This window comes from Tiliqua scincoides, chromosome 5, assembly GCF_035046505.1.
Source record: "Tiliqua scincoides isolate rTilSci1 chromosome 5, rTilSci1.hap2, whole genome shotgun sequence".
Taxonomy (NCBI): domain Eukaryota; kingdom Metazoa; phylum Chordata; class Lepidosauria; order Squamata; family Scincidae; genus Tiliqua; species Tiliqua scincoides.
The window spans coordinates 95,064,221-95,136,309 of NC_089825.1; the positions used below are offsets into that span (position 1 = coordinate 95,064,221).

Here is a 72,089-nt window from a genome sequence, read left to right on the forward strand (position 1 = left end):
TGGTTAGAAGGAGGTTGAAAGGGAGGGTAAAAAGAGTCCAATCTCTCCAGAGTGCATGGAGGCTGCTTAAAACAACAGTAATAGAGGCCCAGCAGAGGTGTATACCGCAAAGAAAGAAGGGTTCCACTAAATCCAGGAGGGTGTCCGCATGGCTAACCAGCCAAGTTAGAGAGGCTGTGAAGGGCAAGGAAGCTTCCTTCCGTAAATGGAAGTCTTGCCCTAATGAAGAGAATAAAAAGGAACATAAACTGTGGCAAAAGAAATGTAAGAAGGTGATAGGGGAGGCCAAGCGAGACTATGAGGAACGCATGGCCAGCAACATTAAGGGGAATAATAAAAGCTTCTTCAAATATGTTAGAAGCAGGAAACCCGCCAGAGAAGCGGTTGGCCCTCTGGATGGTGAGGGAGGGAAAGGGGAGATAAAAGGAGACTTAGAGATGGCAGAGAAATTAAATGAGTTCTTTGCATCTGTCTTCACGGCAGAAGACCTCGGGCAGATACCGCTGCCCGAACGGCCCCTCCTGACCGAGGAGTTAAGTCAGATAGAGGTTAAAAGAGAAGATGTTTCAGACCTCATTGATAAATTAAAGATCAATAAGTCACCGGGCCCTGATGGCATACACCCAAGGGTTATTAAGGAATTGAAGAATGAAGTTGCAGATCTCTTGACTAAGGTATGCAACTTGTCCCTCAAAACGGCCACGGTACCAGAAGATTGGAGGATAGCAAATGTCACGCCTATTTTTAAAAAGGGAAAGAGGGGGGACCCGGGAAACTATAGGCCGGTCAGCCTAACATCCATACCGGGTAAGATGGTGGAATGCCTCATCAAAGATAGGATCTCAAAACACATAGACGAACAGGCCTTGCTGAGGGAGAGTCAGCATGGCTTCTGTAAGGGTAAGTCTTGCCTCACAAACCTTATAGAATTCTTTGAAAAGGTCAACAGGCATGTGGATGCGGGAGAACCCGTGGGCATTATATATCTGGACTTTCAGAAGGCGTTTGACACGGTCCCTCACCAAAGGCTACTGAAAAAACTCCACAGTCAGGGAATTAGAGGACAGGTCCTCTCGTGGATTGAGAACTGGTTGGAGGCCAGGAGGCAGAGAGTGGGTGTCAATGGGCAATTTTCACAATGGAGAGAGGTGAAAAGCGGTGTGCCCCAAGGATCTGTCCTGGGACCGGTGCTTTTCAACCTCTTCATAAATGACCTGGAGACAGGGTTGAGCAGTGAAGTGGCTAAGTTTGCAGACGACACCAAACTTTTCCGAGTGGTAAAGACCAGAAGTGATTGTGAGGAGCTCCAGAAGGATCTCTCCAGACTGGCAGAATGGGCAGCAAAATGGCAGATGCGCTTCAATGTCAGTAAGTGTAAAGTCATGCACATTGGGGCAAAAAATCAAAACTTTAGATATAGGCTGATGGGTTCTGAGCTGTCTGTGACAGATCAGGAGAGAGATCTTGGGGTGGTGGTGGACAGGTCGATGAAAGTGTCGACCCAATGTGCGGCGGCAGTGAAGAAGGCCAATTCTATGCTTGGGATCATTAGGAAGGGTATTGAGAACAAAACAGCTAATATTATAATGCCGTTGTACAAATCTATGGTAAGGCCACACCTGGAGTATTGTGTCCAGTTCTGGTCGCCGCATCTCAAAAAAGACATAGTGGAAATGGAAAAGGTGCAAAAGAGAGCGACTAAGCTGATTACGGGGCTGGGGCACCTTCCTTATGAGGAAAGGCTACGGCGTTTGGGCCTCTTCAGCCTAGAAAAGAGACGCTTGAGGGGGGACATGATTGAGACATACAAAATTATGCAGGGGATGGACAGAGTGGATAGGGAGATGCTCTTTACACTCTCACATAATACCAGAACCAGGGGACATCCACTAAAATTGAGTGTTGGGCGGGTTAGGACAGACAAAAGAAAATATTTCTTTACTCAGCGCGTGGTTGGTCTGTGGAACTCCTTGCCACAGGATGTGGTGCTGGCGTCTAGCCTAGACGCCTTTAAAAGGGGATTGGACGAGTTTCTGGAGGAAAAATCCATTATGGGGTACAAGCCATGATGTGTATGCGCAACCTCCTGATTTTAGGAATGGGTTAAGTCAGAATGCCAGATGTAGGGGAGAGCACCAGGATGAGGTCTCTTGTTATCTGGTGTGCTCCCTGGGGCATTTGGTGGGCCGCTGTGAGATACAGGAAGCTGGACTAGATGGGCCTATGGCCTGATCCAGTGGGGCTGTTCTTATGTTCTTATGTTCTCCAGCAGCTACAGTTCCCATTCTGGATGTGGCAGAGGCTGCACTGGTGCCACTGCATGGCAGTGCAGGACTTTCATTAGGATTGGGCTGCCCTTACATTTACTGACTGTGTATGATCTGGGAATACAGTCTGCCCATGTCTTACATGAGGTTACATTACAAGGTTAGCACACAAAGCCAAAATCCTGTGTAGTCAAAACTTTCTTAAATCCAACAAATACACAAAGTTGCTTCAAGAGCTGATATCACAATACGAGAGGCATGCGGAAACTGAGACGGCTGAGGAAACAGCAGCTTCATTCTCTCATTTCAGGCTCGCTCCTGGGAATAAACAGAGTAGGTTCAATAGCGACCAGAATTGCCTGCACTATTTAAACTGCTGTTCTTCTCTATTTTTGGGGGAGAGGCAAGCGTGAATTCATGCAAATCAATCGTTTATCAGGGCCTACCATACCTAACTCTACATCACTGGTGAAGTTACAGTGTGTGGTCTGGTCATTCCCTAGGAGGGAGACTTTTGAGGGCAACATCTCCATGAAAGTTGTCCCAAGCTTTCTGATGAAAAATTTGGATCATCACCATCACTGTCATCATCAGTCTTGTCTCCTTTCAGAATGTGACTAAGGCCCGAATCCCAACCAACTTTCCAGGGCTGGCATAGCTGTGCCAGTGGGGCCTGTGCTGCATCCTGCAGTTGGGTGGCAGTCACGGAGGCATCCTCAGGATAAGGGTATGTTTGTCCCCTTACCTCAGAGCTTGCAAGTTGGTTAGGATTGGCCCTAAGTGATATGTGAATGGGCTGAATCTAGTCCTACTTGGAAGTAGGTCCTAGAACAAGATGCTAGTGGACTGCTGTTTTACACTGTGGCCTCTAACCTCAAAGGCCCCAATCTACATTTCTGTGTAGCAGCACAGACCAAATGCTTTGGGCCCAGCTGTTATCAATATGTCAAGCTATGCCTCTCATTTCCAGGTAAAGTCAGGAGAACAGGGGATGGGATGTGATAAATCAATGTCTGGGAACAATGATTATCTAGTTGACTGGTTGCTATTAGGCAGCTCAATGTTTCCACAGCTTTCCAACCAGCTGTGGGAAATTTTAGTGGGTTTACCTGTTTACCTGTTACCAGCTCAGTCGGCTGGGGGCCAGGAACTTTTTGCTGGAAAAACAGATATGGGAAACATGGCAAGACGTTCAGGGCGAAGTGACCTCCTGATTTGAGAATTGTGAAAAGTCCCAGGATGAGAGCCAAAGCTTGCATCAGAGGGTCTCATTGGACTTGTTTACACATTGTTGTAAATTTGTGTGCAAAGGGGAGGTTATTTCGGGGGCTGGTCCTATGTCCTGACGGTCTTGTTTCTGTCTTGTATGGCATATCTGCTGGAGCAATAAAGATGGACTAAAGAACAGTACAAGTCTCTGTCATTCTATTTGGCTACTCAGCTAAAAGAACCAGGAAAAAAAGAAATTCATATCTATCACAGCTCACCTGGGTTATTATCCTTTAAGGCTCTCCAAAAACAGCAGGATCTCTCTCATGCCCATTTTTGACTCTGAAATTAAAAAAAAAAAATCACAGAGATATTATGGAACAAAGGATTCTTGAGAAAGGTTCATTGGATTGTGTAACTTGCAGCCCAATCCTAAGAGGGCCTTAATGCTGGCTGAATAGTGTTGTGCCTGCACATGCCCAATCTTGTCTGATCTTGGAAGCTAAGCAGGGTCAGGCCTGGTTAGTACCTGGATGGGAGACCACCTGGGAATATTGGGTTCTGTAGACCTATACCATAGTCTTTCGAGACTGAAGGTTGACAACCACCAAGTGTTCTGTCACTGCAAAGTCCTTTAGGACAGTTGCAAAGCATGACATGCTGTTCAGTATAGCCTTGCTGTCACAGCTAGTGGTAAGCAACCAGTCCATGAGCCAGAAGACAGGGAAGGAGCCCCAGTGCCAGTACGTCAGCACTAGGGGGTAAGAAGGAGGCAGGGTGGGCTGAATGGGGCAAGGAGGGGGAGGAAAGGGGCAGAGAGTGGGGCTGGAAGGAGGGTGGATCAAGGCCAGGAAGGAGGCAGTATCATCAGCAGCAGTGCATCCACTGATACCCTATCCCCCTTCCTGCCCTTGATCCGCCATCCACTTGGATTTGTGCCACCTGTGTAGCTGGGGTTGGTCCAAGTAGACACACCCATCACCACACAGGGAATTAGGTAGAAACTCCCATCACCACACAGGGAATTAGGTAGGATTGAACTGTTAGTCATAACAATTCTAGTTTATTACAAGCTATGCATTGGGTTGTTTGAGACCCCTACAGCATAATTCTGCACCTATTTACTAATATGCATTCCACTGGCATAGCATGCATGTAGGATTGGGTCATCAGGCACGCTAAAGGAGGCTGCATGTGGAACAAAATTCCCTTTCTGCAAATAAGCACTGAATTCTGCTGCACACGGTGAGAAAGGGTAGATCTGGGGATTTTCTTTCTGTGTGTTTTGTTGACAATGAATGCCACTGTACATGAAATTGAAGCATGTGGAAAGAAGTGCAAATTGACATGCATACACATTGAAGCAACAACGTACGTATGCATGCACATGAGTTCCAGACAATATAGTCCAAGAAGTGCTGCCCTTGGCAGATACTGACAAGCCAGTTCATCCAATCTGCAACATGGATACCCACGTATATTATTGCCTGCTCTAGGGTTACTTTAGTACAGTGTTTCTCCTCCACTGTACCACTTCACATGGTCCACCTGTTCATCACCAATTACTTCTGTGTTGGGAGGCCAGATGCAACACGACAAACACCAGTAAGAGGCTCAGGGAGGATGGGAGGGTTTTTACAAGTGCAGGAAAGCATGCTTTAGAGCTCTGCCCACTGAACCAAGTCTTCTACTGCTGTTTGTTGTGTTGTATTCCTGGTCTCACTGCTGGGAGGCAGGTGTCCAGGGGTTCCACGGGTACCACCAAACACCACCTCAAGTGCCACTGGTAGTACCCGTACCACTGGTTGAGAAACACTACTCTAGTACTATTTTTGAAATACGCTACTACCAGCACTATCCTAGTACTATTTTGTAGTCCCAGGGCCTTCTGGCTCCCAAGTCCTGAGCTGCTTTTAGAGGAAGCCGCTTGAGGAGGCTGGAGATTATAGGACAGGAGCTTCACACATCTATTGGAAATGCCTAAAATGTAAATTCACATAATCTGTTTACACTCATACTAATTTTTTAAACTATTATATATTTTAATAAAATAAAATGGAATTGAATATGAATAATATGAATTTAGATGTCCCATCATGGTAACTTTGCATCCATTGACTTCATCACTGAAGGGCAGGAACAGGTTTGTTCCCTGCTAATTGAGCTATTGGGTAGAATGTGTTCTGCTTGAAGGACTAGATAGATGCTTTTTAAAAAACCACCTGAATATTCCAGGAAGAGGTCTGGGGTATGATTGAGCAAGGTAGACACCCCTGGTGCAGCTCCGAGTCAGGTTGCCTATTAAGGATGCAAGGTGACGAATGTGTTCCTTCAGTTAAGTATACCTCTTTTTCAAAGCATTCCTTGTGGTCTTCAGCTTGGCAACATTTCTCCAGAGCTTCAGTAAAATGTGTCATAATATCACGGACTTGGTCTTCTGTAATGTCAGGCCGCTGTCTAACCAAGTGGACAAGAAACCTGCAATGAGAAGAATACAAATCAACAGCTGAGCCAAACTCTAAGCACATCTCCAAGGTCATTGAAACCAATGGCTACATCTTTCTTTATTGGCTTCAGCAAGGTGGCAATACCCAAGCATATGGAGCCAGTCATTTCAGAGGATCAGATCAACTTGCTACATGCCAACTCCCAGTACTGGAGTCAATAGCAAGTAGAAAATATTGAGGGGCCAAAATGAAAGAGTGCAAAAATGTCACAAAGAAAAAAGAGGGTGTGCTTTCAGGAGGAAGAGTGGAGAGACAGAAGTGGTGAAGGAAGCAGTAGCAGAGGTGTTGAATGCTGAAACCAGTGGCCTGAGAAGGTGGTTGAAGGTGCAGATTTGGCACTGGAGCTAGGAGTGGTGACAGAAAAGTGAGACTGGGACAAAACCTCACATTTGTAGCAATAGACAATGAGTTAATGCCAGCAAGGGAATCAACAGGAACATTATGGAGGGCCAAAAATTCAAAGATGTGTAGATCCAGAAATACTGCAGGGTGCAGCTATGGAGGGAAAATTCACATATGGATATATAGGCAATCCTCAATAACTGCACACTCAGTTTCCACAGATTCACTTATCTGCGGGAATGCAGTTGTTACTGTTGCACCATCTGTTGCCTGTTCTCACAGCTATTCTGAAGCTGTCTGCAGCCATCCTGCAACATTCTCAGTCCTTGGGGGCCAATTGGATGCTATCTGCAATGGCCATTCTGAAGCTATTCACTGCTGGCATTCCTGTCCACTGCTGGCATTCCCAACCCCACTGATCCCATAGAATCAATGATTCCATATCCACTGATTCAGTATTCCCTGGGTTTTCCAGGAACCTAACCATAGCACATAATGAGAACCTACTGTATGTGCAACTCTCTGCACAACTGCGAAAGAAGTGTCTCAGTGACTGAGTACTGTGACTGAGTAGAGAGCCCAAATTAATGGCAAAAGATAAACCCTCCATTTGATCACTCCAGAAAGTCTGCCCTCACTGAAGCATATGAAATTATTATCGTGTCGTAAGCACCATAAACAGAAGCAGTAAGAGCAGGAGCAAGCTCCATCATTAGAATTACCTGTAGAAAGTTTATTTATTTATTTATTTATACAGGTATTTATATACCGCCTTTCTTTGGCCATCAGATTTCTCCTCAGACTTTAATCCAAGGCGGTTTTCATAGGCAGGCTGTTCTAAACCTTACAATTGAATAGTTCTAGTCTTTCATAGAACACCTAGTTCCAGCTGGATTCCTTCCCGGTCTGGCCTCTCTGGCCCTTCGCCTCCATGCTGCCACCTAGGGTCAGCTCATCAGTGTATCAACATGTCCTCAGTTCTTGGGTACTTCCGGTTGTTTTGAACTGGCAGCCTCTGATCTTCAGGCATACAAGGCGGCAGCTCTACCAACTGAGCCAGACCTCCTAGGAAAGGAAGGAGAAAAGCCATCCAGGCCTGGCCAAGGCTCCCCCTCTTGCCTTCAGACTTACAGCTCACACATGGAATCTAAACGTCTTCTTAGGCCACTTGTTCACTTGTAATGTGCATAAGGGATTCTGTGGTGCTGATCTTCTGGCAGAGACTGGCTGAACAGCCCTAAACATACATGGGGTGCAGTAGACAGTCTCTGATCTCTGATCCTTGAATGTCATGCAGAAGGTTCTAGGGAACAAGGGGTAGAAGAAGGAGTCCACAATAGAAGGAGGTGGGGAGACTGAGAAGGCAGAAGCCCAGGAGGACTCAAAAAGGAATGCTAGTTGAGCAACAGAGAGAACAGAGGATGGACTTTGAGATGGGGAAGAAAACTGGGCAGAGAGATGTTTACCTGGCCACAAGCTGCAGAGGAACAGAAGGTTAAAGTTCATGCACTGATTTGAAATACCCATACAAAAGGGCTGAAGGCCTGGAGTTTCTAACCTTTGTTTCTTTAATTGCAACTCTCCACTGTCAGCTGAGCAAACACCTTCAGAAGACCATTTGTGAGGGACAGGAATGTAATTTTTGTCTTTTCCTAAGCCAAGGAAGCATTGCCGCCGGTTATGAAAGTGCTCACCACAGCACTGGTGGACCTGCTGGTTTATGAGATGAATTTGATCTTGCAGACATACAGCTCCTAACACAAAGTCAACCTTGACAGACAGAGAGAGAGAATGTGTTGACTTTTGACTTGAAATATATGACAGTCGAAGATACGTCACACCCAAAGATATAAGAACCCCAATTTCAACTGTATACCTGCAAATTCAACTTATTTCAAATCATAACTTCTGCACAAGGCTAAAAGGCTTATCAAGATAAGACAGTATATCTGATTTATTTTAGTTTTTTATACAGTTGCCAAAGAAAATGAACAGAATGCAGTACAAAGAAAGGCAAACTATACCCCTGCTACCTGGGCAAAGATGCACCTTTTAGATTGGTGCCCTCTTATATCTGGCAAGGGGACAGCAACTGCCCGACTTCACCCTAGCATGGCATCTTTTCCACTGGCTGTTGCTGGTGTCTCTTGTGTATTTTTTTTAGACTGTTTGGAGGTCAGGGGTCATTTGATTTACTTTACTATGGACTCGATTCACTGACATGGATCCATTTGGACTTGTGTTGGCGCTTAACCAGGGGAAAGGGGACAAATATACCTTTACACGGAGGAGCTCTTCAGTCTTCCAGCTTCCCCCAACAGATGCAGCATGGTCAACACTGGCCCCACTGCATTGGCATGTGGGTGTGTGGATAGGACTGGGCTGCCCAACTTACACGCTCCTTCCTGTGCCTACATTAACAAATCTTAACCTCTACAGTGTATGAATGAAAATAACTACTGTAAGAGGTTTTTTTGTTAATAAAAAAGACTAACTCATTAAACATCATTGGTTTAATAGAAGGATAACCACTTGTGAATCTTGCTCTGTACTTGCAGACCAAGTTTGCCTGTATAACTGCACAACTTTGCAAACACCAGTAGCTACTCTTTTCCCTCCCATTCTAACTGCTCTACATTTCCTACCATTCCATCCTCTCCTTTGGAAGTCTTCAGCATTGGACAATCTAATAGAGGGTTTACGGCATCATAAATGATACATCATTGTTGCCCACTGTGGAATTGCCAGTATCTCCCAAACACCACAAAAAGTGCAGGTAAGGTGGCAGCAGGGACAATTTTTGGGCAGTTCAGGGTGGGGAGTGAGGAGGGAAGGGACAGTTCAAAGGTGGGAGGAAGAGGATCTCAGTCACAGCTCCACACACCAGGATACCACCCTATTTTTTCTGGCTCTACATGTCCCCTGCCTGTCCTTGGACTTATGCCAGCAAAAAAGCTGGTTTAGGTCTGAGGAGACCCATTGATGGCCAGGCAGCCTATGTACCAATAAGTAAAACTTTTTTTTTTCCTCCCATGACATCTGGTCACACACATATACGTTATAAGTTGTACACTTAATACAACATATGCTCTGGCAGCATGGCTGCATCACGGAGAACGGTGGGTGATAGGATTGGGGTGTGATAGGATAGGTGGGTGATAGGAGTGGGGCCTTAGACTGTACATTTCTCAGGGAAGGGATCTTACATTGTATGTTACCTTTGCAAGCACCACGTACACAGGTGTAACAATAACATCAGGAACAGCAATAATAATTATCTTCCATTAGTGGGTATTGAGCATTTGGATGCAGAAATAGATGTGATACCCACATGAAGGATGAATTGGAAAATGAATTTAAAATGGATGGAAAAATACTCACAGACTGATCAACACATGACAATTTTTGAGTGTCATTCAGCGGGCAGCATTTGGCCCCCACGGCTGTCAGCTGTTTTGTGTACTTGTAGAGGTCATCAAACGATAGCTGGGGAGCTCTCTGGGTGTACTTGAAAAGTTGCCTGCAACAATGAATGGCCCACTGGATTAAAGTTTGACAATATTCAAAGCGAGATGCTCTGCTAAGTGGGTTTTGGATTAGGGATGTGAGGAGCTCAGGGGAGCTCAGAATAGAAAACTTTCCTGCTCTTAGTTTACAAGCAGGATCAGAGTAAACACAACTGTAATCACAGAGCAAGCAATGTCAGGGCCATGTTTTCCAGATCCTGCAAGTATCCTGCTGGCACTCTTTCAGGAATGATAGCTGGGTTACAGAGAGATAAGCAAGCAGTTTCTTTATCTCCCTTGGATGTCCCTGCCAACCCTGAAAAGATGTGTTCCAGGCACCCATTCAGGCTTGACTGATGGATCACAGGACAATGAAAAGTCTGCCTCCTTATTTTCCTCTAATGACCCCCCTCCCCCCCCCCCAAAAAAAAAAAAAAAACCTGGATAAGGAGTAATTCAGGCACCAGGCAAGGAGAAAAACAGCAGCCTGCTGGAGGATGCAAAAGGGGACAACTGCATTTCTTTGAACATGCATTACACTTGGAAGCCCTCTTCTGAGGTATTTTGAAGTTGGAGCCCCACAGGAAGTCACATTCATTTTCATAGCAAACAATCTTCTCCTCTAGTCATGTCTAATTTGGAAGGGTGCTCAAAGTCATCAGCTTGCATAAGCTGATGGTTGGGGGGGGGGTAAATGCAGCCTTTTTCAGTTATGCACTGGTGCACTATAGAAACGAGGGCCTGATGTCTTTGGCACATCAAGATCTCTTCCCATGACCTCATAGTCTGTTTCTCCTTCTATGCGAACATCACGTCAAGCATTGCCCAGACTCTCTGACACAGCTGGTGGAAATTCTCTTATATAACATAGTGTCAGGGCCTCTGAGATAAATTTATCAAGAGGTACAAAGTCTCTTTGGGACCCCTTCCCTTCTCCATTGAATCATCATTTCATACAATCACTGAATCATAATTTTTATGAATTACAATACATAAAACCATGTAGGCTTACCCAAAATGTGATTGCTAATCTTCACATAATATAGGCAAACATTTTGTGAGATCCAGTTCCCTTCCTTTGGTTTCCAGGCCCACCTTTTGACCCTGCGCCCAGGTACGATGCACCCCTTGCACCCACCCCCCTGCCATGGGCCCTGCATAGCTTGGCTGCATGTCACTCTTCCTAAAACGGTCCAGGTGCATTCAGCATAAACTCTTGTTCACGATGTGGAAACACATGAAAATAACATACAAATTTTGGAAGTTGTAGTCTCCCCGTTTCTCAATGATGCAGTAGGGCTTTATTGCTTCCAGATTTTCAGCAATATGTTTATTCACTTGTTCATCCTGAAAGAAAGTGGAACTGCTGTTAAATATGGCCTAATGAGCACAGCTATAGGGAGAAAGAGAGACAGCCCCAGGTGAAAGCCTGAACTGGCCTCAAAGATTTATAGCACAATCCTATGCATGTCTACTCAGAAAGTAAGTCCCATTATGTTCAATGGAACTTACTCTCAGGAAAATGTGTATAGGATTGCAGCCATGGTTTCATACCCTTCTGAGGTCATTATGCAGAGTATTTGCCCACCCCCAGCTTCACACCATTGGTTTCCATGGGTGTTGGCAGAAAAATGCTTAGCCCAAGGATAACAAGACAGATTTAGTGCAACTAGGGAAAATGGAGGAAAGGGGAACTATGGGAAGTGGAAGAGTAGATCTCAGGGCTGTGGAGTGGGGCAGGCTCCTCATGGCTTTTGAAACATCAAGTTGTTTCCTCAGGCAACCAGTGCACAAGTTGCTTTGTGATTATGGCAGGACGACCCTCACCCATTGCATGGAGGGCAAACGAAACTCACCAGTTGAGCAAGGCACACTGGGGCATCCTCGGTTTTGCAGCATTGCTCCAGCAAAGCCTCATACTTCTCATCAACCCATAGCAGAAGCTGTATTGAAAACTCAGGGTGTCTCCTCGCATACTCGTACAGGAACCTGTCATGCAGGAAAGAAGCCACCAATAGAGGTTAGGAATGCTAATACACCTTACAATTGCTGCAAGTGTTCATAGCATATCACATAAAAGGAAGCAATTCCTGTTTGGGTCACTTCCCTAAGGGTTACAGGGAGAGGAAGGCCCTAACTCAGCATCCTCACCTGTCCTTGCAATACTTTTTTGGAATGTTACCTCTCCTGCTTTTCCCTCCAGGGGAAGGCAGTTTGCAATACCCAATTCTAGCCCCAGGGAGCATCAGGGTCCAATTCTATCCAACTTTCTGGTACTAATGCAGCTGTACCAAGGGGGAGTGTGCTGCATTCTGCAGTGGGGGGGGGGGGGAGAGTCACAGAGGCCTCCTCAAGGTAAGGAAATGTTTGTTCCCTTACCTTGGGGCTGCAATGCTGTTGGATTGTCACTGGAAAGTTGGATAGGATTGGGCCCTTAGTCTCCTCTTTTCCTTGTGCTCTCTGTTATCTGCTTCTGCCCCCCTTGCCTTCCAACCACTTGCTATTTTTTTTCTTCATCCTATTCCTCCCACATGGTCTCACATTCATCTCTCTTCTCTCTCGTTCCATCATATTCCTCTCCAAGGAATATTCCTCCTCATATTCCACTCCTCTCTGTTGTTCACCTTCCCAGCTAATCCCCTCTCTCCTGTGCATTGATCTTCTCTCTTGTCTCTGCCCTTGTTTTCCTTCTCTTCTGCCTGCCCTCTCTGACCTCCAGCTGGGATCTTTATCTGCCTTGACTTGAAATCATCCATGTGTGCCTGGGACTATGGCCAAGTCAAATGGATCCTCTGCATGGCAATGTGGTGGGAAGATGGATCATTGTGTCACATTGGGTAAAAGCTGGACTCCAGCCTTGAACTGTCTGCTGGAACATGCTTGAATGGGGGTGGGGGATGCAGAGATTTCTAGCAGGATGTAGCATTCAGATAAGAGGAAGAAAGAAGTTTCTTGGAGAATGGAATGTTAGGGAAGGAATATTTTGGGATTTGGCAACTAACAATCTAATCCTGTCCTTCTCTCCCCCCACTGGTGCAGCCATGCCAAAGAACAGACATGCTGTATCCATTGGGGGAGTGGTGGACCAAGAGGCTTCAGAGGGAAAAGGGGATTTAAATCTCCTTACACCTCCATAAGCACTTCAGTGGGTCTTCTTCAGACCTGCACTAGCGATTTTGCTGACACAAGTCTGCGGAGGGAAAGGAGTTGGTGAGAGTGCAGAAATAAGGGATATGACCCAGCAGGCACCATTGCTGCTGGATTCACCCCTTCCTGCAGCCTCCCTGCTCCCCATTTCTTATCGCCCCTTGCCCTGTTTCACCCTCTCCTGGCCCGTGTTCCAGTCCCCCCACCCCTTCCCACCTCCCCTGCCATCTTGCTTGCATCAGCGGGTAGCCAGGGATCCACTGGTGCATGTGGGCAGGCTCTGGACTTCCCTCAGTGCTCTGACAACGCACTACTCAGCGTGTTGCCGGAGTGTACTTTACTGCCATTTTGCCACCCATGGAACATGAATTCTGCTGGCGGCAAGGTCCAATAGGATTGGGCCGTAAGAGAGCTAGTGAATTTGGGGCTAGGATGGATATTGGATGTGGATCTAAGGTTAGGGAGGAGATAGGATTGTACAGATTTTGTGCAGAGAGCAATTAATATTATAGGTTACATTAGGCAGTTTTAGCAAATTCATGTAGGTACTCTGTTATTCTTTTTTTCTTTTTAAATTAAATATGTCAAATCGTTAATCCTTGTCTGTCTCATACAGGATTTACATTTGAAGAGCTGAAGCCCCAGCACAACATGTGACAGTTTGTTCCCTGTCTCCCAGCCTATCTATTCCCCTGCCCTTCCTTATCACGCCTGCCTGCCCTTCCCCACCTGATCTGACAGAGTTCTCTTTCAACTTTGCTTCAGACAGTCTTCGTGGCTCAGATCCTGACTTGCAATTGACTCCTTCTTAAGGTTGACCTTCATGTAGAGCCAGGGCCAGCCCATCCGTGAGGCCAACTGAAGTGATTGCTTTAATCAGCAGATTAATGGAGGGCCGCTCATCTCTGTCTGCTTGTCTTCATGGCTCCTCCTGCTCTCCATTCCTTGGATTAGAACGAAGAGGAAGGAAGGGGACTGCTGAGCAAGAACACTGGAGAGTGGGAGATATGTCACTGGGTAAGGAGGGCAGCAATTGGCATGCCATCTAGGGTGTCAGGTGGTCCTGGGCCAGCCCTCTGTAGAGTCCCAGTGTTGTATCCAACACCCGTTCCAATCCTTCTGGGAGCAAATGTCAACCCTGAATACACCTTTCTGCCTACAGCATTTTCTGTTCAGTGCTGCTAAGATGGTGGAATTAAGTACATGTTTATATCTTACTTGGCCAGATAAGCCGTACGATTCTCAGAATAATGTTGGCATGATTCTCTGTTATCCATGAATTCTTCGTCTGTTGGAAGCAGTTCTGCACGTGGACTCTCCCTTTCATAGTACGAAAGGCATTCCACCACTTTAGTAGATGTAGTGTCATTGTGCACACAGACGAAGTTTGCGAAGTCTACCTATGAGAGGAGAGGTTTTCAAACCATTGGTTATTTTGAGCCAATAGCTCTTGAGCTGAGTTTCAGGCGACGCTGCAGTTCCTTGGAAGCTGTTTCTTTATATGACAATCAGTGATGGTATAGATCTTCCCAATATGGAAGCTTGCCCCATGCCTCCAATTTCCCCCTGCAATCAGAGCTGATCCAATCTCCCACCTTCCATGTCTGAGGTGACGTTGCTACTCCCCCATGTTGTAGGGTTAACATACACCCGTTACCTTTTCCCACCAAGTAGCCATGGCATATGCTACTATGGACACCACTCTTCCTCTTGTTGCTCTCCCCGTGGCAGAGCCTGGGGAATGGGAGAGGAAGCGGGAAGAGGTAAGTAGCCGCAGCCTACAGTATGTACAAGCATACATTTTCACTCAGTGTATGCATAGTGTGTGTACACAGCATGCACAACCTCATTCTACAGTGGCCAGGACCAATCCAAGACCTCTCTGTGCCTGAGGTGGTGTGCCAAATACACCACCCTCCGTCCCAGTGATGAGCCAGCCTGAGTCCTCCCAACACCTGATTGCAAAAGCTGAGTAGTATGAGAGGAACTGTGGAGAAGAGTGGTGGAACAGACACCTAATGGATCAGTGGCATGTCTCAGTGTACAGTACTTTCTTATGCACACTGTCCTCATTACCACTCTGCAGGGTCTGCCGTGGGGAGAGGAGAGAGGTAGCTGGCATTGGCTGGCACTGTGACACCCTGATAGGTAACACTTTTCCTGTGAATGCAACAATCATAGCTCCCTGGATATGCTCTAGGCCTCTCCTCTCCTACATGTTTCCTCTTCCGATTCATCCTCTTTTCAAATGAGTGCAGGAAGAGGTAAGAGCACACGCTGATGCTGGCAAAAAATGGCACAGCCCTTCTCACCAGCAACGCAATGTGCTATGCTGTCACCGTGTGCATTATGTGCATTACAGACCAGTGGAGCACTTGCTATGGTGCTACAGACCATAGGACATTGTGATGTAAGATGTTGCATGTTATTGGTTCCACTTTCAAAGCACAACCAAGAAATTTGGAACTTTAAAACCCAGAGATAATTTCAGAAAATTTGGGAAGCATCTCTAGAAGAAGCTATAAGGGAAAAAAAAAACGCTTCGATTTCAATAAGAGTGTGTCATTGATTTGATGTAATTTAAAAGAATTAATGTTACCTGTTTTTGGAAACACTGAAATAATGCACCTCGGCAACATTCTTCATGTCCTAGTGTGATAACCTCTGCAAGGGTATCAACAATAATATACTGAGCCTGGGGATGTTTCTGACTCAGTTGAGCAATTTTGCTGGAAAGAAATTCACAGATACCATTATTTTTTAACAACCCAGCCCTCTGCATAGATCTTGAAGTACAGTCAAGGTATAATGATCATGATGAATCCAGCTTTTATGCTTTAGATCAGGGTGTCAAACGTAAGGCCACGGGCCAGATTAGATTGCTTAGATTGTTTGGATTAAAATCCAAGATGGGAATAGTTTTCAGAGTTTTAATGCATTCATCATTTTAAGAAAGCATTTTGGGCCACTGAAATCAGTATTTCCAAGCTGGGAAATGAGAGTTTTGGTGACATCGCTAACCAAAAGGGTAGTGGCGTCACTACGGGGTGCAGGGGGTGTGTACTGCACTGGGTGACACCCTCGGGGGGGGTGACACCACTACTGGCCAAATTGTGAAAATCATGGTATTTTCAAATTATGTTGAAATACCTATATTCTATCAAATGTTATCACCAGATAATCAGAAAAGGAAAACACAACTGCCTTATGTAACAAAAAAGGTTTTTCTTAACTCAAAGCAGACCAATGAGAATGATTGTTCTGAGAACCAATGAGGTGTTATTATGACACAGCAGGGAACCCATAAAGTGTTAGTATGAGTCAGCTCTCATTTCCATGCATCAGAGCTAATTCTAGAACACTAATTCAGTTGTGTAAGTGTCATCAAGTGGGCCATTGGTTTTTTGTTGGTTACTGATTTGTTGGGAGATCTGCACAGTGATATCGTTAAACAAATTAATAAAGTTAGTGGAGGCGACACCAGCACTAGTGATGCCATTGCATTTACATCGTGCATATGATATAATTTATTGTGATTACTATTACAGTATGTTGTAATTTATATTACAATATACTGTATATATTGCATATTGTAATTTATTCTGTACGGCCTGGTATGGGAGGAGGTCCATCATGGGGATAACAGAATGAGCTCTCACACTGGGTGATGCAAACCCTAACAATGCATCTGACAAAGGGCAACAAAAAGTGCTAGGGCTAGGAGAGTCATTCAATATCAACCACTCCAGCAGCTCTGTAGACTGATGCATCAATCACCACTTTGAATGCCTCCAGGACAAAGACAGCCTTGCCACATTTATCCCTAGTAGTATCGAAATTGGATGACTGCAGTGCCATGAGGTAGGCTGAGGCACAAGCCATTTAGCAACAGGGGCACCCACCTCCGTCTTCCTATTCGTCTCCAATTTTCCTCCTCTTCCCACTCTCTAGAATGGAAAGGGAAAGGAGAAATGGAGAAGAAGAGGAAGTGTGAAGGAGCGGCGTAGTGGGATAGAGTGCTCCACCCCACCAGTTTCACCTCTTCCACTTTTTAAAATCTGCTTCATTCTCCCTCTTCTAATCCAACCACTGGGAGGAGTAGAGGCTGGCAGAGGTAAGGGAGGTAAAGAAGTTCAGCATTTAGCATTCCATTGATAGCACTAGGTGGTGTTGAGATGATCACATTCCTTAAAGCCTGGGTGAAGGGACACTTTCCTGATTTCAAGTTGCAATGACTATTGTTTGCAGTTCAATGAGCCCCTCTGATGGAAAGGGGGAGGGGAGAGCTTGTGCATGAATTGTGCACTCATACTGAGTGAGTGAAAGAGGTTATAAAGTCAGGGTGGTGTAGTGGTTTGGGTGGTGGACTTAAAGCCCTATCCAATTTTCCAGTGTCAGTGCAACCATGCCAATGAGGCATGTACTGCATCCTGTGGTGGGGAGGCAGTCACAGAGGCCTCCTCAATGTGTGGGAACATTTATTCCCTTACCTTGGGACTGCATTGCGGCTGCACCAGTGCTGGAAAGTTGGGTAGGATTGGACCTTTAGGCCTGGAAGATCCAGGTTCAAATCCCCCCTCAGCCATGAAGCTTCCTGGGTGACCTTGGGCTAGTCACTTTCTCTCAGCCTCACCTACCTCACAGGCTTGTGGTGATGACCAAAGGAGGGGAGCAGCCGTGTACAATGCCCTGAGCTCTTTGGAGGAAGGGCGGGATAAAAATGTGAAAAATAAATACAGCTCGTCATATTATTTATAGATGCTGTATTGGTGGTGGACACTTTGAACATGTTTTAAAAGTACTGCTATTAACAGAGAGTCTTCTACTACCCTGTGTTGGGAACCGTCTTTCATATTTTAAATCAAGGGCAAACACAATTTCAACTTTAGGAATCTTGGAACTTTAACAACAACTGTGTAGGAGAGAGAATTTAAGCAGGTGCAGCTTGTCACCTGTTTTAAAGATGTTTAAAACACCCCTATTTTAAATGGAAGGGAAGGATGCAAGTGCGTTTCTGAAAAGAGTGCCTCTAGCTCTTATGAACGCCCCATGTATGTGGGTGTACGCGCAGCCAAACTTACAAATCTTTAAACTCTTTTCGTCCGTTCTTCTTCAGGATTAAGCAGTTGTATTGCTGCAAAAAATTGTGTTCCTCAAACTTCTTAGTTACAGCTGCATCCTGTTGACAACAAGAAAGAGGAAAACAGAAAGTGGTTAGAAAGAGGAGTGCCTACTCTTTGCCGTTCACTACTCGGAATTACTCCTACAGTGAGTGGGAGGGGCCACTTACACTGCACATTGGGGTGCCTGCAGTACTTACCATACCCCCCTGTAGCTACGCCACAGTTAAAGAGCAAAATGAATGCTATGCTCCTAAATCAATTCAGCACTGAAAACAAAGCAGTCACCTGTAATACGTTTCCCACTTTAAAAAAAAACACTACTCAGAATATACTCAGGAGGCTTCCGAGGGTTATCCAGTCCTTTGCAACCCTACTCAGAAGTAGTCCCACTGTAGCCAGTCATTCAGTGAGAATTCTTTCTCTCTTTCCATGTGGTTGGCAAGTGTGAACTCCCTCCCTCCCCCCCCATCTCTGCCTCCTTCTTCTCCCTGGTCTTCTCCAGACAATCATAAGGCAAGAACCACCCCTTGGCTCCTCTTCCTGTTCTCCCTCAGTCAATGAAAATATCAGAATGTCCATCCTTTGTTCAATGATTATCTGTTCCTTCCTTCCTATCAGAGACGGGAACAGAGATCCCAATCCTACCTACTCCCTCCTGCTCACATTCTTTCCTGCCTCCTGGCTGGAACTTCCCTGCTGCTAGCCTATTGGAATGCTGGCCCCCATGAGGTTTTCCATGCTGCAAAAACAGTAAGCAAGCATCCGGAGACACAGATAAACTCAAGTCAGCACGCTTGGCGATGAGTGCTGAGTTGGGGGCCCTGACTCAGTCTTTTTCAGAGTCTTCCACATGTGTGACTCACGAGTCGCTGAGTCACCCAAAATTACACATTTTCATGACTTGAGTCCAAGTCACCTGACTTGAGTTCCCAACCCTAGATCTTATGTATGCTTACCAAAGCGTGAGCACCACTGAATCCAGTGGAACTAACTTTTGAGTAAACACTGTTAGGCATTTTGAGGTGTTTGTTTCCAGTGGGTAAGATACGAGGATTAGAGCCTAAGGCCCACTGCACTGACCTAAGGGCAATGCAACTCCAAGGTAAGGGAACAAACATTACCTTACCTTGAGGAGGCCTCCATGACTGCCCCCCCCCAACTGCAGAATGCAGCATATGCCCCACTGGCACAGTTATGCCAGTGCTGGAAAATTGGTTAGGATTGCGTCCTAAGTAATACTGAGCACAATGGGCTTAATTCTGAGTAAAATAAACAAACACCATTTCCAAACAACTCTAGCCATTAGTTAGATTGCATTTCAATGTGTGCTGTGAACTGTGGGCTACATGCATCATCAGCAAATCAATCCTGAGTAGACCCATTGAAATGGATGGCAAATGCGTTTGTGCTGTTGGTTTTTAAAGATGTTTAGTCATGACTGTCTCAGAGTACAACTGCCTGTCTTCATACACAGAGGACAGCTGTAATCTTATGCTCCTGTCCCAGGGAGGAAGTTCCACCAAACTTAGTGGGGCTTAATTCTGAGTAGACATGCATACAGCTGAGCTGGAATTGTAGGTTAAAACTGTTCCATACCTAAGGACATAATTGGGATTATAGTAAAAAATACCTTTTCATGGAAGCAGGAGCTCTTGTCAGCATCCTGGCAGCAATTTGGTATCACCTTCTGAAATTCATGTATTGCAATAAGGATTGTGGGTATCGATGTGTCAGGGTATCTTCTGGCAGTCTCATAGATGTACCTGTGACAAAACAGGTACTTTGCATTAAAGTGGATTATATCATCATTGTTACTAAGATACATATAGCAAAGGATCCGGTGCTGAGTCTTTATACTCTTGATGGGCAGCCCCACTTTGCCTCTCTTATGAATCACCATGGGAGTTTGGTGCAAGAAGCCACCCCACCATCAGTTTGTTCCACTTGATTTCTTCCAATATAGAGATATTTTGGGATGACACAGAGGAAGCTACAGAGTAGCAGCAAAACTGAATCCTTGTTGAAACACATCACTTTCTATCTTACTATCGCTAGTGCTTGCACAGTTGCTCTGTGGTAGGATACTCCTAGAGTTGCTCAGCCTAAGCTTAGCAGAAACCGGGTGTTTTGCCAGATCCCGAGACCAAACTTTGCTTAGAGAATCTATGCCCACTTTAAGCTAGTTAGCTCCCCTGTGTTCCTCAACAATGGCCCTAGTTCTACTGTCCTGCAGCATTGCTGGATCCCATCACCAGGGAAGCTCGCCTGTTCAACCTGCAGAGGTCCTCCTTCCTCCCCTCTCCGGCTGCAGCTTCTCCAGCTACTACTGCAACACTTTAGTCCTCAGCAGGTCTTGGGCATAGCAACCACATGCCAATCACCAGTGTCTCCAGCAGTCTCCAATGTCCATTCACCCATCTGTCCTTTAGTCAGTTAGTCCATCAGCAGTTCCAGTAGTCCATTAGTTCCCCAGTCCATTAATCCTTCAGTTCAGTTCCTCCAAGTTTTCCTCCACCTACTACCCACACCCCTTTCCTTCCCGCAGGTGCTACTTTTATCCCTGAGGGCCCGATTGCCTTCAAGTGGCTGCAGCTGTGCAGCACACTCTCTGTAATCTATGGCCCTGCTGTTAACCCCGTGCTTGCCTGCCAGAGCAAAGGGCCACTGTCGACAGCACACCCTATCACCTCAAGGGATCTTGCACATTTCCATTACACCGGGGTGCTACTATTTCACAGATTCTGCCATGCTGCATCTGCCATGCAGCTGTCCATAGCTGTCAATACAGGCATGCGTCACTTAACAACCTTCCACTTAACAACAGGATGCATATACAATGGTGGTTAAAGCACAACAAAGATGCTCTTAATGAGGTCAGGTCTCCCATGGCCTGTAGCAGAGTGTCTGTTTACACAACTAAGGCACTAGGTTGGGCTGACTGTTCACTTAATGACCTAATCGCATAAGGGATGGGAGAACGTATCCCCTTCCTTAAGTGATGCACACCTGTATATAAAACTGATGCGTGGTCATAGCCAGTATTTGACCATTATCTGCAATAGACAGTAGCAGATATTATAGTAACTTCATTCAACCCCAGAGAACTAGCTCTTTGTGGTCATTGCCATTGAATCTTTTGACTTACTGAGCTATAATGACATTTCGGGATGGTCTGCAGAGGTCCTCAACATCTGGTTCTTGATACGTAGGAATGTACCCTGGTGTTGCATTTTTATGTGCTATAAAGCAGTAATCTCTCTCTGGATCAGCCTTAGCACAGCACTCCGTTAGTCTGTATTTGGCAACAAAATCTTGTGCGTGGCAAAGTTCATTCAGGAAGCTGGCATGCTAAGGACAGAAGAAAGTGGGGTATTTACACAAAGAAAAATAATCTTTTATAATGAATGTCTACAGTGTTTATTGGTGTCCATTTTTGCTCCCATAGCTTTTCTACATAGTTCTGAAGAGTCTAAAGCAGCTCAGAATCTTCTTGTGCAAGCCTTGCCTCTAAAATCTTTGGTTAAGGTCCCACTCCTATCTCCTGCCAAGGTGATCCTACTACCAAAGTCTTACCAGTGAATCTGTACATCTTGGGTCTGGTAGTCCATAGGTAGTACAATTTGTTGACCGTGCCACAACACCATTCACCAGTTTTTCCACTTCTTCAAACGTGGCTAGCTGCACATACTGAGAAAACCAGGCTAAGGCACTGAAAAAAATAGTTTATAAGCAATTAAGAGGATTATTCTATTTTGGCTAGACGTGAGGAAGAATTTCCTAACTGTAGGAGTGTTCTGGCACTGGAACAGTCTACCTCACACAGTAGTGGGCTCTCCCTTGCTGGACGTTTTCAAGCAGAGATTGGATGATCACCTATCAGGCATGCTGTAGTAGTTGTCTCTGCACTGAGCAGAGGGTTGGTCTTCCTCAGAGGTCTCCATTCACTGGCCTGTGGGCCACATCTGGCCTTCAACACTATGTTAAGACATATGATGTAGCCCTGGGGCCAAAAAGTTTGGAGACCCCAGGTCTACATGATATTCAATTTACCTCGCAACTCTAATGGTCGATGATCCCACTTACATGAATGGTTGGCAACCTTCAGTCTCGAAAGACTATGGTATAAGCCTACAGCACCTGGTATTCCCATTAAGTCTCCCATCCATAAGCTTACAGCACCTGGTATTCTCAGGCAGTCTCCCATCCAAGTACTAACCAGGCCTGACCCTGCTTAGCTTCTGAGATCAGGCATATGCAAGGTAACAGTTGTTTACATGAATAAGCTATATGTTACTGGACAATTACATTTTTATGGATGATGTCAGAGTCAAGGGAGGGGCTGTCAACAATAGTATACTGATCCAGGGCAGTAATTCCTAGTGGTTAGCATGCTCACTCACCTCTTTTATGGGTACACAACTGAATTAGGGAAAGCCTTGATAGAATGAATTTGCTGCCACCAACCAAAGGGATCGGGCTATCCAGAGGGGCTCCTTAGGCAGAACCCTGCCCCCTTCTAGAGAAATACTGAACCTCAGGGGTTCCTATTAAAAACATTCTCACAGTAGCATCTGCAGAGTGAAAAGATGTGACAATCTACTGTACTACTCATACCAGGAACCAGGCAGACTCCGAGGTTAAAATGTAAAAGGTTTATTAAAAGTCTAATAAAAAGAAAAATGGGGATAAAAGAACCAGCAAGGAAGGCAAATAGAGAAAAGATCAGTTTGGCAAATTATTTAAAACAACAGAGAGATACAACAATACTGGCCAGCAGCAGATGGTGGTAAGGCACTTTGGGAGCTTGCATGTATTCTTTATCTCCCAGGAACTTTAAACACATTGTAAATATCTGGAACTACAAACAGCCAAACGTAAGGTAAATCTGGGTAGTTCCCTAACTAAATGCTTCACTGCCTTAATTTACCTGGGCCACCAGCCTCTCCTCACAAAGTGGGAGATTTACCCTGCCCTGCCCTGCCCCCCGGGGCAAAAGTCTGAGATGCCGCCACCCCCCCACGTGATGCCACCCCTCTACATGCGAAGCTGCCCCCTACCTTTCCAGCATGTGACGGAGCCTCACGCTGACTGGGGAGTGTTCTAATGCAGCTGTAAACTGAACATCCAGAAAGCCTCAATGAGGCTTCCCGCGCAGTCCTAGAGGTGCGCAGACTTAGCACCTAGGGCATTTTCCCCATTTGACCAGTGCTAAGTCTGCTGCTGCCCTCACATCCCCCATGAGTGGCTGGTGGGCTGTCTGACATGGAGCTCCCTGATGGAGTTTTGGAAGTTGGAGAGAGAGAGAGAGAGAGAGAGAGAGAGAGAGAGAGAGAAGAGAGTTTCCATCTGGGACGTTTTCTCAATTGAGGGGAATGACATCAATTCCTGTCTCCCTGATTGGAGGAGTGCCAGCTGCCTGATCACTCATTCTACTCCCTTTGAACTAGAGAGACTGGTTGGCTAAGCAGTTTCTGTGAATTTTCATCCCACCCTCCCCCAGGGCTGACTGGCAGTGGGCTCCCAACAAAGAGGTCTCTGTAATGTTCCTCCTAGCATCTGGGAAGTTAACTGGTTAAAGCACAGAAAAAATTAGACAGAAAAAACACAGAAAGAAACAGGGAAAAAATAAGCAGGTTGAGCCTCATTATTCGTGTGGGTTCTATTCCTAGCACTCACGTGAATGGCACAAAACGCACTATAGCAAATCAATTTAAAAAACATAGTTTCTTTGCTCCAGTGATTTAAAAACAGCCTTGCTGACCTTTGTGATGTTAAGATAGAGTCATTAAGAAGACAATCATCAATCAGTCCTCCTCCAAGCACTTAGAAAGGCGCTTCACTCAGTCCCTCCCTTCACCATTGCAAAGTGATCACCTTTCTTTCACATGCTCAGGGGGAAGGGAGGAGTCTGCTGGAAAGAGAAAGATTGATGAATTGTCAGCCAGCTGCCCTCTCTCTCTCTCTCTCTCTCTCTCTCTCTCTCTCTCTCTCTCTCATATTGAGGCTATTATTAAAGGACTGCTCAGTTTTGATTTTAAAGGGGTGCATTTTCCCCCTTCTCCAGGGATCAGCACATTCCTTCTCATTTGCAGGGGCCATTCGTGTTGAGTCAAATCCGTGTATAAAAAATCCGTGTATAACAAGGCCGGAACTGTACAGCGATTCATCACAGATGGCAGCAGAGCAGCCGGCGTGGGATATGAGCCTAATGGATCTTGAGACTATGTGGATTTGCTATTTTTTAAAAAAAGGCAGAGATGACTATGAAATGTGACAGCCCACTGTAAGAATGCACACACCTGTTCAAATTAGATTTCACAATGATGCTTTATCTATGACATTACAGTCAGCAGATCTTTTTCATTTGTCAAGTCTCACTGTCGTATTGCTTATTGACTTTCCTGTGCTTTATAACATTTGGGATCCCCCTTTATGTTGCTTCTTGGTGCATCTACATACAAGTTCACCACTTTCTCAAAACAAATCTATTGCCTTGTTCTTAGAAAAAAATCAGGCCAATGGAAGTCTTCTATAACTACCACTAACAACAACGATGTTCATTTCAAGCAAAACTCTCCAGCGAGACTTACAGAGAGTCAAATTCCGTAAGCGGTGACGTTGCAAAGCGGCTGGCGGTGGCTTCTACTCCTGTAAAGAAGACAATCATCAGTCAGTTGCTGCTTTCCCATCATATTTTTTATCTCTAGAAAAAGTCCTGAGTGACTTAAAAAGGAAAGCATAGAATCCTAGAATTGGAAGGGACCTAAAAGGTCATCTAGTCCAACCCCCTGTCTATCGCAGGAAATCCTCCTAGAGCATGTCCAGCAGGGGCTTAACAAGCCTCTGCTTGAAGATCTCTAGTGAGGGAGAGTTCACCAACTCCCTCAGCAATCTGTTCCACTGCCGAACTGCCTCTATGGTCAGGAATCTTTTCCTGACGTCCAATGGGAATCTCTTCTCTTGCAGCTTGTACCCATTGGAACTAGTTCTACTTTAGAGGCTGTTGAGAACAGATTAGCCCCTTCTTGCATACGACAGCCCTTCAGATGTTTGAAAAGTACTATCATATCCCCTCACAGCCTTCTCTTCTCCAGGCTGAACATACCAAGTTCCTTCAACCTCCCTCAATGGAGAAATGAGTATTTTCACAATCTAGGGATATTTATGTCAGTAACTATCAGTCAAGATATACAGAAATCCAAAGGAACAACATCAACATTATTACATGCTTATTTGGGACTATTTCTATTTGGGACCTTTGAAAAAAAGGAACCTTGTATGAAGAAATTTGGTTCCTCATGACCATGTTTCTGCATAGCGCCATGGCAAATTTTTACTTGTATATGTTTTAGTTCTAAATGTGAAGAAAGACAGAAGGGCTGGACACTACTTTCCTCATGTTCTCCATTATGAGGAACACTCTCCTTGCTGGCTGTCAAGAGGCTGGCCAGTTAGAGCGAGATGAGTGTCCTGCAAAACATCCAGTGGTGGTGTGCAGAGCATGCTGGCTCAGGGTGGCCAGATGTCCTAACTGCAAAAGAGGACAAGGCACCCCAAAATGTAAGACATCCAAGGTAAGGTGGGGAGAGGGAGCGAAACAGGAGAGAGACAGGACTGGCAGAACTCTGCTCCGCTGGATTCAGACTGCCGTATCGGGCCTCCCAGCCCAACATGGGATCACTTTACTCTGTACTGACTAAATAGTCAGCGCATAGTCGAGTAACCCCATTGCAGGGCCTGCTTCCTTCCTCCGAAGAGACACCAGAAGCTGCCCGATGTGCAGTGGATGCAGCAGTAGCCATTTTGGCACCGCTGCTCCCCTGGGCTGTTGTATAATGCCATTGTAAAAATCGATGGTCAGGCCATGCCTGGAGTATTGCATCCAGTTCTGGTCTCCACATCTCAAAAAGGACATAGTGGAAAAATGGAAAAGGTGCAGAAGAAACCAACCAAAATGATTACTGAGTTGAGGCACTGGCTTATGAGGAAAGGATACAGCGTTTGGGGCTTTTCAGTCAGACATACAAAATTATGCAGGGAATGAATAGAGTGGATAGAGAGATGCTCTTTCCCCTCTCACATAGCACCAGAACGAGAGGACATCCACTGTATTGGGAGAGTTAGGACAGACAAAAGAAAATATTACTTTACCCAGCATGTAATTAGACTGTGGAATTCTTTGCCACAGCAAGTAATAATGGCATCTTGTCTAGATGCCTTTAAGAGGGGACTGGACAAATTTCTGGAGGAAAAGTTCATCATAGGTTACAAGTCATGGTAGGTATGTGCAAGCTCCTGGTTTTAGAAGTAGGCTACTTCTGATTGCCAGATTCAGGGGACGGCGCCAGGATGCAGGCCGTGTCTGTTGTCTTGTGCACTCCCTGAAGCATTTGGTGGGCCACTGTGAAGTACTAGGAAGCTGGACTAGATGACCCTTTGGCCTGATCCAGCGGGGTTCTTCTTATGTTCTTATGGGTTCTGGGCAGCATAGGATTGGGCTGCCAATCTTTATTTTAAAGCAGCATTGGAAAAATTTGAGCAACAGATATTGACTAGTTAATGGCAGCTTCATGCAGATCAGTGAGAAGTATGAATTACTGCAATGAAACGTTTTCTTACCTGCATCGCGGATTTTTCTGGACAGGGATTTGGATTCAGCAAAGCTTAGCAAGAAAAGGCAGGAAATAAATGTTGCCCACTTCATCATTCCAAAAGGTTCAGCGGTTGGAATATGCCAAGTAGACAGTAGAAAGGGCAAACATGGGACTTTTATACTATAGAGGGCATGCACAGAATTAAGAACCCACTGTTGCATCTATGGGAAGGACCTGGTGTTCCAGCTAATGATTACATGGATAAAATATTTGTCCTTTATGTTTGTTGATGAAAAACCTTGCCCTGAATCAGGACAAACAGCTGAATCAGGACAAGCAAGGAATTTAAGCAAACTGTTTGCTATTCTTTCTCAACATCTAACAAAAGTTCCCAATCACTCACCCTCAACACAATAGGTTCCCTGCTCTATAATAGGTTCACAAGGTGATAAAATCATTTTATATTTTTGTTTTTATTTCGGTATTTCTATACTGCCTTTTTCATCATCAGATTTCTCATCCAATATTACTAAAGATGGTTTACAAAGGCAGGCTCTCCTAGCATTCCAGTCTGGCCTCTCACCATGGCACGCCAATGACTCCACTTTCACACCAAGACTCAAAACAGCTGGTCAGTGACTTCTAGTCAGAGTCGTTGCTAGAGGGGGGGCGGTGCACTAAGTTTTGCAAAGAGCCTCCCTGCAGTGTGCAAGTGGCTCCTCCCCCTCCCCTCAGGAGCCATTCACTTCCGTTTCCCTCACCCCCACATGGCTCCAAAGGGGAGGGGAGGAGCTACTTGCACGCTGCAGGGAGGCTCTCTACAAAACTTAGTGCACTGCCCCCCTAGCAACGCCTCTGCTTCTAGTCACAAATCAAGCTGTTCCCACTTATCCTCAGGCAAGTTTTAGGCAGCTCAACCTCAGGACCACACCTTCTGCAATGCATTTCATGCTGGACTTTCTGTGGCAAAATAAGGCTATAGGTCAGTGTTTCTCAACCAGTAGTACAGGTACCACCAGTGGTACTTGAGGTGATGTCTGGTGGTATTCGTGGGACCCATGGACACCTGCCACCCAGCCTCAAGACCAGCAATATAATGCAACCAATATTGGTAGGAGGCTTGGCTTGGAGGGCAGAGCTCCAATGCATTCCATCTACCCTGAACCCAGCCATCCACCCTGAGCCTCTTACTGGTGTTTTTCACACCACATCTGGTTTCCCAATCCAAACGTAACTAGTGATGACATCATCATCAATAGGTGGACCATGCAAAGTGGTACAGCAGGGGATAAACTCAGAGAAATGCTGCTATTGGTTAGTCACTTAATTTATTTAGCGTATGGCATATAATACATGGACATATATCAATTAGACTGGATCAAATGTCAGTGTCCAGTTCGTCCAGCCATTCAAGGACAGAGTTACCTACATTGAAAAAGTCAGACCATGGGCCAGTATACGCCCTCAGTTTGTAGCCAGGCACAATGCGGTATATGGTTTGGCAGGAGAACCCGCAATCACACTGTGGGGTAGATCATAGCCCCCATTTGAACATTGAGTCCTGACAAACACCATGTAGGGTGTGGATCCTGTTCAAAGTTTTCCAGTGCTGGCAAGGTAAGTCAAAACATGGCACCTTAAGGGTAGGATTGTCTATAAAACTACCCGTTTGGCTGCCCATTGAGCTTTCCATTGGGCATTGATGTTAAAATTGTTGTGCAGATGTTGTGCAAGTGCCAGAGAAGGTTTCCTGGATTTAAGCCTACTGATTGATAGATGAGGAAGATTGGTATGCACCGGTAAAAGTGGGTTGTTGGGGATTTTTCTATATTCTTTCACTAAAACCTCTTGTCTCCGTAGGGCTGGTGGTGCTATGTGGCTCAAAGTAAGAAGCCAACAGACAGGAGTGGGTCTTATACAGCCGCTTATGATCCTCATGGTTTCATTTAATCTGGCACCAATCTTGCTTGTATGACAGCTGTTAAGCCATACTGGAGCCCAGTATTCTGCTGCAGAGTAGATCAATCCTAATGCTGATGTTCTGAGAGTGGTGGCTGAAGCTCCCCATCTTGTTCCTATGAATTTCTGGAGTATGTTTTTCCTGGTATTGATTTTTGTGGCCATGTTCTCGAGGTGTGGCTTATAAGAGAGAGTCTGGTCCAAAGTTACTCCAAGATATTTTGGATGAGGGTTGTAAGGGAGATGGTTGTTATTTAGATGGACCTTCGGGACTGCATTAACTAATTTATTGTTAAGGTGGAAGCATGTAGTCACTGTTTTGCTGATACTGGGTATTAACCTCCAGCCAGCAAAATATTTTCTCAGGATTTTGAGGTCTTCTGAGAGGAGGCCACCGAACGCCTCCATGTTTTTTCCCTGCACTTCTAGAGCCAAGTCATCGGCATATCCAAATCTATATCCCCTTGTTACTGGCAAGTCTGAGATGTATAGGTTAAATAGTGTGGGTGCCATTACAGAGCCCTGTGGGAGGCCGTTGTTTAGCCTTCTTACCTTACTTGCATTGTCCCCCATTATGATCTGGAAAGATCTGTCACTTAGCATATTGTTGACTAATTGATACAGTTGTTTACATGGGGCGATGTGACACAATTTATATAGCAGACCCTCCCTCCACATGGTGTCATATGCGCACAGCCCCCCCCCCAATATGCCACAGTTAGGTCAATAAATACAACTGTAGTTTTTAAACCTTGTTGAAAGCCAGCCTCGATATAGCTTGTCAAGATCAACACAGCTATGATTTTGTCGAAAGCCTGCTTGTTTTATAGGCAGATGTTCATCTATTACAGGTGCAGTCTATTTATCCATGGATTTTTTATCTGTGGATTTTTCTCAACGCGAATGGGGTGGGGGAACCGAAAGTCACACACACCTTTTCCTCCTTTGCCCTGCACTGGCGTCTCGCTCCATTTCCAGGTAGCCCAAAACACCGCAAAAAGGCTCTGCCTTGCCCAGGCAGGGAAATAGTCCTGGAGCCCTGGAAGAGGCTCCTCTTGCAAAGGAACAGTCACACTCCTGGAGCCCCTGAGCCAGCAAAGAGGTTGAAGTGGGGAAGGGGGGGCTGAAAATCTCTGTAGCCAGAACACGTGCAGCAAGGTGCAGCTCGTGCTTGCTTTCTCTCTCTCTCTCTCTCTCACTCACTTCACTCACTCACTCACTCACACAGGGGCAGGTGTGGTAGCAACAGAGGGGATTGCTTTAAAAAACCCAGGGAGTGTTTGCCAAATTTCCCCCCCCCCCCTATTGAGATGGTGCAGGCAATCACAGACACAAGCAAGCCTTCCCACCAAGCAAAGCATGAGATTTAGCCTACAATCCTCTCCACACTTTCCTGGGAGTAAGCCCCATTGACTACAATGGGGTTTATTTCTGAGTAGAAATGCATAGGGCTGGACTCCAAAAAGATCAGCATCCCATGTGAAAGAAGCTAGGCAGCTGGCAATGGGGAGGGCTGAGTACGGAGCAGAGGGGAGGGGACTGATAACAGCTACCTTAGTTTCCTTCCATTCGGAAGTGTCAGCCTGCAGCGTATTTGCGTAACTCTATGAAATTTAGCACAACACATTTTTTTTGTCAATCACACCGAGTCACAGAACGAAACTAACATGAATAAATAGGCTCCACCTATATAGGGCCAATTCTGTTTATGATTAGTTTCTCCGAAAGTTTGTAACATGTGCTCAGAAGGGCAATTGGATGATAACTGTCTACATTGTCTTGTGGTTTACCGGGTTTCAGAATTGATATTACTTTAGCTTTTTAAAATTCTGGTGGAAGACGTCCACTAGAAAGTATGTCCAAGAAGTATTTGGACTCCAAGGCTCCAAGCTTTCCTGATTGATTTGCTGAAATTTAATGATGAAGTTGTTCCCATTTCTTGCGTCAGGCTGCGTCCAGACTATGTAGAAGGTCATCAGCAATCTCTGGGTCACCACTATGTAGGAAGGTCTGATAAAGTTCTTCGGTCTCTTCATTCCATCTTGGGATGTATGCTTGTCTAAATCCTTGGGGGATGTTTCTTTTTGCTGTGGCAATTATCGCCCTCACAAATCTTTGATAATGTTGGCTTGTAGGTGGAATCCATTGTACGGTCCTGTCTAGATTTTTGGCGAATTTAGGCCAATTGACTTTGTGGAAGTTCCATCTGGGTCTGGGAGTAGAGCAAATTAAAGGAATCTGAATAATGGGGTCACATTAGTCACTGTATAATGGGGTTATGCCTGCCCTTCAACAGAACCTTGTGGGCAGTAGATGAGCCAATCAGTGACTGCAAGTATTTGGTAGCATCTCAGACAATAGCAGCATGTCTAACATTGTGGCTCTGTGTGTTTGAGGGAAGGAGTCGACCAAGGGAAATGCAAATAGATTTTGGAGGCCCTCTCAGCTCTTAATATCATGGATGTGTGTGTGTTGAGGGAAGGAGCCAAGGGGGAAGGAAACACACACCTTTTAAGTCTCTCCTAGCAGTGAGTTTAAGAGGCAATGGTAAACACAAACTTTTAAAGCAGCTCTCAACCTCTAGCAGCATGTTTGACATAGCAATGGCCTCAAAGGAGCACAATAGGCACCTTTTAAATCTAATTTTAGAGAGGGACATAGCTTAGTTCTGTGGAGGAAGGTGAGGTCTTTGAACAAATTTTTTAAAAACGTGTTATTGGGTTTATACGACAATAATTTCACAACACACTGGTGACTCCAGAATGGATTACAATTGTATAAGTGGGAGAGCGCTTTGTTCTAAAACAAATTGATTGCTCCAGTACTGTCTGCAATTGCTCCAGTACTTTTTGATCCAACAGAAGAGTCCAAGTTTAGAGTCCAAGTTCAAAGAGGAGGCCACTGATAATTATTTCCTTGTCCATGCTGGAAGCAGAGCAGTCCCAGAAATCCTGGCGCCCAAGGTAGCATGCCAAATGCTGCCCTCCCTTCCCAATGACATGCCAGATGCATTGTTCTCCTCCCACTCTCCAAAGTTCTAGTTCCACACTCCCCTCACCTCCACATTTCTTCTGTCTCCCACTTCCTGTTTCAATCCAAGTAGTGGAAGGTGGAGCAGTGGAGGCAAGTAAGTGGACAGAGATGAGCACTTCCCAGCAACCCACCATCTGAGGTAACAGGTTCAGTTGGTGTAGTGGCATTCTGTGGCATATGCATATGGCATATGCATTATAGTTTGAGGAGAACATGACCTGCATGAATTCTTCCCAATGCCTAGTCTGCTTTTCCAAGCACATAGCCTTAAGGTATTTAAAACCCTCCGTGTAAACCTAAGCTGAACATGTTGGGAAGGGTAGTAGCCCATGAAAATCCTTGCTACATGCCTGTCTTGAAATGTTTCTTGTAGTTATCTCTTCTTGTGATTGGCCATACAATTATATTGTGGTGAGGAGTGAGGAAGGATATCCCCTTGCTTCCTACTTTTTCCTGTATCCATTTATATCTACTTATATCTACTCCCTGTAAGGAAAGCCTCAGTGCAAGTTTCCCTAAGAAAGAGGCTTCCTTGATGTTGTCTGAAGCCATCACAGAGAGACCGCATGACAAACCAGACAGGTCATTTTATACACTGAACGTCATCGTCATCTGCAGCTAAAACAATATCTCTTCCCCAAGGCTCCAGAGAAAACTCCACAGTCAGGGAATAAGAGGGCAGGTCCTCCTATGGATTGGGAACTAGTTGAGGACCAGAAAACAGAGAATGGGGGTCAATGGGAAATTTTCATAATGGAGATTGGTGAAAAGTGGGGTGGCCAAAGGATCTGTCCTGGAACCATTACTTTTCAAGTTGATCATAAATGACCTAAAGTGGGAGATAAGCAGCCAGGTGGCCATGTTTTTATGATGACACTAAAATTTTCGGAGTGGTGAAGAGCAGAAAGGTTTTGAAAAGCTCCATAAGGATCTCTCCAAATTGGGATAATGGGCAGCAAAATGGCAGATGTGTTTCAATGAAAGTAAGTGTAAAGTCATGCACGTTGGGGCAAAAAAAATCAAAACTTCACATATAGGCTAATGGGTTCTGAGCTGTCTGTGATAAAACAGGAGAGGGATGTTGGGTTGCTGTGTTTTGACCCAATGTAAAGCAGCAGCAAAGAAGGCTAATTCCATGCTTGGGATCATTTAAAAAAGATTGAGAATAAAACAGCTAATATTATAATGCCATTGTACAAACCAATGGTAAGGCCTCACTTGGAATATTGCATAGTTTTGGTCACCACATCTCAAAAAAGATATTGTAGAACTGGGAAAGATACAAAAGAGAGTGCCAAGATGATTACTGGGCTGAGGAACCTCGCTTATGAGAAAAGGATACAGTATTTGGGGCTCTTGAGCCTAGAAAAAGACACTTGAGAGGGGACATGATTGACATGTACAATATTATGCAGGGGATGGATAGAGCGATGTTCTTTTCCCTCTCACGAAACACCAGAACCAAGGGGCATCCACTAAAATTGAATGTCAGGAGAATTAGAACACACAAAAGAAAATATTTATTTACCCTGTGTGTAATTAGTCTGTGGAACTCCTTGCCACAGGATGTGGTGATGGCATCTGGCCTGGATGCCTTTAAAAAGGGTTTAGGCAGATTTCTGGACGAAAAGTCTATCACAGGTTGCAAGCCATGATGGGTATATGCAACCTCCTGGTTTTAGAAATAGGCCATCTCAGAATGCTAGGTGGGAGTGGCACCAGGATGCAGGTCTCTAGTTGCCTTGTGTGCTCCCTGAGGGGCCACTGTGAAAACACAGGGAGCTGGACTTTGGCCTGATCTAGCAGGGCTCTTTTTATGTTCTTTTTCCAGATGCTAATTTCAGAGTTATCTGACACACTGTGCTGCTTGAATTTCACATTGGATGGGTGATTGCTCTGCTGGGGGGGGGGGGAGAAAGAGAGAGAGAGAGACTGCTCCCACAGGAAGGAATAATATTAGTTACTGATTTTCTTCTAGCAACAGTAGATGCAGGTTGTTCCCAAAGTCCTTCATACTCAATATAGCATGTACTTTTGACCTTATCCATGGAAAGTCAGTGGAGGTTTTAGTTTAAAAAGTTTATTCATTATCAACTGCAACACAATCATGAGGACTGCAGGTTCCAGAACTGTATTCTCATTTCCCTTGCATCAGGAAGCTGACATGTCACAGGAAAGCAACCAACCAAGGCCACTGGGGCATAGCTGGACCCAGTCTTCATCATTCTCTTGTTGCTAAGCTATATACAAAAAAGGGCAAAAAATTAGGTGCAAAACTAAATAGGTTAACATGCATAACATTTTGGAAAATATATGTTAGAGGTGACATTCCAAGGACTGACAGCCAGATCCTATCCAGGACTGGGCTGCCAGGGGGCAGGACTTTATAACAGCAGAAGTCTTCCGATGTTGGAAAATGGATGCTGATGCAGTGCTGGATGGCAGCCATTTTCTGAACGCTGCCACAAGAGGTGGTAGCACCTCACTGATGGACCCTGCACCCACCGGAGAAAGTAAGGCATTGGACAGTGGGAGAGGGAAAAACTGGGTGAGGAGGAAAGGGGGTGGAGAGGCTGCAGGAATGAGTGGATCCAGCGGCGATGGGGCACACCAGATCCATTCCCCTTTAACAGTTCCTTTTTTTTCCTCTGACATGCAACAGCTACAGACCATTGCTGAGCAGGAGGCTTATGGAGAAGAAAGGGGAAATAAGCAGGTGTTACTAAGTCTGAAAATAATAAAAATGTGACAACTTTGTTCAGTAGAAGGCAACATGAAGTGAGTGTAATGAACAATATGTCAGGGTTGGAGCATAACCCAGACAGAATTTGCAGGCCTGTATTCCATGCAGCCTATATGTAAAGTGCTGAGTCATCATGACACAGGGTCCCAATGCACTGTAATGTAACTGTATGTGGCTGATGCAATCACAGGGATGAGATCATGCATCACAAGACAGGGTGTGGTAACAGGATGATGCAACATCCATCCTGATTGGCTCACAGATCCTTATAGGCAAGGCTATGAGAGCCCTCATTTGTGGACCGTTGGTGGTTCTGGAAAGTCGTGTGTGGTGTATTATTTGCTGTATCCTCTTTGCCATGTTGCTTTGTCTGGGCTGCTGCTGCTGCTGTCAATATTTGCAAATACAGACTTAATTGGTGGTGGATTTCCTCTGTGTCTGTGTAATCTCTGCGGGGTTGCAATCTCCATCCTTGAAGCTGCATTCTGCTACTCTGCCTGATAAGGAGATACAGGTTGAACCTCATTATTCCCGTGGGTTCTGTTCCTAGCAAATCAATTTAAAAAACAAAGTTTCTTTGCTCTGGTGATTTAAAAACAGCCTTGCTGACCTTTGTGATATAAGATAAGAAGTCAATAAGAATACAATTCATCAATCAGTCCTCCTCCAAGAGCTCACAAAGGCGCTTCACTTAGTCCCTTCACCAATGCAAAGCGATCACCTTTCTTTCACGTGCTCAGGGGGAAGGGAGGGGTCCGGTGGAGATAAGATTGATGGATTGTCAGCCAGCTGCCCCCCCTCTTTAAGGAGGCTATTGTTAAAGGACTGTTCAGTTTTTCAAACTGATTTCAAAGGGGTGCATTTTCCCCCTTCTTCAGGGATCAGCACATTCCTTCTCATTTGCAGTGGCCATTCGTGTTGAGTCAAATCCGCGTATAAAAAATCCATGTATAAATAGGCTGGACCTGTACTCCCTCCTTGACACAGTACAAGCTGGGATCCTTCTTTCAAATTGCCTTCAAACCCCTTAAAAATATATATCCTTTTTTCTCTGTCCAAAGAGAATCTCTATGTTCCCAAGGAAACAGTACTGGATATCAGTCATAGGAGCTTGGGTATAAACCCTACAGTACAGGGAATCTCACTGGTTGTTCACATGTATTACCATTTATTCTGTACTACCGTTTACTCACATGGACATTGGAAATAATAACTAAAGCTAGGGCATGAAGAGAAGAACTGGTGCAGCATATTCTGAAAATCCATGTGCTGGTAGTTGTAAACATTTTATCGCATGCTCATAAAAATGTTCGTAGGAAAGGTAGGTTTCAACCCATTTTTTGTAGGACTGCACCTCAACCTCAAACAGATTCACCTTGCCATGGCTTGCTCTGAGTATCAATCTGGCATTCAGAAACATAAGGAGCTTAGATGGAGGGAATTAGGAAAACATGACTGCAGACTTTCTCTTGCCAAGGAAGCGAAGGGATATGAATCAATCCAGTTTTTCAAAACAGAAAATGATTGTCCATTTTTCAAGATAAAGGATCATGGAGGAAGTGATGGAATTTACCAAACAAGTTTTTACTGGACTCAAACAAAGTTTGCTTGGGTTCAGGTGCTACACACAAGAAGCAAGAACAAAAGGTCTTCCATCCACATGGTGACACCCCTTCTTAAGCATCACTCAGTATTGCAGCTCTGCACCAAACCCCATAATTCCAGGTCAGCTCACCTGAGATGTCTAATGCCTTCCAGAAAGAGCTTTAATCCGGTCAGTCAGTTTTTGACCCTGAAAGAAAAAAAAAAACACATGCTTAGGGAATTTTCTTAGCAAAGCATTCCCCAGAGAGCTTTAGAGTATATATGATCCAATGAATGCTTTAAAACATTAATTGTACAATGACAAGGAGGTGACCAAACTATTGTGGGACCTTGCTTGGAACAGGATACCAGGACACACAGTCAAAAGTGTGATTCTTTGAGTGCAGTGTTTCAATCCATTAAGCCAGTGATTCTCAAACTGTGGGTCTGTGACCTTCCAGTCAGTCATGACCCAACTTTTGGTGGTTTGAGAAACTGACAGGGTAGAACAGCCCCAGAATAGGAAATCAAGACTGCATGATCCTTTGTTCATGGAACCTTAATATCTCCATATCTACAAGGCCTAGACACATGCTTTTTTTTCCAAAAAAGAAGGCTAAAAGCCAAGCTAACTATTGGCCAGAAGAGACAACAAATGTCAGAGTATCAGAAAAAAACAATAACGAACAACCAAGACATATGACAGACTAATGCGCACCAGAGTGACTCAGTGCACTTCTAGTGACCCTGTACAATGCACATGTGCCTTTTTCAGTACACGCTGTACTGAAGGGCTATTCAGTGCTGCTGTTACTGTCAGTGCATTACTGTGCAACACCTTATTGCCATGTCTGTCTCTGCACTGGCACCAGACAACATCTCTTTCTAAAAGAAAGCTGTGAAATACAATGGTGTATGTTCTATACCTTAACTTTCAAGGAGGGCATCAGGTGTCAATAGAAACACCAAGATGTCTAAATACATGTGCAGTGCAATCCTAGGCATGTCTACTCCAAAGTAAATCCCATTCAGTCCAATGAGACTTACAGTCCAAGCCCATCCAAGACTGGGCCCATTCAGTCCAATGAGACTTACAGTCCAAGCCTATCCAAGACTGGGCTACTGGCTGGAGCATGCTGCAATAGAAGGCACTTCCGCTGAAGTAAAATGGCCACTAACAGAGCATGGAGTGCTTCGTCAGCAGCCATTTCCACAGACACTTCTGTAGTTGTAAAATGACCACCAACGGTGAATGAGCACTCTATCAGAACCCATTTTGTAAGCACTGCTGCAAGAGGGCTCCCTAGCCAACACCGGTTCCCACTGTGTCCACAGGATCGAGTACGGCAACAGCGGCAACAAGGCTAAACTGGGTGGGAAGGGGGGAGCAATAGAGCAGGGAGATTGTGCAAAGAAGTGTGTCCGGCAGCAATGGCATGCACCGGATCCTATCCCCTTTTTTAACAACTTTCCCGCCCCATATTCTCCATGGATGTGAGCCAGCTAAAGAGCTGGCACAGGTTCAAGAAGATCCATTGCATATGGACTCAAAGTTTGTTTCCCTCTGAAGAGTGCTGATCCCTTCCCCCCCCGGCCTGGACATAGTGTGCTAATTTTTGGCACTGCGGCATAGGTGAGGGGAAGGGATAGGTTTGGGCCTTTACTCCGAAGGCAAATGCGGATAGGATTGCAGCCTGATGGTCTGAACCTATCAGAGCCATACACTTCTGGAACAAGCATTCCAGAAGTGTAGGGCACTTTCCGGCCGTCCAACTAACACACTGGAGTGAATGGCTTGCAGCTGCTGCGAATCACAATTTCCACAGTTGACAACGGATGCCTGCCGACACCGATGAGTTCACGCAGGGGCTGGGAGGGAGGCAGGGCATAGACGGAAATGGATAGGAAGTGAGCAGAACCAGGTGGTGATGGGGGAGAGGAGGAGGGTGGACCAGAATGTGGGTGGGTTCAGTGGCAATAGCACACACTGAAAATAAAACCCCTTCTCAGCCCCAATCTCTCACATGGGTCCATGTGGACTTGCACCAGTTATAGCTCATCCAGATCAGAGTCAACCTGGCAGCCTGCCACAGTTTCCCCCTGAGGAGGGGTTTGGAAGCCAAAACTCCCCTTTGGGATGCAGTAGGTGCCAGGTTGATACCTGCTGCATCGTCGTGTGGAGAGTTGCAGTGGACTGGATTGTAAGTCTAATATGTTTACGTAAAGCGTCTTTAAGCTGTTAAATAACTTTAATAAAATAAAACTGAATTTATTTTTGATACAAATGCATGTGTGGTCAGTGACCTGTTTAGCTGGTGGTATCTTTGCACTTACTGGACTCATCCTTAAAATAGGAACAAGACAAGATTGCTGCTTGCTTATGGAGAACACGATCTTCCTGTTCTCCCTTATTTCTTCATGAACAGAAAGCCTGAGATATACTTGTTTAAAAAAATTGAAAATTCAAGGAGAGGGTATCGGATAGTTGCCCATTAAGAAACACAAATGCACTGACTTGTACCCTTTTACAAACATACCTCTTCCTTAAAGCACTCCTCTTTTTTCTCAGCTTCACAGCACTCTGTCAGGAAGGTCTGCAAATCTGCTATCAACACAGCTAGTTGCTCTTCTGTAATGTCAGGGTTGTCCTTTATCAGCCTGACAAGTAGCCTGCCAAGAGATCAACAATACAGCATCATTTTGACTCCTTCTGACTCCATTTTAACCCATGTCCACATCTTCCTTGTGTCCAGCAGGCTGGCATAGCAGTTGGACACCAGAAGGCTATTTTGATCACAAGGAACTTGTGCACTCTTACAGTTTTGTCTTATGCATCCTTGTTTAGCCCAGCCTGGAAGTGCAGACCCACAACAGGGGTGCATAGAATGAATTACATTATTATGTATTTCCCTTCTTAGTTGCTTTTGAGTTTTGTAGTTTCATTCTGTATTTTGTTTTAATGTTTCTTTTTGATGGCATTCCCCTTTATGATTTTTAGAATAACAGTATTGCACTTTATATTTTGTTCCAATTTTTGGCATGCTACTGGTTTCTATACCTCTGTGCTGTACACCACTTTGAACAATGTGCTTATTCAGAGAGACAAGTAAGATATAAATCATTTAAATAAATAAATATTTTAGATACAGCAGGGCCCAGAGGGCAGAAGCCCATCTACATGAGAAAGATATTATAAGATCTTAACAATGGAAGCCACAGATTATAGAAGCTTTTCTGAGAGTAGTATGGGGCTCAGAAATGGCAGAGGCTATGCTCAGAAATGCCACCCCCCCCCCGCCCTTCAAATTTACTAGAGGGTGCAGAAACTGTGCAGGATACCCTGGAATCATGATCCTCTGAAGTCCAACTGCTCTCTAAGAAGTCCTCAGCAGGCTGAAAGATTGTTGTATGTTTTTGAAGTCCAATTCATCTCCCATATGTATGTTTTCTTTTAGCTTTTGCGTTTTCTGTATATATGCTCTCTCTTGCTTCTGAACATCAATAAATCTTAGTCTTTCTAATATATATAGGGGTCTGCCTTGCTGGGTTACCCTCTGAGCCTGGAAAAAATAGAGTCTGGCATGATCAATCTCTGGAATTCATCCTAGGTGGACACCCTTTCCTATGCAGTAGTGACCTCAATTTAACCCATTTTTGCCCAGCCCATAGGTGTACACAGTTGGTCCCTTTTGTGTATATGCAATGTTGGGTACAAATGGCTTCAATAAAACAAGAACTGGTACAGAAGCAGAAATGAAAGAATGTGAAATTCTCAGAGGAGAACATGTATGTCTTTGGCAGGAATGAGGACCAGACAGGCTGGATGGCTGAGAAGATGGCAAGACTGATTGGACAGCAGGGAAGAGAGAAAAGACAGCAGAGTCTATGAATGCAGAAAGGCAGGAGCCAGAGGAGCACTGGCGTAGCTAGAGGGGGGCGGCACACTATGTTTTGCAAGGAGCCTCCCTGCAGCGTGCAAGCGGCTCCTCCCCTTTGGAGCCATGTGAGTGGGGGGGGCAGGAATGGAGGGAACGGCTCCCAAGGGGAGGGGGAGGAGCTGCTTGCACACTGCAAGGAGTCTCCCTGCAAAACTTAGTGCGCCGCCCCCCCTCTAGCTACGCCAGTGCAGAGGAGGAAATGTATAGCTGGGCTTGCCATTGGAGAAAGAAAAAAAACAAAGAGAAACCAAGCTGATGTCCTGAAAGCATCCAAGGTTGGAGCATCCAAGGGGACAATGTGTGGAGAGGCAAATGTGAACTTGGTCACTCCAGACAGGGTCATTCACTGTAGGTTGAACCAGTGCAATCAACGGTACCAGCAGTTGCAGTACCAGCATCAGCAGCTCATTCACATAGTGGCAATTTTGCCTCTATGAAAGTCAGCTACCACTGCTGAAGGCAAGGAGCAAGGAATGCAGAAAGCAGTTAAGGACTGGTTCAAGCAATGGGAAAAAAATGTTGCCTGAGGTGCTTCCCTGTACTGTAATGTGCTAAGGGATTTTGTAGTGATGGTCTTTTGCCAAAGACTGGTTGACTGCCCTAACAGCATAGGCTGGGGGGGGGGGGATAGACTGCAATGGCCTGATTTGCTCTGATCCTTGAATGGCAGGCAAACAGGTCTAGCCAAATGGGCCTAGGAAGAATCAGGAACCCAGGGATGGAGATGGGGGAAGAAGTCAGCAACCCAAGTGAAGGAGAGGTGTCTTGAAAAGAAGGGCTTGCTCAGGAAAGAAATCCAGAGGAAAGAACCAGAGATAGGGAAGAAAACTGGGTGGAGTGGAGATCTTCGCATGTGCCCAAGAGCTTCATGTATCTGTTTGAATGAGCAGTCAAACTTTTAGCTGCAAGACTGTCTTACATTTGCTTTGTCTTCTTCAAATTTGTTGCATCTAACAAGCACAAATCAGAGTGGAATGTAGGCTCAAATGCAGCATGAGTATAGTCTGCATCTACTCTTAAGCCAGCGAAGCACTGCATCCAGAAAGGAAATGGGCCACTGCAGCATTTGTCAATTTGTGCACTGATGGCCTTTTGCTGATGTTGCAAACAGATTCTTCCAAGAACGGTTTCCACCTTTATGGAGAGAGAGAGAGAGAGAGAGAGAGAGAGAGAGAGAGAGAGAGAGAGAGAGAGAGAGATTGGATTGAAAGGTATTGTCAGTCACATAATCTAACCACAGATTCAGTAGACTATCTGCAGATACAAATAATTAAATGCAAATTTAAGAAGTAAAAATAATATTTGATAAATTAAAACATTTGAACCTTGACCTTCCTGGACTATAGGTAACTCAAGTCATCATGCAATCAGTACACTACTCCTCTGAAGAAGAGAACAACGTGAAAGGGCACTCAAACAGCCACAGTCCACAGCAGAAGAGCCACCATGGTATCAACCCAGCCACACACACACACAATCTTCTCCAAAATCAAACATAAAAAGCCAGGACTTTATACAGTGTCTGAAAGAGAATAAGGTGGAGGCTGACTGGGCTTCTATTGGGAGGAAGTTCCACTGGGTTGCTCCAAACATCAAGGCGTATCTGTTCCTAGTAGATGTTGGATATGTGTTGGAAGGCCAAAGGTATCTAGAGCCCAGCTTTAGATTATGATTGAATCATACAGGAACACACATATGGGTGGTGATGTTCCTTAAGTTACCCAGGTCCAAATCAATTAGGACCTTAAAGGCCACAGCAAACACCTCAAATTGATTGCAGAAATAAATCAATAACCAAAATGCCACACTACTGTCACTGTTGAAACCGTCACCTTCTATATCCTTTATACCTCATCCATCCATTCATCAGCACTATCTTTCTGGGGCTGGGCAAAATTGACACTACTGGTAATCCCTTTTGCCAGTGTTTGCTTACACAGACATTAACATATTTAAATATGGGAGGTGAGTGTTACCACTGACAGCTTTCCCCAGGGCAAATAGCAGTCATGGCGACTCAGATCTGGGACAGTGGCAGGGACAGAAGGTGAATGTCCACCCAGGGGTATGTCCTCAGTGTAACTTCTAGTTGAACCATCAGTCAAAAGTACCATTGTAAGTGAACTTTGGTGACTCAAAATAGTTGCTCTAATAGAGGTATGATTAATACAACCTGTGAACCTAGGTCCAGACATCGAGGTCACTTTTCTAGGTATAATTACATTGCTTTACAGTCATCCCATTCTACATGGGCCTTCTCTTTCTTCTCCTTGGCATGTCTTCCATTCTGTCTTTCCTACCTAACCCATAATCCAAATTATCGGCATCTTGGGGATTCCTATCTTCCTTTTTGTTCTTCTGCCAAGCACCATCCACAACAGTGCATGTGACAACCGCAATAATAATAGTGAACTTCTAGGAAGGGCAGGGAATGTTGATGTATAGGTAGAGACTTAGCCATATTTCTAGTTGGAAAAGGATGATAGGAAAAGAGAAGCAAGAACAAAGGGGAAAATACTCACTTTTCTCTCAGAACATGCAAGATTTTTGGTGTCATTCCAATGGCAGCATTCACTAGCAGCTTCGTTCAGTTCCTTTGTGTACTGGTACAATTCTTCAAATGACAACTGGGGAACATTCTTGGAGAAGCTGACAAGGAGGCTGCAATAACAATAGCTTAGAGTTGATAATAGGTTATAGTCTAAGGGTATTTGGGAGAGATCCTTTGCTAGGGTCTGTTTGAAATATTACTCTAGAATTTTGCAAAAAAAATCATATAATATTAGATAAATAAGAGAATTTGGAGGACATCTGGTTCAGTCCTCTGCTCAGTTAAGGCAATCACAGGACCTTTCACAAGCTGAGGACTCCAATCACATGTTTTAGAGAAAGTCCAATGTCTTTACTGTCAATGTCAATATGTACTTGACAGGGTACAAAAATGAGGTCTTAAGTACTTCATATAAGGAATGTTTGCCATCAGGTCCAGCCTATTTATACACTGATTTTTATACACGGATTTGACTCAACACGAATGGCCCCTGCAAATGAGAAGGAATGTGCTGATCCCTGGAGAAGGGGAAAAATGCATTCCTTTAAAATCAGTTTTAAAAACTGAACAGTCCTTTAACAACAGCCTCCTTAATGAGAGAGAGAGAGAGAGAGAGAGAGAGAGAGAGAGAGAGAGAGAGAGAGAGAGAGAGAGAGGGCAGCAGGCTAACTATCCATCAATCCTTCTCTCTCCTTCGGACCCCTCCCTTCCCCGTGAGCACCTGAAAGAAAGGAATCATTTTGCATTGGTGAAAGGAAGAGTTAAGTGAAGTGCTGATGGATTGTCTCCTTATTGACTCTTATCTTAGAGTCAAAAGGTCACCAAGGCTGTTTTTCAATCACTTGAGCAAAGAAACTTTGTTTTTTAAATTGATTTGCTATAGTGTGTTTTTTTTTAATCCACGAGAGTGCTTGGAACAGAACCCACGCGAATAATTAGTCTCAACCTGTAGACTAATCTAGGAGAATCAAAGTCATTTCATAGAGCAGGCTAAACAGAATTCATTGTGTGTGCTGATAGCCAGAAGTGATATCATTAAGCAGGAACTGACATCATAGACTTTCAGAGTTGGAAAAGAACAACAACAACAACAACAACAACAGTATTTATATACCGCTTTTTAACAAAAAGTTCACAAAGCGGTTTACAGAGAAAATCAAATATCTAATGGCTCCCTGTCCCAAAAGGGCTCACAATCTAAAAAGATGCAACACCAGCAGACAGCCACTAGAAAAGACACTGCTGGGGTGAGGTGGGCCAGTTACTCTCCCCCTGCTAAATAAAAGAGGAGTGCCCACTTGAAAAAGCGCCTCTTAACCAGTTAGCAGGGGTGGAGCATAGCATAGAACTTGGAGTCTATGGGGAGGATAGGAGGAGCAGCTGTCCTGTGTGTGCTTGGTGCAGGGAATAAGGCTAGCATGGAGCATTATTGTGAAACTAACACAATCCCTGTCTCTGTGTAGACAGATCTTTGAACTAATCTTTGAACACATATTCTAAAATCATCATAGGATACTGCTTTATGCCATAAAATCATTAGCATATAGAACAGAATGATAAGACTGTCAGAGTTCAAAAGGAACTTGAAAGTTATCTGGCCAAACTTCTGCACAGTGCAGGCAACTACAGCACCCCTAAAAGAGGTCATCCAGCTAACTCAGCATTGTCTACACAGGTCCACTGAGCATCTAACTTCTTGTTCACCAGATGGAAACTCATGTAAATAACATACGCATTTTGGAAGCCATAGTTTCCCAGTTTATCATAGAGGTCACAGTTCATATTGACCAATTCCAGGGTGTCAGCAATCTGTTTTTCAAGTTGTCCTTCCTGAAAGAAAGTGGGATTCCTATTAAATGTGGTAGAATGAGGAACAAATTGAAATTGTAAGACAGCCTTGGTTGGAGCGAAGCCTGAACTGGCCTCATAGACCTACTGACCAGAGTCATACATGTTATTTTCTGGAATGCAACGTTAACTGAACGGTGGAGGAAGAGGCATCAGTAAGGTTTGCATACCGGGTGCAAGAGCTCGTGTCACCTCACATGATGGACCTCCTTTAGTACCAGATCATACAGAATAAATTACAATATCATATGCATAGCCTAAATGCAGTGGCATCCCTAGGGCTGGTGCAACCCCCATTATTTATATTTATTTAAATCTATAATGATACAGTGCATTGTGGACCTTTTATCAGTCATAATATTTAAAAAGTACTCTTAGGCAAACTGTTCTTCTATTAGTGATAATATTTAAACATGAGTAGGAGCCCAGTGCACTTATACATATTACCCCTCTCAGTAGGAGGGGAGTATGAACAAAATCTGTGACATGCAGACATGGTCTGCATGTAGACCATGAACAAAATCTGTGACAGACACTGAAGGTAAGCTTTGCTGAATAAGAGAATTTGATTGAATCTGTATTATCTGTCTTTTGTACATTCTCAAGTGTAGTCTCTGAAACAGAGGGCAGATTCCATCTGAGGCCAGTGGATGGCTCAGAATTACCCCTCCCCCATCTCTTCTGAGGAAAAATGGAGGAATAAGGATGATGTGGGGCCACAAATTGCAGGGGGTCCTCAGACACCTATCTTGAGCAGATACACCCATACACTCCATAGACCTATTCTGCATTACCTGTCACCAGGGGATTCTGGAAGTCTCTGTGGAGTGGGTAGATATTTATAATGTGCAACACTTTAGCAAAGGTACTGTCCTCAGATACTTCCTTTAGAAAAAAAGCCATGACGGTTACACTGTCACCAAGACCATTTGGATTTCCAGCAAACCTAAGTCCAAAGCACTTTCCTGGAGAGGGATGCAGAGAATGAGTCATTGATCTATTCTTATATTTGGCTCCAAAGACCTCAAATTGCTCTCCAATTATCTTTGGCTCCTTTTGTCGAAAGGGTTCAGGTATTACTGGTCTTTCCAAAATAGAAGCATATTTTTCTGATGAGCTATTTACAGCCCAATCCTATCCTTCCTTCACCCGCCAATGCAGCAGTGCCAAAAACAGTAACACTGCATCCTGTGTGTGTGGGGAGGGGGGCAGTTCCAGAGGACTCCTCTGAGTATGGAAACAAATATTCCCTTTTCTAGTCATAACCCAATCCTTGGACAGGTCTGTTTGGATCTGAATGTCTGTGGACTGTGAAATCACTGGCATGGGGCTGTGTCGACCCATGCAGTGGGATCAGGTTTGGGTAGGAGCTGCTATTGAATCCCTTTCTCAGACCCAAAGTGCCCTGTTACCTCCCCCTTCTGCTGACTCCTTTACACCCTCCCCTAGTTCTCCTCCCAACCTGTCCCATCCCACTTACCTTCGTTTGACAGCATTACTGCAACAAGCAAGTTTACACCCTCACAGAGTTTTTTTTACAACTATCCTGAAGCAGTTGACACTGACAGAATGCATGTTCTTCTGGTGGCTGGCCCAGATAGGGTAGGGCCAGTGGCATAGCTAGCGGGGGGCAGGGGCGGTTCGCCCTGGGTACCACCCTTGGGGGGTGTAACACTACAAATGCCCCAACATCGCTAACATCACGAAGGTTAGGAGTAAGCCCATCATGCTATATACCGTTGGATGTGGAATTTCCATAGGAATGCAATGCAAGAACCTGGATTGAAATATCTCCTTTTCATCAAAAGTTATGGCCAAAAAACCAGAAACCAAAAAATACATGGAACCCTATGGAAAATGAAACTGAGCCATATCGCGTGTTTACTCGCAAGTAGGCAAACTTGCATAGTTCCTTGGAAAGGGCAGGCTGAGAGGAATCCAATGACACTGTAATGGTTCCTATCCAATGAAAGCAGCCCCCAAAAAACACCTAAGAAGGAACTCCCTCCCTCCAAGCAGAAAAATGCATTGAGCCCTATGGAAAACGAAAGTAAGCCACAAGTTCGTGTTTACTTGCAAGTAAGCAAATGTGCCTTGGCTCCTGGTCAAGTCAGGCAAAGAAGAAAGCAAGGCTAGCTGCATGGTTCCCATCTAATGAAAGTGGAGCTCAACAAATGCTCCTGAAGGCAGCCCCCCAAAAAGACTAAACCAGAGGCTTGAGCTGGTACTGGAGAGGGCTGAAAATCTCACTGCTTTATCTGTGTGTGTGTGTGGGGGGGGTGTTATTGCAGGCAGGCTACAGAAAAAATTCACTTGGTGAAAAAGGGTGGGCTTCCCCATATTTATCTGTTTTTCTTTAATTTAATTATTTATAATTATTTTATTTTGCTTCATGATGTCACTTTCAGCCAAGACATCACTTCCTGTGGTTCCTGGACAGACTGTCATTCTAAAAAGTTGGTCCCAGCGTTAAAAGTTTGAGAACCACTGCCTTAACTCAAAACAGGCCAATGAGACATCGGGGGGGGGGGGGGTGTGACACTCTAGTGACCAAAATTCTGGAAATTGTGACTTTTAGGAATAATACCATCATGTTCTATACCATTTGATGCAGAATTTCATCCATTGCTTGTGGGGAAATATTCACTGAATTTATTTTTCTGGCCTTTATTATTATTCATTCCATGTCATGACTATTACTATCTCTGTCTCACCTACCTCACAGGGTTGTTGTGAGGACAAAATAAGGGCAGGAACCATGTACACCACCCTGAGCTGCCTAGAGGAAGGATGGTATAAAAAGTGAATTAAATAATCAAATTAATTATTAATTAATTAATTAGGTCATATGGGGTGCCAAAAATTTATGGGCCCTGGGTGTCAAATGACCTAGCTACGCCTCTGGGTAGGGCTGTTAAATGGTTTAGGGGGACCATGCACAGTGCTTGGCTTTTTACTGCCTTCACGGGATATTAGTAAGTGGGGGGCCCCAGCTTCACTCTCGACGCTCTCATCCTAGAACAACATCTTTTAAAAGCTAGGGTACTTCCATGAATAATGTGGCCCACATCAAATTCCTCCTTCCCATCTGTACATAGTTAATCTTTCCTCATGCTCTCCTAACCCCATAGCATTAGCCACCCTGGCTATAGGTACGGAAGTGCTCAGCATAAGGAGTCCATGGGTTGTGAAAGGGGAGGGGGAACCTGGCAAGAGGCTGCAACTTTGGTTGCAGTAGTCCACAAAGTTTTGGAAACATCTAGTTCTGATCTCAGACAAATGCATGATCATGACAAAAATACCCCCATCTATTGTTCAAAGATGAAACACACCCCTTGAGGAAGGCACTGTTCAGGGTGTTCCACTGTGCAGCAGTTCTTCAGCAAGTTCTCATATTCGTCAGCATGTCTCAGCAGTAGGTACTGAGGAAGCTCTGGATGTCTCCGTCCATTCTCATATCTAAACCTACAAGACAAGAAAAAATTCACCAACAGATGTAAGGAGAGAAACCACCACCACCACCACCACAATATATGAAATGCTTCAAGTGTTCCAAGTCGCTCATGTCCATTACTTCAGTAATCCCTACAACCTTGTAAGGTAGCTTAGAGTTATCATCCCCATATTGGAATCTCAGAAGAGACCCATGAACTGCAAAAACACAGTTAGATTTCCAAAATCAAGCTCTAACAATGATTTGAGATTATCCAGAGTACAGAAAGTACAGGAATTACATATCCTGTCATCATAATAACTTAAATGTTCTAATAGGATTCAAACTACTTTTTTTGTGGGGAAGTGAGGAAAGCAACCTTTGACAGCTGCTGTCTGTATCCCACATGACTGAACACACTGGTTGAAGGGTTAAAGGCAGTTTACCTCTGAATACCAGTAGCCACCTAGGTACCTCTGAATACCAGTTGCAAGGGAGCAGTGGCAGGAGAGGAGTATTTGCTTTCATCTCCTGCTTGTAGGCTTTCCAGAGGCAGCTGGTGCGCCACTTGGAAACAGGATGCTGGTCTAGATTGGCCTGATCTAGCAAAGCTCTTCCTGTGTTCTTATCCCATTCTGGGTGCGCTCTTGGTCTGAATGCAACTGCTTCCAGATCATGTTTTTCCTAACAGCAGTCAAATTCCAGCTTTACTAATATGACTTCCCAGTGAACTTCCTATGGAGTTGCCCCTGTGCTCCATCCAGTCCAGGAGTCATGCCTCACATCTCTGTACGCTTGTTTCTTCTGACAGCATTGTATGCTCAGCACTGCCAAGATGGTAAGTTTAAGCAGGGGTTCCCAAACGTTTTTGCTGTGCGCCACCTTTATTGCTGTTGATGTGGCGCTCTGAACCCAGAGCGATGGTGGTGGCATGATAACTTCATCATGCAACTGCCATAACTTCCAGGCTTGATACTGTGGAGCAACTGAAAAACAGCAGTAAGGAGCTCAGGATAGCTGGGATGGACCTTTTCAAGTGCCAAAAACGGCACTAATAGAGCTGTGCCCACCAAGCTGAGTCTGTTACCACCATTTTTGGGTTGCTCCATGATCTTTATGGTTCCACTGCTGAGTGGCTCTGGGGTGCAATAAGCATCTTACGACACCTCTGGGATTCGCCACTCCACCTCCCAGCGCTTTGTCTCTTAGTTTGGGAACCACTGGATTGAGGATAGATTGAAACTGTTACACCTTACTTTCCCAGGTGAGCTGCCTGGTTCTCAGCATAGTGTCGGCAGAGATCTTTGTCTTCAATGAACTCTCGGGCTATTGGAGGCAAATCTGAAGGCTTGTCATCATTATCCCCAAAGGACAGTAGTAATGTTTTCCCTTCCAGCCTGCCCCTTTCACAGACTTCCTTCTGTTTAGAAGATATTGTAAAATCAGGGCCACAGAGATAGTCTTCAGCATCTTTCTGTAAAAAAAAAAAAAAATCATAAACAATAGTATTACCCAGCATCCCTAGGCTCAAATTGGAACCAACTTTCCAGCACTGGCATAGCGGTGCCAATGGAACAAGTGCTGCATCCTGCAGTTGGGTGGCACTCATGGAGGCTTCCTCAAAGTAGGGGAATGCTTGTTCCCTTACCTCAGAGCTGCATTGCCCTTATGTCGGTGCTGGAATGTGGTTTAAGATTGCGCCCCAAGGGCCAAATGCTATCCAATTTTCCAGTGCCAGTGCAACAATGCCAATGAGGTATGCACTGCAGCCAGTGGTGGGGAGGCAGTCACAGAGGGCTCCGCAATGTAAAGGAACATTTGTTCCCTTACCTTGGGGCTGCATTGCAGCTGCACCGGTGCTGGAAAGTAGGATAGGATTGGGCCCTGAGTTGCCTTGATATGTGTCTTTGGGGTTAAAATCAAAGCTAGGAAGGCATAGGACTCAGACTAAACCTACATGCCTTTTCACCAAGATTTATGCTAAAAATGCATCAAATGCAAGCCAAATTCAAAAGGGTTTTTCCAGTGCCTTGTTTTCTCTCCTTTTGTCAGGAGAATGCTTATGGAAATTATGCTTTTGCCTAATTACCTTATCTAAATTTGCAAGATAAACAGTCCATATTGGAACATCTGCCACTATAGAACAATAAGGCCATTCAGACTGCCAAAAAGAAAAAGAAAAAAGGACTTCAACTTCCATGGCCCTCTACTAAACACTTTGCTAATCAAAGGACCTTGATATTTGGAGTATTGAAAAAGATGCAGCAGACAACTTTTTGAGAGGTTGAACCTTTTCTTCGCTCTTAACTGAGTGACTTTTCCTCCCTCTTTATTTCAGTCATCTCCCCTGGCTCAAAAAAGCCAACAAACTAAAAACTGAACCAAACTGCAAATCCTTCTGGAGCTAAAAATAACCCAGGGAAAAGCCCTATCAAAGATCTGACCCAAGACTCTCCAGTTGTTCCCTCTTCAAAGTTGTATGCTCTTCATGAGACCTGCTCTGTTGCACTGCTGCAGTTCCACCCCACCACCACTCCATGACAACCCAGGTGCCTCGGAAAGCAGCATGACTCTTCACTCATCCCGTTGCTGTTTCTTCTCCTGATCTCCTGCTTCTTTTTCCATTTGTCTCTTCAATGAGATCAGGTCAGTTTACTGCTTGAGCAAAAGGCTCCATTCCTTCTGCTCTAAGCACCTCACGGACACCATATGGTCTCTTTCCCCAATACAAAACATCTACGTATCTTGAGTACATAGTTGGTCTGATAGTTTTTTTCAGTGGAAACTGCTCTTGATTTTCACTGGGGTGTTCCTAGGTTAACCACTTGACCTTGAGACTCTTTTCCCAGATCATAATGCCTCAGAAAATGTCACACACACACATCTGTGGCCTGTTCTCAGAGATAAGCTGTGCCATACATAGTATAGCAATGGCTTTACTACAATATAGAAAGAACTGCAGCCATTGCTACACACAGGTAGAACATAAGAGCATAAGAACAGCCCCACTGGATCAGGCCATAGGCTCATCTAGTCCAGCTTCCTGTATCTCACAGCGGCCCACCAAATGCCCCAGAAAGCACACCAGATAACAAGAGACCTGCATCCTGGTGCTCTCCCTTGCATCTGGCATTCTGACATAGCCCATTTCTAAAATCAGGAGGTTGTACATGCACATCATGGCTTGTAACCCGTAATGGATTTTTCCAGTGCTTTTTTTGTAAAAAAAAATAGGTGCAGGAACTCACATCTTTTTATTTATTTATTTATTTTTAAACCATTTTTTATACATGCGCGCACGTGCACACACACACACACACACACACACACACACATCCATCCCATGTGAGCTCCCTGGTAGCAAAAGCACTCCTGCCACAGCTGGAGTGAATCACCCCATTTTTTTTTTAGGTGGGGAGGTGCTCCATTGGGCTATAGGAAACTCTCTCCATTGGGCTATAGGAAAGCCTATACAGTAGTTAAAGTGCTCAGAACAAATATATAAGGTCTTCAGCCCAGCTGGTGGCCATCAGTGCCTCAAGTGTTAGTTCCAAACACTTTGAACCTAAGACCTCTGGTGGCTCAGTGGTTAAATTATAGATCTGTGGAGCCGGAGGCCTGGGGTTCAAATCCCACTGAGGAATAATTTTTTTTTTTTAAGGTGGGAAGGTGCTCCATGGCTGCAAAATATAAAGGTTGGTTGCTAGTTGCCAAAAGGGGGGCCAGTTGACGCTGCAAAACTCCTCAAAGTTCAGTCCCAGGCAGGCTCTTTTTTTAACTTTTTTTTTTAAGTCCCAGGTAGGACTTAACCCACAGCCTCCAGCAGGGGGCTCACTCCAGGAGCTTAACTGTGGGTTAAGTCCTAACTGGAACTTTAAAAAAAAAAAAAGAAGTTAAAAAAAGAGCCTGCCTGGGACTGAACTTTGAGGAGTTTTGCAGCCTCAACTGGCCCCCCTTTTGGCAACTAGTAACCAACCTTTATATTTTGCAGCCATGGAGCACCTTCCCACCTTTTAAAAAAAAAAAAAAATATTCCTCAGTGGGATTTGAACCCCAAGCCTCCGGCTCCACAGACCTATAATTTAACCACTGAGCCACCAGAGGTCTTAGGCTCAAAGTGTTTGGAACTAATACTGGAGGCACTGATAGCCACCAGCTGGGCTGAAGATCTTATATATTAGTTCTGAACACTTTGACAACAGGCTTTCCTATAGCCTAATGGAGAGAGTGCTGGGCTGTGGAGCACAAGGTTAGAGGTTCGAATCCCTCCCTAGCCAGCAGTGCAGAGCGGGGTGGTGCAGGCAGGGGAAAAAAAGGTGGGGGCAAGGAGGAGGGAAAAAAGGGGGTGTGGTGGTGCAGGCTGGGGGGGAAAAGGTGGGGGCAGAGAGGAGGGGAAAAAAAAGGTGCTGGAACAGGAGTTCCACAGACCAACCACATGCTGAGTAAAGAAATATTTTATTTTGTCTGTCCTAACTCTCCCAACACTCAATTTTAGCGAATGTCCCCTGGTTCTGATGTTATGTGAGAGTGTAAAGAGCATCTCTCTATCCACTCTGTCCATCCCCTGCATAATTTTGTATGTCTCAATCATGTCCCCCCTCAGGCGCCTCTTTTCTAGGCTGAAGAGGCCCAAACGCCATAGCCTTTCCTCATAAGGAAGGTGCCCCAGCCCCATAATCATCTTAGTTGCTCTGTTTTGCACCTTTTCCATTTCCACTATGTCTTTTTTGAGATGCGGCGACCAGAACTGGACACAATACTCCAGGTGTGGCCTTACCATTGATTTGTACAACGACATTATAATATTAGCCGTTTTGTTCTCAATACCTTTTCCAATGATCCCAAGCATAGAATTGGCCTTCTTTACTGCCGCCGCACATTGGGTCGACACTTTCATCGTCCTGTCCACCACCACCCCAAGATCCGATCTGTCACAGACAGCTCAGAACCCATCAGCCTATATGTGAAGTTTTGATTTTTTGCCCCAATGTGCATGGCCTTACACTTACTGACATTGAAGCGCATCTGCCATTTTGCTGCCCATTCTGCCAGTCTGGAGAGATCCTTCTGGAGCTCCTCACAATCACTTCTGGTCTTCACCACTCGGAAAAGTTTGGTGTTGTCTGCAAACTTAGCCACCTCACTGCTCAACCCTGTCTCCAGGTCATTTATGAAGAGGTTGAAAAGCACTGGTCCCAGGACAGATCCTTGGGGCACACCGCTTTTCACTTCTCTCCATTGTGAAAATTGCCCATTGACACCCATTCTCTGTTTCCTGGCCTTCAACCAGTTCTCAATCCATGAGAGGACCTGCCCTCTAATTCCCTGACTGTGAATAACAAGATGGAAAAAGAAGCCAAAGAAGCCAAAAAAAAGCCAAAGGCTTGATCCATCAGATATAGGGAGATAAGCAACCACGTGCTTTTAAACTAGCAACAAGCTTTCCCTACTGGTGGAGGCCAACATCAACACACCTTCTGACTAAATGTACACTGGGAGCCTCAGCTCACCTGTTGTTGCTCTTCCACCAGGGCAGTTTCTTCCACATTCTGCATGTGCCCCACTGGTGATGTGACATGCTGCCCTCCACTCTGGGTTCTGTCTCAGTTCTAAATCTAGACGCTGGGTCTATTTTTCAACCAGTTAGGGCTGAAACCTGGAGATTTTCTTCCAGGTATGATCCCTCTTCACCAATCCTTACTCCTTAGGCATGGTTCCCATTAACAGAGCTTAGAAGGTCTCCAAAAGGAACTTTAGATGTTACTTTTAGTTCAACTCCTGGTCCAAAAGACTCAGGATATCGGTTAAGAATACTGCACAGCTGGGAGCCAGTGAATTGGTATCATTCAATTGGTACCACCATTCAAGTGTAAAGGAATGCACATGAGGCAAAAAAGCAAAACTTCACCTGTTGGCTAATGGGTTCTGAGCTGTCTGTGACAGAACAGGAGAGAGAACTTGGGGTGCTGGTGAACAGTTCAATGAAAGTGTCGACCCAATGTGCAGTGGTGCTGAAATGGAAAAGGTGCAAAAGAGAGTGACCAAAATGACTACTGGGTTGGGGAACTTCCCTTATGAGCAAAGACTACAGTGTTTGGGGTTCTTCAGTCTGGAAAAAGGTGCCTGAGGGGGGATATGATTGAGACATACAAAATTATGCATGGGAAGGATAGAGTGGATACAGAGATGCTATTTTCCCTCTCACACAACACCAGAACTAGGGGACATCTGCTAAAATTGAGTGTTGGGACAGTTAGGACAGACAAAAGAAAATATTTCTGTACCCAGCATGTAGTTAATCTGTGGAACTCCTTGCCACAAGATGTGGTGATGGCATTTGACCTAGATGCCTTTAAAAGAGGATTGGACAAATTTCTGGAGGAAAAGTTCATCACATGTTACAAGCCATGATGTGTATGTGCACCCTCCTGATTTTAGAAATGGGCTACGTCAGAATGCAAGAGAGGACACCAGGATGCAGGTCTCTTGTTGTCTTTTGTGCTCCCTGAGGCATTTGTTGGGTGACTTTGAGATACAGGAAGTTGGACTAGATGGACCTATGGCCTGATCCAGCAGGGCTGTTCTCCTGTTCTAATGGGTACCAAGTCGTTAGTTTAAAAGCCATGCCACATTTTGAAACACATTCTTCAAAATGGCACTAACAGGAGGTACCAACACTCAAAGGAAATCCAATTCCAAGGAGTTTATTTTTCCAAATGTAAATATATTATTGGTTTGATATAATTTAATTCTAATCAATTTACCTCCGAGAAGAAACACCTCACTGAATCTCCTCGGCAACAATTGATCTGGGCCTCTGCAAGATGCTTTGCAACGCTGAAAACAGCTGAAACGCTGGCTCTGGGGAACTGTTGGCTCAGAAGAATATGTTCCCTGGAAAGAAACACACAACCTATCAGATGATTTAAGCACATATTCTAAATGATGTCCAGAACTGATTCCAGTGAGAAGTTGTAGCCATGAGCCAGCACTACTCTCTTGCAATGCAAACTGATGTCAGTGAAATCTTAAGTTGGATTTGGAGTTTCTTCTCAAGGAATAAGACAGGTATTTCAAGGGAAGCCAAAAGGAATTCACTACAACTTTTCCTTGGGATTCCTCCTCTCCTTGCAGAGTTAGGCTTTTCCTTTAGGGGAAAGAACCTTCTCACAGTGGTTGAGGTTATGCTTTGCATGCGTCTGGCCCCAGATCCAGTCTTCGATATCCCTCATGAAAATCTTTGGATGGTTGCTTGGAATTCTATCACATAGTAAACACCACCTGTTGCTTACTGGGTACTGGGCAAGAGGTGGCAGCAGCTGTAGTGAGCACTGCCTTAAATTCCCAGAGGGCTTCACCAACCCTCGTACAGGATATTTGGAATTTTAAAATGGCCCCTGACAAGGAGAACTGAGTGCTGCACCTGTTGCTGCACTCCCCTCCCATTGGGCAGCAAGCCAAGAGGATGCTTAGTGGGCAATGGGAGGTGGAAACAGCACTCACAGCAGACAGAGTTCTTCGTACAACTGCTACAGCAGAGACTTGAGAGAGAACTCTTTTCTATGTCTTCCACCCAGTCTCAGGGCAGACAGAGAGGGGGAGGATAACTGGCTTTTATGCATGTAAAGTGTGGGCCATGGAGCTTGTGCTCTAACAACCCAAACCTATCTAATCCCCACCACAGATGGAGCTGTACCATTGGAGTGCACACTGCATCCTGTGAGAGGGGGAATCCTGGGGGTCTCCTCCAGGTAAGGGATCTTCTGTCCCTTCCCCGATGGGTTTAATTGGACCTGCGCTGGTGATTTTCCTGGTGCAAGTCCAAGTAGACCCAGGAAGGCTGAACAAGGCCAAGAAGGGGGATAGGACATAGGCAGTGCTGTTGCCATTCCTGGCCTCAGCACACCTTTTCCCCTGCCACGTCTTCATCTCATTCCTCCCCCTCCACCGTAACATACAATGCTTGTGGCAGCAGCCTGGCTGCACGACATGGCAGGCCACACTTTGCAACTGCCATTTCATGCCACACTTTGCATAATGCATAGTGCACTGTCAGAACACAGGTCACAGCAGACCCAGAGGATCAGGCCATAAGTGTGGCTTCAATGAAATTCTGTGACAGAATGAAATTAGACAGGGGTAAATCAGCCAATTTCAAGATCTCTCTGACTGCTACACATTGTGCCTTGTTATTCTCAGATACAAATACTTGTGATTTCACATTTTTTCCCCAAGTAATTCAACTTACAGAGACTCCAAAGCTCTGGTGCCAAACTTCGTCACAATGAAACAGCGGGTTGGAGGCTCAAACTGGTATTCTAGTTCTCGTTTTGATACAGGTGGCTGTTAGAAAAGACGAAAATGTTGAGCAGGGGAAAAATATTTTGGTGACTTTATCTGACACAGTTCAGTTCAGTTCAGTTCAGTAGACCTTTATTGGCATAAAATACAGAGAAAGAACAAAACAAAACAAAAATATACAAAGACACCACAACATAGACATCAGTCTTTTCCTCACATACTGCCCAGAGTTCCAGAGCTCTGCCTGGCAATTACCCCAGATAAAAAGGCAGCGACCCTATCAAGGGTCTCAGAGTCAGATGTGGAAAGGAGAGACTGAAGCATGATTGAGTCCTCCCAGCCCTGCATCCTAGTTAGCAAAGGGCCTAGATATTTCTTGCGTGAGACGTCATGAAGTGGGCAGTAGAAAAGGGTATGTGTTATGGTCTCAATACAATCCCTACCACACTTGCATTTCCTCTCCGAGTAGGGAATACCACTGAACCTGCCCGATAACACGGCTGATGGAAGAGCATTACATCTTGCAAGTGTGAATGCTCTCCGAGCCTGTGGGCACTCCAGGTGATAAAAGAAGGAGGCCAGTTTCCCGAAACTGATTGGAACATGGAGATAGAGTGGAGAGCATGTGGTTCTGGCGGCACTAAACAGCTCTTGTTGTTCGATGTCAAGAATTCTTTCTTTGACGATTCTGTAAGCAGCATCACACCCAATCATGCCTAGCTCTGCAGTGTCCAGCCCTATTGACTTGAGCTTGGTTAGAAGATCAGTGATCTCTAATGGCAGGACTGAATCCGACAATAATTGGAGCATTAGACCAGAGGAGGTAGGGTTAAATAAAGTCCTAAACCAAAATTTCAGTAATCTAAGCCAAGCAGTCGTCTTTAGCCGAATTAACCCCACCTCAAGACACAGAACCGAGTAGGGAACACACCTGGGTAAACCCAAAATCTTCCGCAGAAAGGAGGCTTGAATGCGTTCTAATGGTTGGGTAATAGCCTTATACCAGACGGGAGAGCCATAAAGGACCAGGGAAAGAATCTTTCCCTTAAATGCCTCCAGAGCAGCTGGAACATAACCATTGCCGCAGGTAAAAAAGAAACGGGAAATAGCTGAGGACGCCAGTTTGGATGCGTTCTGCACTGCCTTACGATGAAAAGCCCAAGTGAGCCTGTAATGGAAGTTGATTCCCAGGTACTTGAAATGCTTAACCTGCTCCATTTTATTGCCATTAAAAGACCACTTAAAAGCCTTCCATCTATTGGCAAATATCATTATCTTAGATTTAGCATAGTTGATTTGCAATTTGTTGGACCGAAGATACTCTTCAGTGCGATTCAGCAGACGTTTTAGGCCAATCCTAGTACGGGATATCAGTACTGCATCATCCGCATACAGAAGTAGCGGCACTTGGCTTGCGCCAAGCTTCGGGCAATGGCTATCTACTTCCTTCAGGGATGGGGCAAGGTCGTTTAGAAACAGATTGAAAAGCATGGGGGCCAAGACACAGCCCTGTTTGACCCCTTTGTTGGTAGCAATGGAATGAGTTAGATTCCCACTCCAGGAGCGTCTAACCCTGCATGAAGTATTTAGATGGAGGGACCTAATCAGCAGCAACAATCTTTTATCAATCCCCATGTTTTCCAACTTGGACCAAAGAAGCTCCCTATCCACAGAATCGAAGGCACCTTTCAGATCAAGGAAGGCTACATAAAGGCGAGCCTTGCATAACCTAACCTGCTTATGGGCCAAATGAGATAGGATCAAACAATTGTCCAAAGTTGATTTGCCCCGACAGAAGCCAGATTGCTCGGGGCCTAAGATGTCTTGCGAAGTAACCTAGAGAGTAAGTTTATTGCATAGATATTTAGCATAAATCTTACCTATTACAGAAAGCAAACTAACGGGCCGAAAATTTCCTGGTGTGGTAGGGTCACCCTTTTTATGGATAGGAATAACTGTTGCTGTAAGCCAGACATTGGGCAATAGGCCAGAACTGTCAATCACTGTAAAGACGTGGGCAAGTAACTGGGCCCACCATTCCGGATCGCCTTTTAAAAGCTCAGGTGGTATTTCATCTGGACCTGCAGCCTTCCCTGGCTTCAATTGCATAATTAGTTCTTTAATTTCCTCAGGGGTCACAGGAGGCCAGATAGGCAGATCCACAGAGGTGAAGTCAGGGTAGGCGTCTGGGGATTTGCTCTTATCGTAAAAAATGTCTGTGAAGTGTTGAACCCATGTAGATGATGGAATAATAGCAGGGTCGTATGTTTCTGATCTACACGAACCTGCTACAACTGCCCAAAATTGTTTATTATTTTTTTGTTGAATTGCTTGATGCAGCTTGTTCCACTGAGTTAAAACAAACCTTTTCTTTTTCTCTGTCAATAAAACACTTAGTTGTTTTTTAAGGATAGAGTATTTAACCAAACACTTGGAGTCATTGTACTTTCTAAAATCTAAATAAGAAGCCCTAATACACACCTTAAGATTCCTACATTCACTGTCAAACCAATCCTTTTTGTCAAATGCACCACAGGATTTAACCAACTTAGGCTTCGTACTCAAAACCTTAAAAACGTGACCAATAAAACCTTCAAAGGATTTGATTTGAACAAGGGGATCCGGATCCTGTAGAATGGCTGATAAAAAATCTCTGCTTGCTGGTTCCGTACTTAGACGATGGAAATTTGGGGAAAGGGCGCTGTTAGCCACAATTTTATACCTACACTCTGGATTTGTATCCATCTCAGCTTGTGATGGAACACTCCCAGAATGGAGGTCAAGGACCAAGATTAAAGGTAGATGGTCACTAAGGGTTAGGTCCCCAATGGCAAAATCTTTCACATGATGTTTCATTTTAGTGGAAACTAAAATGTAATCCACAACGCTGGCACCACGAGAGGATACAAAAGTAAATTCATCAGCGTTGGGGAACTCTCTTAGACCATTGAGCCAGATCATGTTAGAGCTGATGGAAAATTTAGCAAGGGCCATACCATTAGCATTATAGTATGCATCTTTGGACCGCCTGCTTAGTGCACAAATGGGGGGGAGGGAGCTGTCATCAACCACATCCCAGGCTCTGCGAAAGATATCTGCTGAATTTCCCACCCTGGCATTTAAATCGCCCAGCAAAAGAATTTCAGCATGGGGGTGGGCCGTCTTAAGGTCATTCATACATGATGATAGATCATTCCAGAGCTGGGTCCTTTGTAAACTATTAAGCAAAGGAGGGATATAAGTGTTGACGCAAATTAAGTCAATGTCTGCAAAAGACACCCTCAGTGCTTGTATCTTGCAACAGCCTGGAATGATGTCTAGAGGGCATGACTTAAACTGCTTCAGTACAAAGCTGGCTAAACCCACCAAAGGACGACCATTAGAGGTGGATTTAGTTGCAGGTACTACAAAAGCCTTGTAGCCAGGGATATACAGATGGTCCAAAGCCCATGTCTCCTGCAACAGAATAATGTCAAAGGTTCTAAGATAGCTTAAGAAGCCACTGTCATTTTTCTTATTCTTCCACCCTGCAATGTTCCAGGAAAGAATTTTTAGTTGGGAAGAAGTAGCAGGGGCTGGAGAAGCATTAATTAGTCAATCTTTGCTTCCTGATGGACACTCAGCACCAGAAGGATGATGAGACATGCAGCTACTCAGGGCTAAGTTGGTCACCGGAGATGGTGTAAAATCCCTGGAATAAGGGACGGGAATTGCCTCAGTGGCTACTTCTAAAGCAGATTGATGAGCAGATGCTGGCACTGGAAGGGTCAGAGAATGGATTTCATAGGTCGAAGTTTCCGTATTATAATTGAGAAGTTCTGCTTTAACCCTGTCCAGGGATCTGATAATATTTATTTGTTCTGGTCTTGTGAGTTCCTTAAAGGCGCTGATGGCACCCTCCACAATGTCATCCCCCTCCAGCTGTAATTCCATTATCAGATCTTTAGCCACCAATGCAGGAGGATCTGCCCTAGGGCCTTGTTCCGTTGACAAGGGGCCTTTGGGGGCTGGGAGCGCCCTTGCAATGAGTGAATGGTCGTCAGTAGGTAAATGCATTGGGAGAGCAGTAGTAATTGCGTTAGCTGAACCTGAATTTTGGTCATTCACTTCTATGTCCCCAAGGAACCTGGAGGGTAAGTGGGAGCCAGGAATCTTTTGCAAAGCTTCAACAAAATATTGAGCATGAATCAATCAAAATATTGTTGATTTCAGGTGGAGAGATGGGCAGCCAAATCCTATCTTTCCCAGCACCAGGAGGAACAGTGGTACCAAAATGCTGACCACTGTATCCCACGGGTGCCAAAAAGTTGCTCAGGGGAAGGGGATTTTTGCAGGCCTGCACAGGCTATCTTGCCAGACTTGAGAACCTCTGTGTTGAGCTTTTCAGCCCAACGTGAAGGATATGACACTGAAAAGGAGGGCTCTGCCAGTCCCACCACCCTCTCGGGCCAGAAAATATCTGGCTTCAATGTGATTGAAAATTACTCAGAAGCAAAAGACACGATTTTGATGATAGTGGAATACCTTTTGCTTGAAGCATGGCTCCTTCTCAGCTGCCTGGCAACATGTAGTCAGCAATTTCTTATGCACATTAGTTACAACAAAGAATGATTGAGCCATTGCTATGGGATCCCTTCTGGCATACTCATAGATGAAGCTATGACAAACAAAAGGTGCCTTGCATTAACTACTCAGGAATTTCTTATAGCAAAAGATCCAATGCTAAAATGTCTTGATTTAAAAACAAGCTAATGTAATAGAGATAAGGAGCAAGAATTCAGCTAGCATTCCTGGAAAGAAGGACAAAAAGCAAACAAATTCCTCCACAGGAGATGGTGACTGAACTAATGCTCAATTAGGCTGTGATCCTGTATCAAAATGAGTAAGTCCCATTGAACACAATGAGACCTACTTCTAAGTAGACATGCATAGGACTTTGCCGGATGGCCACTTATATCTTGACTTCAAACCAATTATAATCAACGTGATAATATCTTCTATATTTGCCATGCCGATATTTGTCAGTACAACAGAAGATAATATTGGACATTGTTACCTGATAGGTGGCTTGTGATAGAAATTTTAAGTAATAGAAACAGATTTCATATTAACCTCATTTATCCCTTCATGGAGGACCAGCTCTTCAAGGTTATATTTCTGAATACCTTTACTTACCGCTGCACTGTTTCTTCTGGCTTGGCTTGGAACTGAGTGCAGACTTCCTCTGGATCTGGTTTTTGAAATGGAGGAAGAAATCCTGGAGTTGCATTTTTGTGGGATATAAGACAATCATATCTTTCTGAACCAGCTTTTGTGCAGCAGTCAGCATATCCATATTTCTCAGGGAGACCTTTGGCAGCACATATTTGGTCCGGGAAAAAGGAGAACTGAAGAACAGAGAGGGGGGAAAAAAAGTTGCTTTAATCAGAGGCATCACTAAGTGGTTGGTAACCTTCAGTCTCGAAAGACTATGGTATAAGCCTATAACCTGGCATTCCCAGGCAGTCTCCCATCCAAGCACTAACCAGGCCTGACTCTGCTTAGCTTCTGAGATCAGAGTCATCACTAAAGTGTCACCTGATACAAGAACTCACTGTGTCACCTCTATGATGGACCCCCTCCAGTTCCAGACCATACAGAACCAATTACAGTATCATATGTACTGCCTAATGCAGTGGCATCATTAGGGTTGGTGTAAGCCCCAGTGTATGCCCCAATCAGTGTCTCAAACTGATTTCCATTGCAGCATCTTCAGAGGTCAGTGTCCAAGATCTGGCCTCATGAGAAGAGTGGGAAAAGGAACTGGTTTGTATTCAGGAGCCATGCAAAAGCTGTCCCAGGTATTTTGCAGAAGCTCAATAAAAAATTCCCCTATATTGTTGCCTCTGCCTGAATGTATGTCTTCTAGTATTTATATGAGAATATGTTTGAATGAATTTCTTCAAATTCTGTACCCCGTTCCCTGACCCAGCCTTCTGGGACTGTGACTTCCAGAGAAACTGTCAGACAAACTGGAAACGGCATGTAACTTGGGAACTAGCGACCCAATCCTATCTACAGCCGACGCAGTTGAACTGCTGCTTATATTCTCTTCTACTCACCCTTGGCTGGGCCTGATTCCTGCCCCAATCCACTCATGAATGACCTGTATTGTCAACATGTATGGTCCTTCATGGTGTCTAGGCAGTTCTGGTGCCCATGAGAAGCCATCAGCAGCTGCATCTTGTACGATGGCAGAGCAATGTTTATGCTGCAGATGGGCCGTTTAGGACAGTGCACCACAAGATCCAGTGTCATAAAAGGCCCATAGGACTGAGCCATTAGTGTATCCAAGAATTGTCAAGGGTGCAGAAAGGCAAGTGACTCCAGGAAACTAAACAAAGATTCCTACTCCTTTTACATCCAGTCACCTCAATCTCAGGCTGGCACAACATTTTCCTCACTCATGTAAGGGCAGCTCCCACCCCCCACTTCAAGACAACCAGTCATCAGTTCACTGATGATGGGGGAGGGGTCAGGCACCAGTTGTGCATGTGACCAAAACCCAGTGGAGATGGTTCAGGTAAAAAGACACTGTCAGAACCAGCTCTGCTTTACAGGTCAAGCTCTCTAAGGCTTACCAGTGAGTCATTACATCCTGGACCTGCAAATCCATCAGCAAAACACTTCTTGGAAAATATGGCCGCATCTTCTACCAGTTTGTGTACCTCATCAAAAGTGGCTCGCTGCAGGAACTGAGAAAAAACTTCCACGAAGCTGAAAAAGGGAAAAATGACTAAGATATTAGTTATTTTCATGTCTAAAAATCTGCTATACAAATTCAGGGCAGGGGAATTCTTATGGATGGTGGCAGAGCTGCAAGCATGGCATATGTACCTAACAGATCTTGAGACTGTGCAGGTCTGCCCCCAAAGCAAGAACAACCTATGAGTCGTGATGGCAACTACTTTTTCTATATTTTTTTTAAAGCAACGTCGCCATTTCTTATAACAACACAACAATCTCTAAAACTCTTTTGGTCCTCCAGTTCCTGGATGTCATTATGATGTTGCTCATGCATTTTCCTGGGCTTGGTGGCAAGAGGGCTCTCTTTGGGTGATTCTTGGCTGTAGCAATTGTTGGTTCACTTTCTGAAAGCTTCAGTGCCACATTATCTTGGCTGTAAAGCACAAGGGGGACTCAAAGCAGGGACTTCATAGGAGGGATTCACTCACTATAGTCTCTCTGCATTGTGTTGTATTCAGCTGTATTCTATGGCAGGGGGAAAAAGCACCCGCTTTAAGATAGCAAAACCAGAATAATTCTCTAAGATGGTATCTGACCTCTGAGTTTTTGTCTTGTTTTGTTTTGAAATCAGGGGCCTCCAAAACTTTCAGCCACATCATAGATCTTAACATGGTGACAAGGGCCAGATGTGGCCAGCGGGCTGGGGTTTGTAGACCCTGGTTTGTAGACCCACGTGGCATCAGCACCTTGATACAGTAATATGGAAAACCAAACATACGCCTAAGTCTCTCTAAAATCTTTTAAATATAGAAAATCATTGCAAAAAAAAAAAATTAGCATCATTGTATTCAGGCTCACACTAGAATGGGAAGTGTCCTGTGCAGTGGCATAGCTAAGGGGGTGCAGGGGGTAGCAGTGTCACCGGGCATCAAGCTTTAGGGGGGCGACAAGCTGAGCTTGACACTAGTGACCAAAATTAGGTATGTATGAACAATACCATCATGTTATATATCATTGGAAAGGTAATTTAATGCAGAGTGCAATGAAACAAACAGCACTGGAATATCTGTATTCTATCAAAAGTTATGGCCAATTAACCAGAAAATGAAAACAACTCTCTTATGGAACAAAAAGTGGATTTGCTTAACTCCAAAATTACCTATGAGACTGTTCTGAGTGCCAATGAGATGTTATTATGATAAAGCATGGAACCAATAACTTTTTATTTATTTCCTTAAAAAAAAATTATTTTATGATGCGGGGGAGGGGGCTACAAAATCTTCTTTCACCCCGGGTAGCAGATAGATGCCTTACCTATACCACTGACTGGGGGCAGGCAGCAGAGCAAGTGGGTGGTGAGCTGCTGGGGGAAGGAGGTGGATTCCTCCCAATTTTCACTTTCTAAAAAGCCCAGGCTTGATGTCACTTCCGGTTGTGACATCACTTTCAGGGCAATATTTTGAGCCTTGCACCGGGCTACATGATCATTAGCTATGCCACTGGTCCTGTGTGTACCAAAACTTGCTTCTTCAACAGCTGTGCTCCCGCAGCTGTGTCCGTGAGCTCCTGCCCAAGCCTTCTGGTAAGCAGATCCACAAGCCAAGAGCCAAGAGCAGGCCAGTTTCCTCTCAGATTTGACACTGTGTTAAGGAGTGTCATGTATGCATTCCTTGGCCCCACACATATGGCTTCCCAATAGCTGCATTAGCTGAAGCTGAGCTGCATGCTCGTGGTAGTATCCCCAGCATCCTGCGTGGGCAACGTCTGAGTAGATAGAAAAATGTAATATTCCAAGAAATTTCTGGGCCCCCTCCACTGACTCCTGGGCCCTTTTTGATCCTGGGCCTGGGTACAAATTACCCCCTTTACCCCCCCCCCCAGGCCCTGCTGGGTGGCCACTTTGTATGATTCTCCTGTTGCCAATATCCACTACTACTCTGCCTGTAATTCAATAAGTTTCTGTATCTACTGTTCTATTTTTACACTTTTGGTGAATACCAATAGAAACTATTACAAGCAAAACTTTCAGGAAAGACTTACATGTTTTCCATATCCATATCCTTGAGCAGTTCAATCCTTGACTGGCTCTTGGGGACCTGATGCTCTGTACAAAAAATAGGCACCAATATTTAGTCAATGCTTTTCAGAACATTTTTCTACCTGGAAGATTTCCTTAATGATTTAGAAAGAGAAGGCAAAGGAGCAAATGGAAAGAGGAAAATGGGTCAGCATTAAAATCTGCAGCTATCAGACAAAATTAAGAGTGTTAGTTCGGAAGTCTGGCACACAGATAACCCCACACAGCAGTACTTCCAATAGTGTGGGATTCATGTTCATTGAATGTTGGAGCAACAGTGCCAAACAGTGCCAAGAGATACACAATAAGCTCATAAGTAGGAAGTGGGTGCTGACTGATCCAGACTAAACTGTTCTCATTGGATAAAACCGCACCAAGATCACAAACACGGTAATAAATTAGCATAAGGGAAGCTGTGAGAACTGACTGTAAGTACCATGTGTTCCTCAAGGCATAATTCTCCATTTGCCCTGATCCAAACACAAAAGGTCTGTAGGCAGAAAAATCTTTTCATGCAGGTCAGGTGGGAGTTGGTCACAATGGCAACCACATCACAGTGTGTATTTTTGTCTCCATTGAACTCACTGGATGGAGCTTTCAACTGAGCTGGAGATGAGCATCCTCACTCAGTATCACTCTATTAAGAGTGTCAACACTTATCAACTATAATAAACATGTTTCATAATATACAGTCTCCACTCACTGCTTTAAGCTCCTGGAAAAACAACATATTAATCTTTTTAATAAATAAGTAAAAATACTGTACAACTGAGAGGTTGATGGAAGGCATAAGATGCGAAGCCATCAGATAGATTCCATTTAAACAATTACATCTCAATTGAAATTTAATTTTCTGGTAAACTACACCAATTCAAATGCTCCCTGAGCAATAAAGCCACACTTAATGTCATTTTAACCAAGGTGGGGAACTCCACAGAGTCATTCCATGTCAGAGGGGAAAAAAACAGAAGCATCCCATGCATATTGTGAAATGTAGGATAATTCATGGATGGAGTCCCAATCATAGGAAGCTGCCTTATATTGACTCAGAGCATTGGTCTATCTAGGTTAGTATTGTCAACACAGCACTTCAGAGTTTTAGCTGATGCTCAGGATTCAGTGGCGGACCTGCCATTCACTTGATAGGCAAACAACCCAGGGGGGAAGCTTTGCACACCTTTCTGAGGTTCCCAACAGGGTCAGTCTGACAGGGAACGGAAGCACAGTTTAAAGTCTGGGGGAACCTTCAGAAGGCTTCCCTGATGTGTCTTGGAGTCCCACGAGACACCATGAGTTCCAGGTAAGCGAGAGGGATGGATTTGGATGGAGGGGGGGGGGGCTTGGCATCGCGAACCTTTGTCCCAGGGCATGGGGCTGGGGAGGTTTGTTACTGTCAGGATTGAACCTGAAATGTTCTGCAGGTCTGCAGGTACATCACTGAGCCACAGCTTTTTCTCTGCTGTAGTCAGCTGCCCCTTGAATGAATCGATTCACATCTTCCTCCCACATCCTGCCCTACCCGCCCCGAAGATTCCTGCCACCCACCAGAGGCCTGACTCTTACCTTTCACCCCTGCAGGCCTCCCTCTAGCAGGCGCCACCAGAAGCCTGAAGAGAAGGGTCTTCAATTAGAGGAAGGCTGAGCATGCTAGCCTCCTACAAACTCAACAAAAATCTGATCAGGACACACAAAGACATTGATGGCAATACCAAGCAAATCATATAGATCAGAACTAACTTGATTAAACACCTTACCTACATCCTGGTATCTTCTGGGCAGGTTTTTGAATTCAGCAAAGCCTGTTAACAAAAGACAGGAAATGATTGTTCCCCACTTCATGGTTCCAAAATGTGTTGGAGCTAAAATGTGCAAAGTGGAAAGAACCAAGAGGAAGGAGGAGCTTTTATATTCCAGGACATGCATTTTGGGTTAATAAAAAGCCAGATAACTGTTGAGTTTGTGGAAAGGACATGGGACGCAACTCCTACTAATAATTACACTGAGAAAATATTTAATATGTTTAAGAGGTCACATCAAGAAGAATGTGTTCTCTCTCTCTCTCTCTCTCTCTCTCTCTCACACACACACACACACACACACACACACACACACACACACACACATATACAGGACCAGAACCAGAACCAGGGGTGATGCAATGAGAGTGAATGTCAAGAGATTTAGGATGGGCAAAAGGAGGTACTTCTTCACAAGGCATCACTGGCGTTCCTGAAGGGGGGCAAAACACTAAGTTTCTTCAGGCACCTGGCTGTTGGTGTAAGGCAGCCTCTCCTCCTCACCTTCAGAGCCAGTCATAACTCCAAAAGCTTTGCTTTGCAGCCATGACAGGCTCTGAAGGTGAGGAGTAGGGGCTGCTTTCCACCAGCGACCAGGTGTGAAAAAACTTAGTGTTTGCCACCCTTCCAGGAGGGCCAGTCCACAGCATACAATCAGTCTGTGGAATTTGTTGCTGCAAGATGGGTGACTGTCAGCCAAGGTGACTTCAAAGGGAGAAAGTCCAAGAGGGCGGATCTAGTAATGGATACTAGTCACGATGGCTACACGCCAACTGGTTGGTAACTGAAAACATATTGGACTCAATGGACTCTTCTGAGCTTCCATTATCTGAGATCCTTATGACTGTCCTTAATCTGTCTACTGACGCAATTGCCTACGAACAGCCACCAAAGTATTTTGTCCGTCCGTCCGTCCGTCCTTCCTTCCTTCCTTCCTTAGTTCTCAGTTTATATTAAAAGCATTGAAAAACTGAAAACTTAACTGTAATGGAAAAAGAAAAATTATTTTCTTTTGTTCCTGCATGTTAAATTCATTGTTACAAGATGCATTGATGGGCACCAGTTTGGATGATTTGAAACAGGGATTAGACAAATTCTAGGAGGACAAATCTGTCAATGACTGCCAGCCCAATCCTAATCAGCAGTGGCACAGCAGCACTGCACTGCCCGTGCTGTAACCTATGCTGGCTAGGAGCAGGCGGGAGGTCTCCTTGTTACCAAAAGGGCTGTTTTGTTTAGGGGAATTATTACACTGCCCTTATTGGAACCTTAGGGTCGTAGGCTGGATAACAAGACGGCCTAATGCAGAGAAATTCCCTTTTGCTTAAAGAGGAGACTGAGAGAAAGATAATTTTTAATAAAAGATTATAGTTTTATTACAAAAGCACAAAGGTACACGTACTGCACATGGAGAAATGATAAGTGTATGTTTCTTGGTCCTAATACTTGAATCCAGTGTACCTAGCTTTCATGGTGGTTGCATGTAAATAGTATTTGGTGCATCAGAGTAAATTAGAAAAAGGAAAGGTTGTAGGGAAGGATTTTAGGGGTCCCTGCTCTGCCAACCCCAGCAGCTAACTAATGATGGGGAGAGAAGGGAAGAAAAAGGGGGGGAGAAGGGAAAGAGTTCCAGGCGCAAGATAGTTACCTGTCCTGTAGAGCAGTTGGAGGGGGGGAGAGTCCTGTGAAGAGGACCCTCTGACACAACACAGATGTGTTGGTCCTTGGAGAGAGAGAGCCAGAGAGAGGAAGCCCTCACTTAAAAGGGGTTTTCAGACAGAGCTGAGCTGGATGGTAGCTGGATTACTACCACACAGCAGGATGCTTGGAGTATGTAAAACATTGAAAAAGGATCAGGATGTCAGTTATCAGCAAAATTCAATGGGGTCTATGGCTGGCTCCCTAGATGGGGGAACTTAAACAATACAATGAATCAGCAACACAAGAAGGCAGTTCAAGTTTGCATATAGTACTTAAACAGTGATTGTGTTAGGAGACACTTTTGCATACAGTTCTTAAACAGTGATTGGGTTAAACAATACAATGAATGGATCCCACTGAGAATGGCTGGTTAAACATTCATTTATGCCATTAGGCAAATTTTTCAACTTGCCTCCACTGAGCCATTATGGGAGACCTGATTGTCTCATTAAGAGCCTCTTTGTTGTGTTTTGACCATTGTTGTATATGTGGTCCATTGTTAGGCAGAAGATCATTAAGTGACGCATGCCTGTGCTCCGACAAAAAAGTTGACAAACTAACTGTGAGTCTTTGATATTAACCTAAATAAATGGACACATCCACTCTCTACAGCCCACACATGCAAGGGAAGGAACCCACACAATTCCAGTGAAAGAGAGAGCAGTCCTGAGGACAGGTTCACCCCATTCAGGGCAGTGGCGTAGCTAATGATCATGTACCCCAGTGCCAAGCTCAAAATGTTGCCCCGGAAGTCATGTCACAACTGGAAGTGATGTCACAACTGAGCTTTTTAAAATGTGAAAATTGGGGGGAACCCATCCACCTCCTCTCCCCAGCCAGTGACATAACTAAGGCATCTATCTGCTACCCGGGGTCAAAGAAGATTTTGTAGTCCCCCTGCATGATAAAATCAAATTAATTAAGTAAATAAATAAAAAAGTTATTTTTTCCATGCTGTATCATAATAACATCTCAATGGCTCTCAGAACAATCAGTCTCATAGATCAGTTTGGAGTTAAGCAAATCCATTTTTTGTTCCACAAGACAGTTGTGTTTTCATTTTCTGGTTAATTGGCCATAGCTTTTGAAAGAATACAGATATTCCGGTGCAGTTTGTTTCATTGCACTCTGCATTAAATTACCTTTCCAATGCTTTATAACATAATGGTATTATTCATATATACCAAGATTTTCACAATTTTGGTCATTAGTGTCAAGCTCAGTTTGTTGCCCCTCTAAAGCTTGATACCCAGTGCAACTGCTACCCCTGCACTCCCTTAGCTATGCCACTGATTCAGGGAGAAATGCAACCCTGGCCAAGACCAGAGAAGCAGAACAGAAGCACTCCCCCAATGGGGGAAGTGGCTGTGGGGGTTGCCAGGGCAGAGGGATATTTATAGAGAATTTAAAGCTCCCCTGGTGAGCAAACCTGAGGTACGATTGGAAGATCACAGTATGGGGTGTGTGATACTGGTTTGTAAAAGGGTTGATCTGCTTCATTAAAGTTTCTTGGGGTCTCCGTCTGGCTAAGAGCTTCTCAAGGCTAGCTGGGTCCCGATAATGCTGGGATTTTTTTTAAGGGCTGTCCCAGGGTAAATTTGGCCATCATTGTAGGCTCTTGTATATGTGTTTGGCTCACTTAATAAACTTCCTGTTGCATTGATCATACTTTGGTCCCCCACTTTCTTTGTTCTGTCTGCTCTCTCCTGACTGCTGTATGAACCTTCACTAGGCTTCAATGAACCAAGCATCTTGCTCCTCCCCACGCAGTCCTTAGGGGTGGGTCTGGCCAGGGTCAATCTCCTTGAAACTGGATCACAGACACCACCACAGGGCAGAGTAGCACCAGAGAGTGGGTAAAGCTTACCCTGAGCTTTCTGAATAGCCTCCCTGTAGGGTCCTTTGTCTCAGGGCAGGTGGTACTGAGCCTGGAGCCAGCATCCTGTTCATCACAGGTCCAGACTTTTATCTGCCTAGTTGGCCACATCAGGGGCTGTCCCACCACCTCAAAGGGAAAGGATGTTCTGGGCTATCATGCCTGGAGTCCAGCACCCAGCAGGCAGGTTCTCAGGTGTCCCAGGAATGAAAGACCACAACCAGGGCAGTCAGTTACTAGTAAGTCCAGGGTTGGACATTGGTCATTTTACTTCTGAAAAATCCCATAAGATGCACCCCGCCCAGTCTGCATGAAGCTTCTCAATATGGTTCCACCCCTCCTCCACCTCAGCTCCTAAGCAACAAACTCCTTGAATAGGTCAACTGATGTTGGGCTGATGCAGGGCTCTTGCAGGGCTCTTCCAGAACATTGTGTGGTCAAGCTGGGACACAGGTTGCCTGATTTGTGCACTTATTGCTCATGATTGTAAACCTGTAACCCATGACTGTCTCATGACTAAGTGTTGTCCCCTGCAGTACTAGTTTATGGCATGCAGGCAGCTTCTTACATGTTGAGGGTTCAAAAACACAACCCAGACTGAAGTATTTATAGTCCAATTCTACCATCTCCCTCATGGTTTCTCTCTGCATAAGAGTCAGTGAAAGTGCTCTACTGAGTGGCTTCTGTGGCCTGAAGGAGAGAATTGAGAAAGTTCTTTTCTAGATGCTAATTTAACTGTTTGCTACTTTACTTTTACTTTGCACCATCCAGGACAATTGCTTTGCTGGGGGGGGGGGGATGAGAAGCATTGAGAGAGAGAAGGTTCCCACAGGAAGGATCAATCATCAGTTACTGATTATCTCCTAGCAACAGTAGACCCAGTCTGTCCTCAAAGTCCCTCATACTCAGTACAGCATGTACTTTTGACCATATCAATGGAAAATCAGTAGAGGTTTTTGTTTAAAGGCTTTATTTGTTATCAACTGCAACACCATCATGAGGACTGCAGTTTCTAGAGGAACTGTATTCTCATTTCCCTTGCATCAGAAGACTGACATGTCACAGGAAAGCAAGGAAAAGCCATTGGGGCATAGCTGGACATAGTCTTCATTGTTTTCCTATTGCTAAGCTATATGGAAAAAAGAGCAAAGAATTAGGCGCAGAACTAAATGAAGACAGATTAGGTTAACCTGCATAGCATTTTGGAAAATGTATATTAGAGGTGACATTTCAAGGGCTGACAGCCCAATCATATCCAGGGGGCAGGGCTTTCAGAAGTCTTGCGCTGTCTGAAAATGGATGCTGATGGAACATGCAGTGGTAAGATGGCAGCCATTTTCCAAGAGCTGCCACATGAAGCAGCAGAACTGCAGCCTCACTGATGGTCAGCTCATCTGAGATGCCTAATGTTTTCCAGAAGAAGCTTTAATCCGGTCCGTCAGTTTTGGTCCCTGAAGGAAAAAAGACATATGCTTAGTGAGCTTTCTTGGCAAAAGGTTCCCCAGAAAGCTTTGGAGTATTTGTGCAGTCACTAAAAACTTTAAAACATTTATTGCACAATGAAATGGAGGTGACCAAGCTACTGTGAGACCTTGCTTGGAACAGAACATTAGAACACGCAGTCAAAAGTGTGATTCTCTGAGTGCAATGTTTCAATCCATTCAGCTCAAAACCTATGTACATGAACTATTGCAGTAGATTTGTAACCTGCAATGGAGATGGAAAAGCACTTGGGTTCAAATCTCATCTCTGCCATGAACTCATTGGGCTGTATTAGGGACACTACTAGCCTCATCCTCACCCATCTAACATCTCACTTAGGACCATA

The 72,089-nt window shown here is 44.8% G+C and overlaps 1 protein-coding gene and 1 long non-coding RNA gene across 2 annotated transcripts; both read right to left on the bottom strand.

Moving 5' to 3' along the window:
• Positions 1 to 5,866: 5,866 nt before the first annotated feature.
• On the bottom strand, positions 5,867 to 9,840 carry LOC136654251 (uncharacterized). Its single transcript, XR_010794594.1, has 3 exons — positions 9,707 to 9,840; positions 7,884 to 8,095; positions 5,867 to 5,954 (listed from the first exon to the last, which is right to left on the bottom strand). It is a non-coding gene; the product is annotated as an uncharacterized lncRNA (long non-coding RNA).
• A 1,194-nt stretch (positions 9,841 to 11,034) lies between these two features.
• LOC136652390 (albumin-like) lies at positions 11,035 to 26,805 on the bottom strand. Its single transcript, XM_066629327.1, has 10 exons — positions 26,721 to 26,805; positions 24,692 to 24,749; positions 21,675 to 21,810; positions 21,247 to 21,449; positions 19,732 to 19,864; positions 18,060 to 18,157; positions 15,578 to 15,707; positions 14,197 to 14,378; positions 11,688 to 11,820; positions 11,035 to 11,178 (listed from the first exon to the last, which is right to left on the bottom strand). Exons 1-10 carry the CDS (start codon positions 26,803 to 26,805, stop codon positions 11,035 to 11,037), a joined length of 1,302 nt encoding a protein of 433 aa, XP_066485424.1.
• Positions 26,806 to 72,089: the final 45,284 nt, after the last annotated feature.

Bases quoted from the DNA above. Each gene is read 5' to 3' on its own strand.
- LOC136652390 (XM_066629327.1), bottom strand. From the start codon at position 26,805: ATGAAGTGGGCAACATTTATTTCCTGCCTTTTCTTGCTAAGCTTTGCT. The intron at 24,750-26,720 runs GTAAGAAAACGT...TCTTCTTTACAG, and splicing joins CAGAAAAATCCGCGATGCAG to GAGTAGAAGCCACCGCCAGC. The intron at 15,708-18,059 runs GTAAGTTTGGCT...ATTTCTTTCCAG, and splicing joins CGAAAAGAGTTTAAAGATTT to CAAAATTGCTCAACTGAGTC.